Genomic DNA, 72089 nt, shown 5'->3' on the forward strand with positions numbered 1-72089 from the left:
CAGCACCTAAAGCAATCTTTTCATGATCTACAAGCATAGAAATTTTATTACTCTCCACACGAGCAAAATTCTTCTCATGAATAATAGTGGGAGCAAACTCAACATGCAACAGAGAGTCACTCCGTTGCAAGATCTAAAGATATTCCTTCAAGCGCTAACCTTCCCGGCAACGGCGCCAGAAAAGAGCTTGATGTCTACTACACAACCTTCTTCTTGTAGATGTTGTTGGGCCTCCAAGTGCAGAGGTTTGTAGGACAGTAGCAAATTTCCCTCAAGTGGATGACCTAAGGTTTATCAATCCGTGGGAGGCATAGGATGAAGATGGTCTCTCTCAAACAACCCTGCAACCAAATAACAAAGAGTCTCTTGTGTTCCCAACACACCCAATACAATGGTAAATTATATAGGTGCACTAGTTCGGCAAAGAGATGGTGATACAAGTGGTATATGGATGGTAGATAAAGGTTTTTGTAATCTGAAAATATAAAAACAACAAGGTAACTAATGACAAAAGTGAGCACAAACGGTATTGCAATGCGTTGAAACAAGGCCTAGGGTTCATACTTTCACTAGTGCAAGTTCTCTCAACAATAATAACATAATTGGATCACATAACTATCCCTCAACATGCAACAAAGAGTCTCTCCAAAGTCACTAATAGCGGAGAACAAACGAAGAGATTATGGTAGGGTATGAAACCACCTCAAAGTTATTCTTTCTGATCGATCTATTCAAGAGTCCGTAGTAAAATAACATGAAGTTATTCTTTCCGTTCAATCTATCCTAGAGTTCGTACTAGAATAACACCTTAAGACCCAAATCAATCAAAACCCTAATGTCACCTAGATACTCCAATGTCACCTCAAGTATCTGCGGGTATGATTATACGATATGCAGCACACAATCTCAGATTCATCTATTCAAACCAACACAAAGTACTTCAAAGAGTGCCCCAAAGTTTCTACCGGAGAGTCAAGACGAAAACGTGTGCCAACCCCTATGCATAGGTTCATGGGCGGAACCCGCAAGTTGATCAGCAAAACATACATCAAGTGGATCTATAGAATACCCCATTCTCACCACGGGTATCCCACGCAAGACATACATCAAGTGTTCTCAAATCCTTAAAGACTCAATCCGATAAGATAACTTCAAAGGGAAAACTCAATCCATTACAAGAGAGTAGAGGGGGAGAAACATCATAAGTTCCAACAATAATAGCAAAGCTCGCGATACATCAAGATCGTACCACCTCAAGAACACGAGAGAGAGAGAGAGAGATCAAACACATAGCTATGGTACATACCCTCAGCCTCGAGGGAGAACTACTCCCTCCTCGTCATGGAGAGCACCGGGATGATGAAGATGGCCACCGGAGAGGGATTCCCCCCTCTGACAGGGTGCCGGAACGAGTCTTGATTGGTTTTCAGTGGCTACGGAGGCTTCTGGCGGCGGAACTCCCGATCTATTGTGCTCCCCGAAGTTTATAGGATATATGGGTATATATGGGAGGAAGAAGTACGTCTGTGGACCTCCGGGCTGTCCACAAGGCATGGGGGAGCACCCAGGGGGGTGGGCGCGCCCCCCACCCTCGTGGGCAGCCCAGGACTCTCCTGGTCCAACTCCGATACCCCGTGGGCTTCTTTTGGTCCAAAAATAAGTTCCGTGAAGTTTCAGGTCAACTGCACTCCGTTTGATTTTCCTTTTCTGCGATACTCTAAAACAAGGAAAAAACAGAAACTGGCACTGGCACTGGGCTCTAGGTCAATAGGTTAGTCCCAAAAATCATATAAAATAGCATATAAATGCATATAAAACATCCAAGGTTGATAATATAATAGCATGGAACAATCAAAAATTATAGATACGTTGGAGACGTATCAGCTGTCCTTGAATTTTTACCTTGGGGTGCCTTGGGCATCCCCAAGCTTAGGCTCTTTACACTCCTTATTCCAAAATCCATCAAATCTTTACCCAAAAACTTGAAAACTTCACAACACAAAACTTCAACAGAAAATCTCATGAGCTCCGTTAGTATAATAAAATAATCCACCACTTTAAGGTATTATAATGAACTCATTCTTTATTTATATTGGTGTTAAGCCTACTGCATTCCAACTTCTCTATGGTTCATACTCCCCGATACTACTCAAAGATTAATCAAAATAAGCAAACAACACACGAAAAACAGAATCTGTCAAAAACAGAATAGTCTGTAGCAATCTGTAACTTTCAAATACTTCTGTAACTCCAAAAATTCTGAAAAATTAGGACGGCCTGAGAAATTGGGACGGCCTGTGAGCGTAAAAGTTTATGTTTTTTCAGCAAGATCAAACAACTATCACCCAAGAAGATCCTAAAGGCTTTACTTGGCACAAGCACTAATTAAAATATAAAAACACAATCATAACAGTAGCATAATTGTGTTAACACACAGAAGCAGGAAGCAAAAAAGAAAAGAACAAATTTTCTTCATTGGGTTGCCTCCCAACAAGCGCTATAGTTTCACGCCCTTAGCTAGGCATAATATTTCAACGATGCTCGCACGAAAGATAATAATTGAAACATGAAGAGAGCATCATAAAACTTGAGACAAATAAGTTTAAGTCTAACATACTTCCTATGCATATGCATTTTGTAAGCAAACAAATTATCAAGACAAGCAAAAACTAGCATATGCAAGGAAGAAGAAAGAAACAATACATAATGAGAGGTAATTTAGTAACATGAAAATTTCTATGACCATATTTTCCTCTCTCATAATAATTACATGTAGGATCATATTCAAATTCAACAATATAGCTATCATATAAAATTTTCTCTTCATGATCCACGTGCACAAAAGTCTTATAATCTTCCAAAATAGTGGGATTAACGTCAACTAAAGTCATGACCTCTCCAAATCCACATTTATCAAAAATTTCATAAGATTGAACACTCTCTGAATATGTGAGATTAGTTTTACCTAAAGTTGACTCTCTTCCAAACCCACTTTAAATTCTATTGCAAACATTATTATCAACAACATATTCATCATGAGGCATAAACAAATTTTCATGATCATAAGAAGAATGACCCCAATCATGACCATAGCAATAAGTAGTTGACATAGCAAAATTAGCATCCCCAAGCTTGGGTTTTGCATATTATTAGCACAATTGACATTGATAGAATTTATAATAACATCATTACAATCATGCTTTTCTTCTAAGGAGCTATCATGAATCACTTCATAAATTTCTTCATCATAATTTTCAGATTCACGAATCTCAAGGGAAACTTCATAAAGATAGTCTAGTGCACTCAACTCACTAGTAATTTTTTTCATCATGATTGGATCTTTTAAAAAGATTAGCAAGTGGACGGGGATCCATATCAATAGATTTTTAGCAAGCGAAGATGTAAGAAAATAGAAGACACATGGAACACAAGCAAAGAAGAGATCTGACGAGAAAACGGCGAACGAAAAAGAGGGCAAATAAAACGGCAAATGTTTCCGAAAGTCATATTAGAAGTGGGGGAGAGGAAAACGATAGGTGAATGGCAAATAATGTAATGCGAGGGAGAAGAGTTTATGGTGGGTACTTGGTATGTCTTGACTTGGCGTAGATCTCCCCTGCAATGGTGCCAGAAATCCTTGTTGCTACCTCTTGAGCATGCGTTGGTTTTCCCTTGAAGAGGAAAGGGTGATGCAGCAAAGTAGCATAAGTATTTCCCTCGGTTTTGAGAACCAAGGTATAAATTCAGTAGGAGACAACGCACAAGTCACCTTGTACCTGCACAAACAATCAAGAACCTTGCAACCAACACGATAAAGGGGTTGTCAATCCCTTGATGGTCACTCGCAAAAGTGATATCTAATAGAGATAGTAAAGTAAATATTTTTGGTATTTTTGTTGTATAGATTGGAAAGTAAAGATTGAAAAATAGTAAATGAGATGCGATGTAAATAAAAGAGATGTAATATAATAGGAAAGAGACCCGGGGGCCATAGGTTTCACTAGTGGCTTCTCTCAAGATAGCATGTATTACAGTGGGTGAACAAATTACTGCCGAGCAATTGATAGAAAAGCGCATAGTTATGAAGATATCTAAGGAAATGATCATGAATATAGGCATAACGTCTGTGTCAAGTAGAACGAAATGATTCTGCATCTACTACTATTACTCCATCATCGACCGCTATCCAACATGCAGTAATGCTTTAAGCAAGATGACATGATGCAGAGGGATAAACTCAAGCAATATGATATAAACCCCATCTTTTTATCTTCGATGGCAACAATACAATATGTGCCTTGCTGCCCCTACTGTCACTGGGAAAGGACACCGCAAGATTGAACCCAGAGCTAAGTATTTCTCCCATTGCAAGAAAGATCAATCTAGTAGGCCAAACTAAACCGATAATTCGAAGAGACTTGCAAATATATCAAATCATGCATATAAGAATTCAGAGAAGAACCAAATAATATTCATAGATAATCTTGTTCATAAATCCACAATTCATTGGATCTCGACAAACACACCGCAAAAGAGTATTACATCGAATAGATCTCCAAGAAGTTTGAGGAGAACTTTGTATTGAGAATCAAAGAGAGAGAAGAAGCCATCTAAGTAAACTACTCACGCTTCATCAGAGAGGCAATGGTGTTGATGTAGAAGCCCTTCGTGATCGATTCCCCCTCCGGCAGATTGCCGGAAAAGGCCCCAAGATGGGATCTCACGGGTACAGAAGGTTGCGGCGGTGGAAAAGTGGTTTCGTGGGTCTCCCTGATGTTTCTAGGGTATAAGAGTATATATAGGCAGAAGAAGTACATCGGTGGAGCTACGAGGGGCCCACGAGGGTGGGGGGCGCGCCTACCCCCCTGGGCGCGCCCTCCTGCCTTGTGGCTTCCTCATGGAGTTACAGACTTCGATTCCAAGTCTTCTGGATTGCTTTCGGTCCAAGAAAGATCATCGCGAAGGTTTCATTCCGTTTGGACTCTGTTTGGTATTCCTTTTCTGCAAAACTCTAAAATAGGCAAAAAAACATAAACTAGCACTGGGCCTCCGGTTAGTAGGTTAGTCCCAAAAATAATATAAAATAGCATATTAAAGCCCATTAAACATCCAAAACAGATAATATAATAGCATGGAACAATCAAAAATTATAGATACGTTGGAGACGTATCAGTGGCGGGGGTGGACAACATTCGGCAGTATAGACCCATCACGCTTATTAATGTGCCTTACGAGATCTATGCCAAAGCATGCACGACACGCCTCGTCCTGATCGCTCAACGCATGATTAGTCGTTCGCAATCTGCTTTCATTCGTGGCTGTCACATCCTGGAGGGCCCTTTGGATCTACAGGAAATTATTCACGAGCTCAAACGTACGAATGAACTAGCCATCTTACTAAAACTGGACGTCGAAAAGGCATACGACCGGGTTAATTGGGATTTTCTGCATCAAGTTCTCCTTAGTCATAGCTTTTTGGCTGTTTGGGATCATTGAGTGATGCAACTGGTCTCGGGGGCAGACAGCGATCTCGATCAACGATAAGTAGGGTACTTCTTCCGGAACAGGTGCGGACTCCGTCAGGGCGACCCAATGTCCCCGATCCTATTCAACTTCGTGGTCGATGCACTGGAGGCTACGCTGCCGAAAGCCACCGAGGCTGGCCATATCGAAGGTGTGGTGAGTCACCTCATCCCAGGGGGGATCTCCCACCTTCAGTACGCCGACGACACGTTACAACTGTTCCAGCCGGACGTCCACTGCATGGCCACAGTCAAAGCCCTCCTCCTTAGCTTCGAGCTCATGTCCGGGCTGAAGATCAACTTCCACAAGTGTGAAGTTTTGTCCATGGGATTGGACTCGGAGGAGGGCAGGTGCATCGCCGACTTGCTCAACTATAAAGTTGGCAAGTTCCCCTTCACTTATTTAGGCCTACCTTTAGATACTAAACTCCTAACGATCGATGATTGGGCTCCGCTCTGCGCCAAGATTGAGGGAAAGGTGTGCCCTTGGTGTGGAAAATTCCTCTCCTCCGTAGCTAGGCTTGTGCTCACGAACTCGAGCATGTCCTCCCTACCTATGTTTGCGATGGGCCTCTTTCTTATGGTTGAAGGATTCCACGCCAAAATGGACACACCACGGCCGCATTTCTTTTGGGAATGTACGGGCCCGAAGCGCAAGTACCACATGGTTAAGTGGGCGGCAATCTGCCGGCCCAAGGCCTTGGGGACCTCGGGATCACCAACACCAGAATTCTAAACATTGCACTCATGTGCAAGTGGATTTGGAATATATCACAAGGGGCGACAAGCTTGTGGGTGGATCTCCTCCGTGCAAAGTACTTCCCGAATGGGAATTTTTTCGAAGGTGTAGCAAGGGGCTCACCTTTCTGGAATGACATCCAAACCGTTAAACCGCCCTTTGCCATGGGGGCAAAATATGCCATTGGAGATGGCCGATCGGCCAGGTTCTGGCTAGACTTTTGGGTTGGCGCCCAATCGCTCTGGTTGGTTTTGGGAAACATAGCATGCAATTTCAAAAACAATTCCTACGCTCATGCAAGATCTATCTAGGAGATGCATAGCAACGAGAGGGGAAGACTGTGTCCATGTACCCTCGTAGACCGAAAGCGGAAGCATTTGACAACGCGGTTGATGTAGTTGAACTTCTTCTAGCTCCGACCGATCAAGCACCGAACGTACGGCACCTCCGAGTTCTGCACACGTTAAGCTCGATGACGTCCCTTGCCTTCTTGATCCATCAAGGTGTCGATGAAGTAGATGAGTTCTGTCAGCACGACGGCATGGTGACGATGATGGTGAAGTGATTCTCTCAGGGCTTCGCCTAAGCACCACAAAACTATGACCGAGGGTGTAAACTGTGGAGGAGGGCGCCACACATGGCTAACAATTGTTGTTGTGTTTCCTAGGTGCACCCTCCCCACATATATATAGGTGGGAGGGGGAGGGGAACTGCCTTGGGGCACCCCAAGTAGGAGGAATCCTACTTGGGGGCCTATTCCAATTCGGCCCCCTACCATATTTGCCGGAAGGGAAAAGTAAGAGAGGGGAGAGGAAAGGAAGGGGGAGGCTGACTCCCCACCTTTCCTTCTCCCACTTATCCGGCGGCCTAGGAGGGGTGCGCCAGCCCCTTGTGGGTTGGTGTGCCCCTTGCCCTTTGTCCCATGTGGCCCATTAACCTCCCGGGGTGTCCGGTAACCCCTCCGGTACTCCGATAAATATCTGATACACTCTAGAGCACTTTTGGTCTTCGAATACTATCGTCCTATATATCAATCTTTACCTATCGACCATTTCGAGACTCCTCATCATGTTCGTGATCTCATCCAAGACTCTGAACAACATTCGGTCACCAAACCACATAACTCATATAATACTAAATCGTCATCGAACGTTAAGCGTGCGAACCCTACGGGTTTGAGAACTATGTAGACATGACCGAGACACCTCTCCGTTCAATAACCAATAGTGGAACCTGGATGCTCATATTGGTTCCTACATATTCGACGAAGATCTTTATCGATCGAACCATAATGACAACATATGTTATTCCCTTTGTCATCAGTATGTTACTTGCCCGATATTCGATCGTCGGTATCTTCATACCTAGTTCAATATCATTACCGGCAAGTCTCTTTACTCATTCTGTAATACATCATCTTGTAACTAACTTATTAGTCACTTTGCTTGCAAGGCTTCTTATGATGTGCATTACCGAGAGGGCCCAGAGAGATACCACTCTGATACTCGGAGTGCCAAATCCTAATCTCGATCTATGCCAACCCAACAAACACCTTCGGAGATACTTGTAGAGCGTCTCTTTATAATCACTCAGTTACGTTGTGACGTTTGATAGCACACAAGGCATTCCTCCTGTATCTGGGAGTTGCATAATCTCATAGTTAAAGGAATATGTATATGACATGAAGAAAGCAATAGCAATAAAACTGAACGATCAATATGCTAAGATAACGGATGGGTCATGCCCATCACATTATTCTCCTAATGATGTGATCATGTCATCAAATGACAACTCATGTCCACGGTTAGGAAACCTTAACCATCTTAGATCAATGAGCTAGTCAAGTAGAGGCTCACTAGGGACTCAGTGTTTTGTCTATGTATTCACACATGTATTAAGGTTTCCGGTCAATACAATTCTAGCATGAATAATAAACATTTATCATGAATAAGGAAATATAAAATAACAACTTTATTATTGCCTCTAGGGTATATTTCCTTTAGTCGGAATACGAGGACCTGTACGCTATCACTATAGACCCAAACATGATTGTGGCCTCGACTTTTGCCTCGTCCCCCCCAGCGGTCCACCTCCATCGCAAGATCAATGACCAAGAGCGGGCGAATTTTGCGGCGATGCTTGATCTTATTAGCTCGACCTTGCTATCTGCAGTAGCCGACTCGGTGGCCTGGGCGCTCACCGCGTTTGGCAAGTTTATGGTCAAATTGCTTTACCACAAGCTTTGCCAAGGGTTGGCCTAGCCGGTGGTTAAGGGACATTGGAAGGCGCGTCTCCCACTCAAAATCAAAGTGTTTATGTGGCAAATGTTTCGCAACAGATTGCCCACGTCTGAAAATGTGGCAAAACGGCACGGGCCGACTACAGGCACTTGCGGTGTAAACGAGGACGCAAACCACATCTTTTTTATGCTCGCTGGCTAGGTTCGCTTGGAGCGTTGTTCGAACCACAGCGGGGGTGCAATGGGACCCGCGATCCACCGGCGATCTAGTGGCCATTCTAGACTCGGTCCACGGGAGCGGAAAAAATGTTTTGTGGAGCTGTGTTAGGGCACTATTCTGGGTGCTTTGGTTGACTAGGAGCAAACTAGCTATTAAGGGGATCTTCCCGACTCACCCAGCTAATGTTATCTACAAATGCAATCTATTTCTGCAGTGGTGGAGTCCGTTGGCGAGGCGCATGGATGCTGAGAGGATGTAGCATGCTCAAGACCGTCTCCGTCAGGTGTACGTGATGGCTAGGGAGCCAGTTGCCACTTCTCAAAGGAGTGGCCCTTTTGTTAGACTGCGAGCCTGCGTGCCTAGTATTTGGCCTTTGTGCCATGTAACTCTTGCTCGCGGTCTTTTGGCCTTGAACCTATGACTTCCCTCGTGCGTGGTCTGAGGCCGCTTGCGTGTGTGTAAGGTTTGCATCTTTTGGTACACTGCATTTGTTGTGGGCTTTATTAATTTAAAGCCGGACGCACCTAGCGTCTTCGTTCTAGAAAAACTGTTGTGCCTTCACCGGCTTCCAGGATATGTTGTTCGACTACACCGGCCGGCACTACTTCCACGGCTGCTTCATCAAGCGCGCTCTCGACTTCATCTTCGGTTTCAACCAATCCATCTATGACGGCTGCACCGTTGTGTCCTACGTGCCCATGTCGCACAGCTGGCAGCCAGGGTGGGTGATTGCACACGCCAGGCTCGGCGCACGCAACCGCGGCGGGCTGGTGTTCAAGGTTGGCGAGATCGGGGGGACTGGCCGCCAGTACCTCGGCTATGCGTGGAACAAGTATGACACCCTCGTCTTTTACCACGTGAACATGTCCAGCGTCGTTGAGGCAGTCCTGGATTAGGGGGTCTCTGGACAGCCGGATTATATCCTTTGGCTGGACTGTTGGACTATGAATATACAAGATTGAAGACTTCGTCTCGTGTCCGGATGGGACTCTACTTGGCGTGGAAGGCAAACTAGGCATACGGATATGGATATCTCCTCCTTTGTAACCGACCTTGTGTAACCCTAACCCTCTCCGATGTCTATATAAACTGGAGGGTTTTAGTCCGTAGGACAGAACAATAACAGACAATCATACCATAGGCTAGCTTCTAGGGTTTAGCCTCTCTGATCTCATGGTAGATCTACTCTTGTACTACCCATATCATCAATATTAATCAAGCAGGACATAGGGTTTTACCTCCATCAAGAGGGCCCGAACCTAGGTAAAACATTGTGTTCCCTGCCTCCCGTTACCATCCACCTTAGACGCACAGTTCGGGACCCCCTACCCAAGATCCGCCGGTTTTGACACCGACATTGGTTATTTCATTGAGAGTTCCTCTGTGTCGTCGCCGTTAGGCTTGATGGCTCCTACAATCATCGATAGTGATGCAGTCCAGGGTGAGACTTTTCTCCCCGGACAGATCTTCGTGTTCGGCGGCTTCGCACTGCGGGCCAACTCGCTTGGCCATCTGGAGCAGATCGAAAGTTATGCCCCTGGCCACCAGGTCAGATTTGGAAGCTTAAACTACACGGCCGATATCCGCGGAGACTTGATCTTCGATGGATTCGAGCCTCTGCCTTGTGCTCCACGCGGTCACGATGAGTACGATTTAGCTCTACCATCGGACAGTGTTCAAGAAATCACACCGGCAGCCGCTCCGACCCTTAATTCGGAGCCAGTTGCGCCTCCCATGGACGGGTGGATAGACCTCGCCACAGAGGCCGCATCCCCAACAGCGAATATCGATCTTACCCTTCACGAGAGCCGTGTTGTTAAACTGTCGGATACTTCTCCGGCCACGGACTCCGAAACGCCTGTGCCCGTTCCTATCGAATCCGGTTGGGCGCCGATCATGGAGTTCACCTCCGCGGATATCTTTCAGCACTCGCCCTTCGGCGACATACTGAACTCATTAAAGTCTCTCTCCTTGTCAGGAGAGTCCTGGCCAAACTATGTCCGGCAGGATTGGGATGCGGATGATGAAGAAATTCGCCGCCCACCCACCACCCACTTAGTAGCCACTGTCGATGACTTAACCGACATGCTCGACTTCGACTCCGAAGACATCGACGGTATGGACGATGATGCAGGAGACGAACAGGAACCACTGCCCACAGGGCACTGGACACCCACTTCACCACATGACGTATACATGGTGGACACACCAAAAGACGACGAGGAGGAACGGAAGGATGCAATGAAGGGTTGTCCCCTCGAGAAGCAGTCAAAGCAGCGGCGTAAGCGCCGCTCCAAATCACGCCTCGGCAGAAACAATGATCATATAGACCCACCGTTAGAGCAGGGTGAACCATCGCCGGACCACGGCAACACGGAGAATCAAACCGAACAACCCGACTCTGTCAAAGATAATAGCCCGATGACATCACACCAGACAGACACCTGGAGCAACATAATGCTCGTCAAAGGCTTGTTGCCACTGCGAGGAGTCTAAAAAAGCAGAAGCAAAGGCTCAAGGTTGCGCAAGACACACTCCGAATCAGATGGAGTAAAGTACTCAACTCAGCAGTGAAGTACGGCGGTAATCGCCACACCAAGAGCTACCCGAAGCGGAAGTTGCTACCCGAATTCGATGAGGAGGCCTTAGATCCCCTGCAACCAAAAATTAAAACGGCCATCTGGCCGGATAAACGACCTCACGGCCAACATAGAGCGGCAAACAATGCCGCACATAAGCCAATACGCGATCCACGCGAGGGCTCGCATCAAAAGGACGGCGCAACCAGATCCATCTATGGACCACGCAAGCGCGCTCCAGCATAAGATGCAACACAACAAACATCCGAACAACGCGGTACACCCAGATACAGGGGTGCCGCACACCCCCTATGTTTCACCGATGAGGTGCTGGACCATGAATTTCCAGAGGGATTCAAAACCGTAAACATATCCATATGGCTCTGGACTGAGGACTATATCCTCCATATCTATATGGCTCGAGGAGATGATCTCCACGCCATTAAGTATTTACCCCTCAAACTCAAAGGGCCAGCTTGGCACTGGCTTAAAAGCCTCCCCGAAAGCTCCATTGGAAGCTGGGAAGAGCTCGAAGACGCTTTTCGGGCAAATTTTAAAGGGACTTATGTCCGACCTCCGGACGCGGACGATTTGAGTCATATAACTCAACAGCCCGGAGAGTCAGCCCGAAAGCTTTGGAACAGGTTTCTTACTAAAAAGAACCAAATAGTTGACTGTCCGGACACCGAAGCCTTGGCAGCTTTCAAGCATAGCATCCGCGACGAATGGCTTGATAGACACCTCGGCCAAGAAAAGCCGAGAACAATGGCAGCATTAACAAGCCTCATGACCCGCTTTTTGCGCGGGTGAGGATAGCTAGCTAGCCAGATGCAGCACCAGCGACCCCAGTACATCCGAAGTTAGAGATGGAAAAGGGAAATCACGGCGCAGCAAAAATAATAAGCGCCGGAATAAAGAAGACAACCCGAAGAGCACGGCGGTAAACACCGGATTCAAAAGTTCTCGGCCAGGTCACCAAAAGCCGCACTCTAAAGGAGCTAGAGATGAATTGTCCAGCCTAAACAAAATTCTGGACCAAATATGTCAGATCCATAGCACCCCCGATAAACCTGCAAATCATACCCATAGAGAATGTTGGGTCTTCAAGCAGTCCGGCAAGCTCAATGCCGTACACAAGGGGGAGGATACACCAAGCGAAGACGAGGATGAGCCTCTCAAGCAAGACACTGGGGAACAAAAGAAATTTCCACCAGAAGTCAAAACAGTGAACGTGTTACACGTGATCAAGCGGAGAAACAAAGAGGCACTCCCAGAGAAACATGCCCAAGGGCCTATCACCGCGGAGTCCTGCCACTGGTCGTCTCAACCGATCACTTTCGACCATCGGGATAACTCAGCAAGTATCCGGCGTGCAGGATGGGCAGCCTTGGTATTAGTGTCGGAGAATGTAGCAGAAATTCAAAATTTTCCTACGTGTCACCAAGATCTATCTATGGAGAGACCAGCAACGAGGGGAAGGAGAGTGCATCTACATACCCTTGTAGATCGCTAAGCGGAAGCGTTCAAGTGAACGGGGTTGATGGAGTCGTACTCGTCGTGATTCAAATCACCGATGACCAAGTGCCGAACGGACGGCACCTCCGCGTTCAACACACGTACAGCCCGGTGACGTCTCCCACGCCTTGATCCAGCAAGGAGAGAGGGAGAGGTTGAGGAAGACTCCATCCAACAGCAGCACAACGGCGTGCTGGTGGTGGAGGAGCGTGGCAATCCTGCAGGGCTTCGCCAAGCACCACGAGAGAGGAGAAGGATTTAGGAGAGAACGAGGGGCTGCACCAAAGGCATAAGGGTTGTTTCAAGAGGCCCTCCTACCCTCACTATATATAGGGAGCCCAAGGGGGGGTGCGCCAGCCCTAGGAGATCCAATCTCCTAGGGGGCGGCGGCCAGGGGAGGTTTCCCTCCCCCCCAAGGCACCTAGGAGGTGCCTTCCCTCCTTGGGACTCTTCCTTAGGGTTCCCCCTTCACCCTAGGCGCATGGGCCATAAGGGAAGTGGCGCCCCAGCCCACTTTGGGCTGGATCCCTTCCCACTTCAGCCCATGGGACCCTCCGGGATAGGTGGCCCCACCCGGTGGGCCCCCGGGACCCTTCCGGTGGTCCCGGTACAATACCGATGACCCCGAAACTTGTCCCGATGGCCGAAATAGGACTTCCTATATATAAATCTTTACCTCCGGACCATTCCGGAACTCCTCGTGACGTCCGGGATCTCATCCGGGACTCCGAACAACATTCGGTAACCACATACAAGCTTCCTTTATAACCCTAGCGTCATCGAACCTTAAGTGTGTAGACCCTACGGGTTCGGGAGACATGCAGACATGACCGAGACGTTCTCCGGTCAATAACCAACAGCGGGATCTGGATACCCATGTTGGCTCCCACATGTTCCACTATGATCTCATCGGATGAACCACGATGTCAAGGACTTAATCAATCCCGTATACAATTCCCTTTGTCTAGCGGTATTGTACTTGCCCGAGATTCGATCGTCGGTATCCCTATACCTTGTTCAATCTCGTTACCGGCAAGTCTCTTTACTCGTTCCGTAACACATCATCCCGTGATCAACTCCTTGATCACATTGTGCACATTATGATGATGTCCTACCGAGTGGGCCCAGAGATACCTCTCCGTTTACACGGAGTGACAAATCCCAGTCTCGATTCGTGCCAACCCAACAGATACTTTCGGAGATACCTGTAATGCACCTTTATAGTCACCCAGTTACGTTGTGACGTTTGGTACACCCAAAGCACTCCTACGGTATCCGGGAGTTGCACAATCTCATGGTCTAAGGAAATGATACTTGACATTAGAAAAGCTATAGCATACGAACTACACGATCTAGTGCTATGCTTAGGATTGGGTCTTGTCCATCACTTCATTCTCCTAATGATGTGATCCCGTTATCAACGACATCCAATGTCCATGGTCAGGAAACCGTAACCATCTATTGATCAACGAGCTAGTCAACTAGAGGCTTACTAGGGACATGGTGTTGTCTATGTATCCACACATGTATCTGAGTTTCCTATCAATACAATTATAGCATGGATAATAAACGATTATCATGAACAAGGAAATATAATAATAATCAATTTATTATTGCCTCTAGGGCATATTTCCAACAGTCTCCCACTTGCACTAGAGTCAATAATCTAGTTCACATCGCCATGTGATTAACACTCACAGGTCACATCGCCATGTGACTAACACCCAAAGAGTTCTGGGTTTGATCATGTTGCTTGTGAGAGAGGTTTTAGTCAACGGGTCTGAACCTTTCAAATCCGTGTGTTCTTTACAAATCTCTATGTCATCTCCTAGATGTAGCTACCACGCTCTATTTGGAGCTATTCCAAATAACTGTTCTACTTGGAGCTATTCTAAATTGTTGCTCCATTATACGTATCCGGTATCTCTACTCAGAGCTATCCGGATAGGTGTTAAGCTTGCATCGACGTAACCCTTTACGATGAACTCTTTTACCACCTCCATAATCGAGAAAATTCCTTAGTCCACTAATTACTAAGGATAACTTTGACCGCTGTCCTGTGATCCATTCTTGGATCACTCTTGTACCCCTCGACTGACTCATGGCAAGGCACACTTCAGGTGTGGTACACAGCATAGCATACTGTAGAGCCTACCTCTTAAGCATAGGGGATGACCTTCGTCCTTTCTCTCTATTCTGCCGTGGTCGAGCTTGAAGTCTTAACTTCATACCTTACAACTCAGGCAAGAACTCCTTCTTTGACTGATCCATCTTGAACACCTTCAAGATCATGTCAAGGTATGTGCTCATTTGAAAGTACTATTAAGCGTTTTGATCTATCCTTATAGATCTTGATGCTCAATGTTCAAGTATCTTAATCCAGGCTTTCCATTGAAAAACACTTTCCAAATAACCCTATATGCTTTCCAGAAATTCTACGTCATTTCTGATCCATAATATGTCAACAACATATATTCATCAAGAATTGTATAGTGCTCCCACTCACTTCTTTGGAAATACAAGTTTCTCATAAACTTTGTATAAACCCAAAATCTTTGATCATCTCATCAAAGCATACATTCCAACTCCGAGATGCTTACTCCAGTCCTTAGAAGGATTGCTGGAGCTTTGCATCCTTATTAGCATCTTTTCAGGATTGACAAAACCTTTCGGTTGTATCACATACAACCTTTCCTCAAGAAAATCGTCGAGGAAACAATGTTTTGACATCCTATCTGCAAGATTTCATAAATAATGCAGTAATCGCTAATATAATTCCAACAGACTCTTAGCATCGCTACGAGTGAGAAAGTCTCATCATAGTCAACTCCTTGAACTTGTCGGAAAACATCTTAACGACAAGTCGAGCTTTCTTAATGGTGACACTTACCATCATTGTTTGTCTTCCTTTTAAAATCCATCAGTACTCAATAGCATTACGACCATCGAGCCATTCTGCCAAAGTCTACACTTTGTTTTCATACATGGATCCTCTCTCGGATTATATGGCCTCGAGCCATTTATCGGAATCCAGGCCCACCATCGCTTCTCCATAGCTCGTAGGTTCATTGTTGTCTAGCAACATGACTTCCAAGACAGGATTACGTACCACTCTGAAGTAGTGCGCATCCTTGTCATCCCACGAGGTTTGGTAGTGACTTGATCTGAAGTTTCATGATCACTATCATAAGCTTCCACTTCAATTGGTGTAGGTGCCACAGGAACAACTTCCTGTGCCCTGCCACACACTAGTTGAAGAGACGGTTCAATAACCTCATCAAGTCTCCACCATCCTTCCACTCAATTCTTTCAAGAGAAACTTTTCCTCGAGGAAGGACCCGATTCTAGAAACAATCCCTTATTGCTTTCGGATCTGAGACAGGAGGTATACCCAACTGTTTTGGGTGTCCTATGAAGATGCATTTATCCGCTTTGGGTTTGAGCTTATCAGCCTGAAACCTTTTCACATAAGCGTCGGAGCCCCAAACTTTTAAGAAATGACAGCTTAGGTTTCTCTAAACCATAGTTCATACGGTGTCATCTCATCGGAATTACGTGGTGCCCTATTTAAAGTGAATGTGGTTGTCTCTAATGCCTAACCCCTAAACTATCATGGTAATTCGATAAGAGACATCATGGTATGCATCATATCCAATAGGGTGCAGTTATGATGTTCGGACACACCATCACACTATGGTGTTGCAGGCTGTATTAGTTTTGAAACAATTTCCACAATGTCTTAATTCTGTGCCAAACTCGTAATTCAGATATTCATCTCTATGATCATATCATAGATATTTTTATCCTCTTATCACGACGATCTTCCAACTTCACACTGAAATTACTTGAACCTTTCAATAATTCAGACTCGTGATTCATCAAATAAATATACTCAACATCTACTAAAATCATCTGTGAAGTAAAAACATAACGATATCCACTACATGCCTCAGCACTCATTGGATTGCACACATCAAAATGTATTACTTCCAACAGGTTGCTTTCTAGTTCCATTTTACTGAAACCGAGGCTTTCAGTCATCTTGCCCATGTGGTATGATTTGCATGTCTCAAGTGATTCAAAATCAAGTGAGCCCAAACAGTCCATTTGCATGGAGTTTCTTCATGCATATACACCAATAGACATGGTTCGCATGCCTCAAACTTTTCAAAAAGAGTGAGCCCAAAGATCCATCAACATGGAGCTTCTTCATGCGTTTTATACCGATATGACTTACGTGGCAGTGCCACAAGTAGGTGGTACTATCATTACTATCTTTTGGCATGAACATGTGTATCACTACGATCGAGATTCAATGAACCATTCATTTTAGGTGCAAGACCATTGAAGGTATTATTCAAATAAACAGAGTAACCATTATTCTCCTTAAATGAATAACCGTATTGCGATAGACATAATCCAGTCATGTCTATGCTCAACGCAAACACCAAATAACAATTATTTAGGTTTTAATACCAATCTCGATGGTAGAGGGAGCGTACGATATTTGATCAACCTTGGAAATACTTCCAACACATATCGTCATATCACCTTTAGCTAGTCTCCGTTTATTCCGTAGCTTTTATTTCGAGTTACTAACCCTTAGCAACCGAACCGGTATCTAATACCCTGGTGCTACTAGGAGTACTAGTAAAGTACACATCAACACAATGTATATCCAATATACTTCTATCGACCTTGCCAGCCTTCTCATCTACCAAGTATCTAGGGTAATTCCTGCTCCAGTGGTTGTTCCCCTTATTACAGAAGCACTCAGTCTCGGGTTTGGGTTCAACCTTGGGTTTCTTCACTAGAGCAGCAGCTGAATTTCCGTTTCATGAAGTATCCCTTTGTTCCCTTGCCCTTCTTGAAACTAGTGGTTTCACCAACCATCAACAATTGATGCTCCTTCTTGATTTCTACTTTCGCGGTGTCAAACATCGCGAATATCTCAAGGATCATCATATATGTCCCTGATATATCATAGTTCATCACGAAGCTCTAGTAGCTTGGTGGTAATGACTTTGGAGAAACATCATTATCACATCTGGAAGATCAACTCCCACTCCATTCAAATGATTGTTGTACTCAGACAATCTGAGCACAAGCTCAACAATTGAGCTTTTCTCCCTTAGTTTGCAGGCTAAGAAATCGTCGGAGGTCTTATACCTCTTGACGTGGGCACGAGCCTGAAATCCCAATTTCAGCCCTCGAAACATCTCATATGTTTCGCGACGTTTCAAAAACGTCTTCGGTGCCTCAACTCTAAACCGTTTAACTGAACTATCACGTAGTTATCAAGACGTGTATGTCAGATGTTCGCAACATCCACAGACGACGTTCGAGGTTCAGCACACTGAGCGGTGCATTAAGGACATAAGCCTTCTAAGAAGCAATGAGGACAATCCTCAGTTTACGGACCTAGTCCGCATAATTGCTACTATCAACTTTCAACTAAATTTTCTCTAGGAACATATCTAAACAGTAGAACTGAAGCGCGAGCTACGACATAATTTGCGAAATCCTTTTGACTATGTTCAGGATAATTAAGTTCATCTTATGAACTCCCACTCAGATAGACATCCCTCTAGTCATCTAAGTGATTACATGATCCGAGTCAACTAGCCCGTGTCCGATCATCACGTGAGACGGACTAGTTAACGTCGGTGAACATCTTCATGTTGATCATATCTTCTATACGACTCATGCTCGACCTTTCGGTCTTCTGTGTTCCGAGGCCATGTCTGTAAATGCTAGGCTCGTCAAGTTAACCCTAAGTGTTTTGCTGTGTAAAACTGTCTTACACCCGTTGTATGTGAACGTAAGGATCTATCACACCCGATCATCATGGCGTGCTTCGAAACGACGAACTGTAACAACGGTGCACAGTTAGGGGAGAACACTTCTTGAAATTTTAATGAGGGATCATCTTATTTACTACCGTCGTTCTAAGAAAATAAGATGTATAAACATGATAAACATCACATGCAATCAAATAATGGTGACATGATATGGCCAATATCATATAGCTCCTTTGATCTCCATCTTGGGGCTCCATGATCATCTTGTCACCGGCATGACACCATGATCTCCATCATCATGATCTCCATCATCGTGTCTTCTTGAAGTTGTCTCGTCATCGACATGCAAGTCGTGATTCCCTTGACAAGAACATGATCAATCTCATACATCACATATATCATTCATCACATCCTTTTGGCCATATCACATCACATAGCATACCCTGCAAATACAAGTTAGACGTCCTCTAATTGTTGTTTGCATGTTTTACGTGGCTGCTATGGGTTTCTAGCAAGAACGTTTCTTACCTACGCAAAAACCACAACGTGATATGCCAATTGCTATTTACCCTTCATAAGGACCCTTTTCATCGAATCCAATCCGACTAAAGTGGGAGAGACAGACACCCGCCAGCCACCTTATGCAACTAGTGCATGTTTGTCGGTGGAACCGGTCTCACGTAAGAGTACGTGTAAGGTCGGTCCGGGATGCTTCATCCCACGATGCCGCCGAATCAAGATAAGACTAGTAACGGCAAGCATATTGAACAAAATCAACGCCCACAACTACTTTGTGTTCTACTCGTGCATAGAAACTACGCATAGACCTAGCTCATGATGCCACTGTCGGAGAACGTAGCAGAAATTCAAAATTTTCCTATGTGTCACCAAGATCTATCTATGGAGAGACCAGCAACGAGGGGAAGGATAGTGCATCTACATACCCTTGTAGATCGCTAAGCGGAAGCGTTCAAGTGAACGGGGTTGATGGAGTCGTACTCGTCGTGATTCAAATCACCGATGACCAAGTGCCGAACGGACGGCACCTCCGCGTTCAACACACGTACAGCCCGGTGACGTCTCCCACGCCTTGATCCAGCAAGGAGAGAGGGAGAGGTTGAGGAAGACTCCATCCAACAGCAGCACAACGGCGTGGTGGTGGTGGAGGAGCGTGGCAATCCTGCAGGGCTTCGCCAAGCACCACGGGAGAGGAGAAGGATTTAGGAGAGAAGGAGGGGCTGCACCAAAGGCATAAGGGTTGTTTCAAGAGGCCCTCCTACCCTCACTATATATAGGGAGCCCAAGGGGGGGTGCGCCAGCCCTAGGAGATCCAATCTCCTAGGGGGGGGGGGCCAGGGGAGGTTTCCCTCCCCCCAAGGCACCTAGGAGGTGCCTTCCCTCCTTGGGACTCTTCCTTAGGGTTCCCCCTTCACCCTAGGCGCATGGGCCATAAGGGAAGTGGCGCCCCAGCCCACTTTGGGCTGGATCCCTTCCCACTTCAGCCCATGGGACCCTCCGGGATAGGTGGCCCCACCCGGTGGGCACCCGGGACCCTTCCGGTGGTCCCGGTACAATACCGATGACCCCGAAACTTGTCCCGATGGCCGAAATAGGACTTCCTATATATAAATCTTTACCTCCGGACCATTCTGGAACTCCTCGTGACGTCCGGGATCTCATCCGGGACTCCGAACAACATTCGGTAACCACATACAAGCTTCCTTTATAACCCTAGCGTCATCGAACCTTAAGTGTGTAGACCCTATGGGTTCGGGAGACATGCAGACATGACCGAGACGTTCTCCGGTCAATAACCAACAGCAGGATCTGGATACCCATGTTGGCTCCCACATGTTACACGATGATCTCATCGGATGAACCACGATGTCAAGGACTTAATCAATCCCGTATACAATTCCCTTTGTCTAGCGGTATTGTACTTGCCCGAGATTTGATCGTCGGTATCCCTATACCTTGTTCAATCTCGTTACCGGCAAGTCTCTTTACTCATTCCGTAACACATCATCCCGTGATCAACTCCTTGATCACATTGTGCACATTATGATGATGTCCTACCGAGTGGGCCCAGAGATACCTCTCCGTTTATACGGAGTGACAAATCCCAGTCTCGATTCGTGCCAACCCAACAGATACTTTCGGAGATACCTGTAATGCACCTTTATAGTCACCCAGTTACGTTGTGATGTTTGGTACACCCAAAGCACTCCTACGGTATCCGGGAGTTGCACAATCTCATGGTCTAAGGAAATGATACTTGACATTAGAAAAGCTATAGCATACGAACTACACGATCTAGTGCTATGCTTAGGATTGGGTCTTGTCCATCACATCATTCTCCTAATGATGTGATCCCGTTATCAACGACATCCAATGTCCATGGTCAGGAAACCGTAACCATCTATTGATCAACGAGCTAGTCAACTAGAGGCTTACTAGGGACATGGTGTTGTCTATGTATCCACACATGTATCTGAGTTTCCTATCAATACAATTATAGCATGGATAATAAACGATTATCATGAACAAGGAAATATAATAATAATCAATTTATTATTGCCTCTAGGGCATATTTCCAACAATTAGACCCAATAATTGACGGATACCATTTCACACGAGTCCTGATGGACGGTAGCAGCAGTCTAAACCTGATATATCATGACACAATCCGCAAAATGGGGATAGAACCAACGAAAATTTACCACAACAATACTACCTTTAAAGTAGTAACGCCAGGCCTAGGGGCTCATTGCACGGGCTCCCTGCTACTAGAGGTTATATTCGGCCTCCCCGATAACTTTCGTAGCGAAAATTTAGCATTCCACATTGCTCCGTTCCAAAGTGGCTATCAAGCACTACTTGGACGCAAAGCTTTCGCTCGCTTTAATGCAATTCCGCATTACGCTTCCCTCACGCTTAAGATGCTCGGTCCACGTGGCATCATTATAGTGAATGGAAATATTGAGCGATCCTTGCGCGCCGAAGAGAGTGCGACTGCCATGGCATCCGCACACTAAAAACGGCCTCGCCAACTAAAGCATTTGATAGGTCGTCAAGACCACGGACACGGTTAGACGAGTCTGGCGCAGCTATATGTAATTCATACAGATTTGATGGCCACACCCTTATTACAAATACAAGGGGCTCAACGCGCGCAGACAAGTGGCAATTTTTACTCGGCTTGAATTGTACATGGTTTCTTTAAACCTACCTTTTTGCACCATAACTTTTCACCTAAGTTTCTCTCTTTTAGAAATGACCATTGTGCTACACCCGTCCAGGATACGGCACAACGGAGACATAGGCACAGACGTTCAGCAGGGACCCGTTCCAAGGATTCTTTTTAGATTAATACCCTGCGTAAACGTTTTTTACTATCTCTTGTTGATACACTGGTGTGGACATAGCTATCATAGAAACGTCTACAAATATTACATCACAAATTATTAACCAGGTACTTTCGTTTCTTTGGACATATTATTTAACTCGCAGAAATATGATACTACACTCATGTTGCGATTTACTTGTACTCGGGAATAAAAGAATAAAAGAAGCAAGAGACTACTATGCCTTAAAACCAGATGGAGCAATCCATGCGTGCATGCGCTCCATCATCCTTGCATGCATGCCCGCCAAACCATCCATTACACCCCATCCATCATCGATGTCACGTGGAGTGCACAGGAAACAAAGGCCTTTTGATTTGAATCCGTTGATCAGTATCAGCGATGTGGGCCATGTATTGTGGGCTGCGCCAAGTCTCCTCACGTCAGGGCCTGTAGCTTCGGCCTTTGTACTATCCAACTCGTGCACAACTTCCTTCGATCAGCAGACCGGCTGGAACACATCTACGTACTCGTTTGCGTCTGTACCTCTTTAATAAATAGCTAGTCTAGGTTAGGGTTTAGATTCGGGTTTTGTTTAGAGAAGTTTAGCTATTGCTACTTTTATTTGTCTTCGCTCGTAGCGGCTAGTACGACCATCAAGACATCCTATCGGAACCCCATCTTGTGAGATTAATCCCATCTAGCATATTCGCAATTTTGAGATTGCTTGGCTATTATTTTCTTACATGTTCTTCGATTTGCTTGCAGGAAAAATCCTTCGTGGATAGGTCAATCGCGCCGTTGGCTCGGTCGATAACGCCATGGAGTTGGTTCAGCGATTGCCATGGATATCAGTCGTGTACGGTTCTTCCTGTACGGTTGGTAGCCGGATCGTGAGGGTCAAGTCCCACCCAAAATCGTAGTTATCCTCTCTCATCGAAAGATCGGGTCCCAGTCCACATCAAGTGGTATCAGTTTTCAGGTTCATCGGTGAGAGATTTACAGTTTTCTTAGATTAGATTGATTGTAGTCCTACAACCCACAAAAAGCCAAAAAAAATTAGATTAGTTCATCCGCTGCACCTACCTTTTTAGCCTCTAGCAATTTTTGCATCTAGTATTTGTGTAGTTGAATTTTTGGTTGAATTCATCTAATACTAGTGCTGGTCTAGATTAGTCCGAGAGCAAATTATCTACTAGATCGACTTTGTTTTTGTCCACCATATTTTCTGCCACACCAATCCATCCGCCGCGCACCGTCTACCTGATCTGCTAAGTTTACGTGTTTGTCGCACACGCGCCAACTGCACCTGTACACCACGTCCCATCCGCCTTAAAAATTGCTCCGCTGCTGCCGCGCGCACGTCCTAGATTCCGGCCACTAGCCAGGGAACATCCCGAGAAGTTTTTCTGTTCATATCTTTTCTGCCTGCGCGTCACCCTGCCTTCTACCAACAACTCTGTTTTTCATCACACATCAGTCTATCCATCTGCCATCGTGTGTACGCCTCAGCTAATTACGCCGACCCCACACGCCCACCTGTGCGCAGCTGCTCCCTATGCTCCTTGGCGCCGCTTAACTGTTGTCTGCTTTGTGCATCGCTAGCCAGTACTACTGTTAAACGTTTGGAGTTGCCTACCTACGCATCTGACACTTCATTAATCTCCTATATCTCCAGTAGTACAATCAGGTCGCTTCTAGTAGCACACTCTGGTTTAATCCTGTTATCCTCTTGTTACGTGTGTATACTTGTTGGTAACCGGCCTGGTCAAAGGAAAAAAAGAGAAGAAAGAGCAAAAAAAATAAGGAAAGAGCAAGAAAAAAAAGAGAAAAAAATTTGGAAAAAAAACAGAGAAGAAAAAGTAAGACAAAAAAGTTCAGGCCGGTTAGCATCTTTTGGAATATCTTTTATTGTCCAGAAACTTTACTTTGTTCGTATACGTGATATCATATCCGCTGGACATTTTTCTGCTCTAGGTTTTCATACACTGCCATTTATACCTCACTTATATCTAGCTATTTAGAGCTGTCATATTTTCACCGGCTTCCACTCATTTGATTCAGTATATGGGATTAGATTATTTTATCTCTTACTAGTCGACTGCCAGCACTAGTTAGAAGTTTGAGCAATTATTCAACTTGCATTGCTTTTTGCTAAATTGTGCCACTGATATTGTGAGTTGAGAAACCTTTGCCAAGCTACACTTTTTCTACCAATAAGTACAGGTTCCGGCTCTACTGAGTCCTGGTTATCGCTCCATCCAATCTTCATCGGTAGTTTGAAGCCAACACCAACGCGCCGATCACCACCTGTTGCATTGGTAAGAACAAGTAAGAATTTGATACTAAGTTTGAGTGTGAGCGAATTTTGTCCATCACATCCTGTTAGTTGATAGGGATTATACATTGTGTTTTTTTCCTCTTTCGCTAACAATGGCACAGGATCAACCAACACTTGAGGGCCTCACCGCGGATGTGAAAGTCACTAGCGAGCGTCTCGCCCAACTTGAGGGTGCTCAGATTGCGGCCGAAGAGAGGCTCAAGGCCATAGAGGATGCACAGGGTGTTGCGAACACACAGCTAAAGGACATCTTGTCACGTCTTGACGAGTTGCAGACTGTAGCCCCTATCAACAACAACGCGGATCCTCGCAACTCCATGGGTGGCGCCGCTACTTCGCGAGCTCGGCGTGTGCCCATGGGGCATCCACAACACCCAGCTACTGCCACTGATGCCGCCACCATAAACCAACACCAACAAATTCCTCCCCGCGTCGAGCAACATGGGGACAACTATGAGGATTATTCTGGTGAAACAGAAGACGACCAAATGATTAACCACCATAATGATCGTGCTCATCGACAACTACGTTTCAACCGTCAAGGTATGGCACGAGGTCCACACAGGTATGATGTTCGAGATTATGACCACTCTAGTGCTAAAATTAAATTTACTATGCCTTCTTTCAATGGTAAATATAATCCAGATGTCTATCTTGATTGGGAACTTTCTGTTGAACAAAAATTTGCATGTCATGATATTCCTGAAAACCAACGAGTTAGGGCAGCCACTAGTGAATTTACAAACTTTTCTTCCATGTGGTGGAGTGAATATTGTCGTATTAATGCAAATAATATACCTACTACTTGGGATGCTTTAAAACGAGCTATGCGACAGCGTTATGTTCCTTCATATTATGCTCGTGATAAACTAAATGAATTGCAACGTTTAAAACAAGGTAGCAGCTCTGTAGAGGATTATTATCAAGAATTGCAAACTGGCTTAGTGCGATGTGGATTAGTTGAAACCGACGATGCTATGATGGCTAGATTTTTAGGTGGTTTGAATCGTGATATTCAGGATATATTGGACTATAAGGAGTACAATTCTATTACTCGTTTGTTTCATTTTGCTTGTAAAGCTGAAAGGGAAGTACAGGGACGACATAACAAGGGACGAGGTAACTTTTCTGCAGGTCGTCACTCATCATGGACACACTCTCCAACTATCCCACCCACTACCGAGGCAACACCACATAACTCGAACAATGGTGCATTCCCAACAAGTTCAAAATCAGCTCCACAATCCTCTGCGGCTTCGAATGCAATATCTCTAGCACCCACCACCTCATTTGGACGCACAAGAGACATGAAGTGTCATATATGCAAAGGTGGCAGGCACTTGATGAAGGACTGTCCAAATAAACGAACATTCATTGTGCGGGAAGATGGTGAGTACTCCTCTGCTAGTGATTTGGATGAAGATACACGTGCTATGCTTGCCACTAATAATGCAGGTGACACCAAGGAGCATGACACAGAGGAGATACATATTAATGCTGAGATGGCAGATCAATACCCAAGCCTTGTAACCATGCGAGTACTTAGTGCCCAGGTGGGGCATACTGAGATGCCTCAACATCATAATCTTTTTCAAACTAAGTTTGTTGTCAAAGGGCATTCTGTTCGTGTGATCATTGATGGTGGAAGTTGCAATAATTTTGCGACTATAGAGATGGTCGAGAAACTTTGCCTCACCACTACGAGACACCCCCATCCATATTACATCCAATGGTTCAATGACTGTGGTAAGTTGAAGCTAACACGTCGTGTGCGAGTACAATTTACACTTGGTTCATTCGTGATTACATTGACTGTGATGTTGTACCTATGCAAGCTTGTTCTTTATTGTTAGGTCGACCTTGGCAATATGATAATAGTGTTACTCATCATGGCAGAACAAATTCGTATACTCTTGTGTTTGAAGGAAAAACCATCAACTTGCTTCCTATGACCCCTGATGAAATAGTAATGATGGAAAAGCTAAATCAACGGATCATACTATGCACACTATGCTTGCTGTCAATTCTGAAATTTTTCCGTTGAGTGTTTCAACTTATAATCTGGACATACCGGGTGGTCAGAAAGTTCATTTGCGTCCCCATAATTTATATATAGACTCGACATGGGATACAATTTATGATGATGTTATGCTCCACCATGAGAAAATTTATCACGATTTTCAGAATGGTGATATCACAAATTTATCACAGTCTCATGAGCTAACGCCTTTCGAATGGCCTATATATGTTGCATCTATTTTTGCTTTGCTCTATGATGTGTTTGACATAGGTGAAAGCCGAGGACGGCTTTGTTTTCAAGGAAGGGAGGATGATGTGGACATGGCTATCATAGAAACGTCTACAAATATTACATCACAAATTATTAACCAGGTACTTTCGTCTCTTTGGACATATTATTTAACTCGCAGAAATATGATATTACACTCATGTTGCGATTTACTTGTACTCAGGAATAAAAGAATAAAAGAAGCAAGAGACTACTATGCCTTAAAACCAGATGGAGCAATCCATGCATGCATGCACTCCATCATCCTTGCATGCATGCCCGCCGAACCATCCATTATACCCCATCCATCATCGATGTCACGTGGAGTGCACAGGAAACAAAGGCCTTTTGATTTGAATCCGTTGATCAGTATCAGTGACATGGGCCATGTATTGTGGGCTGCGCCAAGTCTCCTCACGTCAGGGCCTGCATCTTCGGCCTTTGTACTGTCCAACTCGTGCACAACTTCCTTCGATCAGCAGACCGGCTGGAACACATCTACGTACTCGTTTGCGTCTGTACCTCTTTAATAAATAGCTAGTCTAGGTTAGGGTTTAGACTCGGGTTTTGTTTAGAGAAGTTTAGCTATTGCTACTTTCATTTGTCTTCGCTCGTAGCGGCTAGTGCGACCGTCAAGACATCCTATCGGAACCCCATCTTGTGAGATTAATCCCATCTAGCATATTTGCAATTTTGAGATTGCTTGGCTATTATTTTCTTGCATGTTCTTCGATTTGCTTGCAGGAAAAATCCTTCCTGGATAGGTCGATCGCGCCGTTGGCTCGGTCGATAAAGCCGTGGAGTTAGTTCAACGATTGCCGTGGATATCAGTCATGTACGGTTCTTCCTGTATGGTTGGTAGCCGGATCGTGAGGGTCAAGTCCCACCCAAAATCATAGTTATCCTCTCTCATCGAAAGATCGGGTCCCATTCCACATCATACACATCCCTCGGATTCTCAGTACAATTGAGAAGGATGCTGGCGTCTTGGCATGTGGCCATGTCAGAATAATGCACGTACCTGGACACCAGGGGCTTCTTACAAAGGGCACTGTTTAGGCACGGTTTATACCATAAAGACCGAATACCTTAGGGAGTGTTCGGCGTCGCGAGTTTGGCCTTATATGCATCAGCTCCGAATCATGTCTTTGGTCAAATGTTGGGTTTGCCCGGCTCCTGTGTTTTGCTGCCTTACATTCCGCTCTATCGGCTAAGGCGGCACCAGGAGAACTACTGCGATTGTGCCCTGGTTCATCCGGACGAGCACCTTAGTAGAGAAAGTCGAAAACTGACTGTCATGATATAGCGCGAGACTGGTCAACCACTCGATGACCCATCGGAATGTTAGAATTCCTCCGCCTTAATGAAGGGCCGTTTCCCGGCCAGGCATGTACGCACCCCGAATTCGGATGAGTGCGGAGCCACCAGGGGCTATATAGTAGCCCCACTGTCAAACTCCTATGGCTAAGTGAAAGTGTTAAAGCATTATAGTCCGGTTTCCTAGTTCGCTGCGCCATCACCTCCTTATTAGGGCCAAGACGTTGGATTAAGTGTGAATACGCGTCATCTGCAAACACCCCCGCATTATATGCGTGGGGGCTGAAGCCGACGACTGCAATCTTTCAGGTTATACACATGTATACATAAACGGCCGGACAGGAGGCATCATATTACTTTCTGGCAAAAGTATAAATACAGCATTGATAAAATTCATAAAAACATTGCTTTTACAATGGGAATACATGTCACTCAAACATAATATTCTTCGAGCACTGGGCCTCTATCAAACGAGCACCCTCGAGAACTCTTCGAAATAGTGCTCGGCAGCCACTCGGCCTATGGCCGAACCCTGCGCCGCAAAAGTGGTAGCATCCATCTCCGCCCAGTATGCTTTGACACGGGCAAGGGCCATCCACGAGCCTTCTATACACGCCGACCTCTTCATCGCATTGATGCGCGGCACCGCACCAAGGAACCGCTGCACTAAGCTGAAATAGCTGTTCGGCCTCGGTTTTTCCGGCCACAGATGATCTACGACGGACCTCATGGCGAGTCCAGACAACCTATTGAGTTCGGCCCATTCGGCTAGCTGATCAGTCAATGGAAGCGGACGCTCTGGAACGTTAAACTGCGACCAGAACAGCTTGTCCACTTCACGATCTGTTTGATCCCGGAAGTATTCGGCCGCACCGACAGCGCTCGCCGCCAAGTCCATATATGCGTCTGTCAAACTCCACAGCCGATCCAGAGGGGCATATCGCGGATCTCCAAACTTCCTCCGCAGTATGAAGGGCTTCCCAGCCGCAATATCCCCGGCTTCACGCAGCTCCTCCTTCTTCGCCCTCATAGCAGAGTGGGTGTCTTTGGTCACCATCGTGGCCTTTTCAAGGTCCGCCGCCTTCACTCGGTTTTCTCCTTCAAGGAACTGGCAACGGTCGGCAGTGTCTTTTAACTTTACAGCCATCTGGGCTATCTTCTCCTTGCTCTCGCAATGCGCGGACTTCTCGGCTCTTAACTCTTCGGCTGCCTTCAAAGCAGCCGCATTACTACTCCTTGCTTGTTCTTTGGCTCGGGCAAGTTCCGCCCAAAGGGTCTCCACGGTGGCAGCTCCATCTGCAGTCACAACATATTAAAGATACTGGCATCACGCTGCTCTTACTATGTGACATTCACCAGAAAACATTACTTACCCTGTGCCTCGTCAAGCCGCTTGTTAACAAGCTCGATGTCAGCATCCGCCGCATCCAGTTGCCGCTTAAGTTTGGGAAACTCATTAGTCCGGCCAGCCACCGGAGCTCCCATTACTTGCACATAAAGCGGTATCGTTATTACCTGGGACTACGATCCTCTGTTTGCCGCCGTTCTCGACGACAACCAGAGTCTTAGGGGCTAGTATCTACACAGGGCACACCTAAAAATGTGCGGTACTATCAAAAAGTATATCATTTCACGTACCTCAAAGCCTGTCAGTAGACTCATAAAGGCTTCATGCAATCCGCTTTCGGCGGACGAAATTCTTTTCATCACTGTACCCATCAACGTATGGTGTTCTTCTGAGATGGCCGCTCGCTCCAACAGCTCCCTCAGTACGTCCGACTGCATACCAGACGGTGCCGGACTCTTTTGTTTGCTCTCTTCAAGAGCCGGACGCTGGGGACTTCGGGTGACCATAGGATTATCTTCTGGCCTCATCGGATCCGGAGAGGCCCTCCATGACGACACTTCAAGATCGCCCGCTTCTTGAGCAGGGGAGGCCAGGGGAGGCGTTTCGCTCTCCATCATCTCCGGAAGAAGATCCCCCGAAGACGAGCTCTGCTGAGAAGGGCTAAGATCCGAACTGCAAGATAAACGCTTCGGTTATTTTCCTCAGAGGTAAGGTAGTATATCTCCACTATTAAAGTACTTTTTTACTTACAGCTCGTTGGAGGGCTGATCCTCGCATGGACTTTGTGCGGCAAGAGCACCCTCCAAGGCAGGACCCTCTGGTGGAGACTCCTTCTCCCGTTTGGAAGCCTTGGTCTCCGGATCTTCAGAGGCAGTCCTCTTCCTTCCCCGAAGCGAGAGAAGGTCAGATTCTTTCCCTTGGTTATCCTCCTTCACGGAGGCGCTCATTCCCTCGGTTGGAATTGGTAGCGATGGGGCCCGCTTTCGACCTCATTATTCCCCCCTTTATCTTCCTTTGAGGGCTTCGGGCAAGGTGCTAGCTCGAGCATCTTTTCCAGTACCGGATTCTCCAAACCCTCAGGAAGGGGGGCCGAACACCGAATCATCTTCGCCCTTGTTAACCAGTCCTGGTCAAAGAGCGATTTCTCATAATGAGGTCATGGTTAATGAAAGACGGTGTGTTCGGCTAAAGGATTACTTACTTGGTCGGCGGTACGGTTGCTGCTCAGGCCCACGTCCTTGGTAGTATCCGGAAACTCTATTTGGGGTTGAACTCCCACATGCGGAGGGGCCGGCGTTTGCATGGCTGGACTCGACGAACCAGCATGACTTGCACCATCGTAACCAGACTGAAATCTCCGTTGAAGAGATCTTGAATGCGGCTTTGCAGTATAGGCACGTCCTTGGCTGGACCCCAGCTCAGCCCTCTGCTAATCCATGACATCAGTTGTGGTGGAGGGCCCGAGCGGAAAGTAGGGGCGGCCACCCACTTGGCACTTTTGGGAGCTGTGATGTAAAACCACTCCCACTGCCATAATCCGGATACCTCTAGAAAGGAACCCTTTGGCCATGGAGCTCCAGCGATTTTACTTATTACTGCGCCTCCTCACGCTACATGCTGCCCCTCGACCATCTTCGGCTTCACGTCAAAGGTCTTGAGCCACAGGCCGAAGTGAGGGGTAATGCGGAGGAAGGCCTCACATACGACAATAAATGTTGAGATGTGGAGAAAGAAGTCCGGGGCTAGATCATGGAAATCTAGCCCGTAATAGAACATCAAACCCCTAACAAAGGGATCCAGGGTGAGGCCTAGGCCTTTGAGAAAGTGGGAGATGAACACAACGTTCTCGTTGGGTTCGGGAGTAGGGACGACCTGCCCTCGGGCAGGCAGCCGATGCGAAACCTCGGCGGTCATGTATCTGGCCTCCCTCAACTTCTTAATATCCTCTTCCGTAACGGAGGAGGGTGTCCACCGGCCTTGAAGGCTAGATCTGGACATGATTGAAGGTCCAAAGCACCTGACCTGGGCTTTGGGTGTTACAACTCGAGGCGGGGGAAAGATTCGATTGAGCACGGGAGGGAAAAAAGTAAAAGCCTTGTCCCTTTATAAAGAGGGTGAATATCAAGCGTCCTCTCCATAGCCATTTGGGACTTGCCTATAATCTAGGAGTCCTAGACACGGTTGGGTTACCCGCGACCGTATTGATGAGAATCCTGTAATTAGGGGAACACGATCTCTGCTTTGACAAGACGTGTCAAGAAACCGCCTCGCGTTATGTGTGGAGCTGGTTGAAGAAAAACGGTTCGAATAATCATCGAGCCATGGCATGATGTCATGTTGCCAAAACGTGTCAGCAGATTAAGATTTGTGGAAATATTATTCTCTCTACGGTGGTATGTGGAACTTATTTTGCAGGGTCGGACACTATCCTTGTATTCAAATTGTTCTGTGATGTGTTCGGAGGAGGAACCCGCCTTGCAATGCCGAAGAGAATACCGCACGCCAGACTCATCGTCATTGAAAGCCTGGTTCAGGGGCTACTGAGGGAGTCCTGGATTAGGGGGTCTCCGGACAGCCGGATTATATCCTTTGGCCGGACTGTTGGACTATGAAGATACAAGATTGAAGACTTCGTCTCGTGTCCGGATGGGACTCTACTTGGCGTGGAAGGCAAGCTAGGCAGTACAGATATGGATATCTCCTCCTTTGTAACAGACCTTGTGTAACCCTAACCCTCTCCGGTGTCTATATAAACCGGAGGGTTTTTAGTCCGTAGGACAGAACAATAACAAACAATCATACCATAGGCTAGCTTCTAGGGTTTAGCCTCTCTGATGTCGTGGTAGATCTAGTCTTGTACTACCCATATCATCAATATTAATCAAGCAGGAGGTAGGGTTTTACCTCCATCAAGATGGTCCGAACCTGGGTAAAACATCGTGTTCCCTGCCTCATGTTACCATCTGCCTTAGACGCACAGTCCGGGACCCCCTACCCGAGATACGCCGGTTTTGACACCGACAGTCGTTATCCCGCAAGGATGGGATCGCTCGAAGAATGCCGGCCCCGACACAATGTTTGCGGAGGTTGGTAGCACCGGGCCGGGTTCAGACATGGCCATGAGAGTGTCGTGGGGGAAGCATCTGACCGAGGCGGAGGAGAAGAGGTTCGTGGACATCAGCTTCATCGATGACGGTTGGCTAGCCAAGCAGCCATAGCCGGGGATCGGATCAACAGTAGTTGCAAACATTTTTCTTAGGCAAACATGCAAGCTTTATTATGTTTTCACAATATTTACAGGACAAAGAGAAGATCACTGGGTTGTCCTAACCCCCAACCCCTAAAGCCAAAGCATGTTTTGCAAGATAATCTGTCGGACATTCGGGATTCGAAACTCATGATTAAAACTACAAGAAATAAAAAGTGTAGAATGATCTATAATTTTGTGCGCAAGCACCAAAATGTTCACAGCTTCCCTCTTTGATGGCTTCAACAACCACCTTGCAACCCGATGCTACAAATCTCCTCTGATTATAGAGACCATCTGCATGCGCAAAAGCTTCTCTCACTGCCAAAGTCTCGAGTGTTGTAGGATCTTCAATGCTAATGAACACAACAGAGCTGATGCTGCCAAGAAGGTGCCACTCTAATCACGGCACACTGCCCCAAATGGGCCAAAACAACTGACCCTTGACACCGCACCATCCATATTTATCAGTCCTAGAGAGGTCTGTGTCTTCTTGCTCCCTGCAAACTTGTGTGTGCAAATGGCACAAAAAGTGTGAAAAGAGGGAAAACTGGGTGCCCTCCCTTCTTTGATTTAAGTCAAGTTTCTTCAGATCTGGCATAGTCTTTAAATTATAACAGACATGTTCATATATTCATATTTTTGTGAGTCTAAATAGAACTTTTTATAGTTTTGTAAAGATAAGATTATTTACAAGACTATGTTAGTTTATAGTTTTTACTGAAAGCGAGAAATAGAAAAAGGAAAAAAAATCTTTATTGGGCTGGCCTTAGTTGCTTTATCATGCCATGGCCTGTCTGGTGGTATTCTGTGACAATTTCCTCATAAAAATCATTACACAAATGGGCCCCCTGAGTCCACATTTAATATGTGTGAGATGGAAATCTAAAAACCTTCACAAATTTAGGCCAATTTATGACAGTGTCTGAGGACATAACTGAAAATCCATCATGGATTAATATATTTCTTGTAGTGGTCACTATTGGAGGTTGTTTGTTCTTATCTTACAAAGACAATTGATTATATATTTTTAATACTAGGAGGTTTGTTTCCCAACTTGATTGAGTTGTTTAGAGTGAGATGGTGCACTTGAAACCACATAATTTTGGTGACACTCTAAACAAATTTAGAACATGTACATATATTTTATTATTTGAGATGCTTTTTATAGGCATGTCTCGGTCATCGAGACGTGCAACGTGTTACTCAGACTTGGTCACGTCACTCGCCATATAAGATGTGCATTCCTCAACTACAAACTTGTCTTACTATAGCTTAATCAGGTCAACTTGATCTCATCGCTGGAACTTTATCGTCTCACTTTAACGAGTTCACACCAAGGGAAGGCTAGTGTTAGTTCATAGCATGGCCATAAATACCAAAGAGCGCGGGACTGTGGTGGCTGACAGATAGGAGAAGCTATAGTGGCCAAAGATGGTTGGAATCAAGGCATAGCATGGAACTATTCGCAAAAAAAGGGAGAACATGGAACTCAATGCTAGAAGAAAACAAAAGGCATGATGAGATCAGACAAACTAGAGAAAGATGTACCCCATATGAAAAACAACATCTGCATATATGAAGCAATAATAAGGGATGATAGGACCAAAACATACTAGAGAAAGATGGCCCTCGTGTGAAAAAATGACATGTCCAGGTCTAAGCACCACATTATTTGTGTTGTGTCTCATGTGGGACTGACATAACACTATCATGCAACAGATCTAGTCCCTTCAACCAAAACGCATCCTCTCAGTGAACAACCACAAATGCATCCTGCCGGTAACCATGCATTTTTCATTCTTAAAACATGCAATTTCATATTCTCCTCCCACTTCTCATCCTCCTCCTTCCACTTTAGATCCATAGTTATCGTCACCATCATATATATGTTCTCCCCGTGATCGCAAACATGCGTTCAACCCCCTTTGTCTCGTCATGCTTCGTCACTGCAGTTGATGTCTTGACAGTAGTACGACACTTGTTGTGTCTTAATTACCACCTACCTTACACGGTTTGTCATTCTCGATACGTATCCAAACATGTGCCATCCCCCCCCCCCCCCCCCCCCCCCAAGAATAATATTTTGTTGCAACCCTCTAAGGTTGGGGTCATTGGAGATCCAATCATTTTATGTATCCAACAAGCTTCAAGATTGCTCTGGGTTGATCGCAGGACACTAGTTTGCTAGTCGCGTAATGCGTATCCCTTGTGCCTCGGTTTGGATTTACAAGTTAGTGATGCCCCACTCCCCTTGTTTCCCAAGATGAAGACAAGTAGCTACACCGTGACAAGTGCTTCTGGGCATGAAGACAATGTGCAAGTTTGACGGTGAATCTGCATGTTCGACCAGATCGGAAATGGCTCGAGAATGAATAGGCTAGTTAGTAAATCTATTTCTCATACGGTGTCCTTTTTGTAAAATGAAGGGCCTAGCTAGTAAATCTTTATTTATTCGGTGTCCGTATTATAGTTGTCCCGTAATTACATTTGTTACTCAATCCAGTTGCTGGGTCCTTCAGGACCCATTCCTATGTTGGAAAACCCCAAGCCACCAGATTGAGCTCCTACTACAATGTCATGCTGCAACATGAGGCATTATCAAGACAAGTAATATTATGTATATCTACATTCGGAGGTAGTATGGAAGAAGAAAAAATATCCATCCAGCAAGTGGTAGCTTGATTTTCTTCGAAATCTTCATTTCTAAATGGAGCTGCTTCGAGATCAATCGAAACCACCCATTTCTAACCATATTGCCATGCATTTTCTTAATAAAATACCGCCATGTTTATACTTTATACAGTAATCAATAGATATATTCCCATATGGTAAAAATAAATTAATACCTTGTACTAAAAAGAATTTAATACCTGCCAGCGCAGAAAACTATACAGTAATGTTTCCCTTCATATTTTTTTTGCATGGAGTTTTCCTTTCATACTACTCATTTAGAGGTAGTACATTAAGGCGTATATAATCACCAGCCAAACGGTGAAAAAAGGGCTGTATTAATACGTATGGGACTCGTATGCGCCTGGTTGGATCGATTACTGTCCTCCACATAGCAAAACGACCAAGATAGGTGAGTAGGAACAATGGAGTGCCACCGTACTGTTAGTTCGGTCGTGCTCGTGCTCGTGCTGCTGCTCCGGTGGCCGGCGTGGAGCTCTGCGTCGGTGCCCGTGTCGAGGACCATCACCGTGGACAGTAAAGGGGGAGGAGATTTCAGGAGCATTCAGTCGGCTGTGAACCTCGTCCCGGACGGCAACCGCGAGTGGGTCAGGATCCACGTCCGGGCAGGGGGCTACAGGTTCGTCTTGCTACACAGTTCGGTATTACTTCAAGACGTGGCAAGCAAGTATGGTTATGAACTTATGATGGTATACGTGGTGCATGCAGGGAGAAGGTGACCATCCCAAAGGAGAAAGGCTACATCTTGCTGGAAGGGGACAGCCCCTCGAACACGGTCATCTTCTTCGATGACTACGTCCATGGCAGAACCGACGACCTGATGCGCCAAGGCGCCAACGCGATGGGGACGCTCGAGACCGCCACCTTCAGAGTCTACGCCAACGACTTCGTTGCCCGGGACATCGCCTTCACCAACACGCACAACGGCGTCAACAAGAGCAACGCCTCCCAGGCACTGGCGGCGCTGGTCGACGGTGACCGGATCACCTTCCACCGCTGCGCCTTCAACGGCTTTCAGGACACGCTGTGCGACAACACTGGCCGGCACTACTTCCGTGAATGCTTCATCAAGGGCGGCGTTGACTTCATCTTCGGCTACGCTCGGTCCATCTACGACGGCTGCACCCTCGTGTCCAACATACCCTTGCGGTCCGGCCGCCATGCCGGGTGGGTGACAGCGCACGCCAGGCGCCACGCCGGTGACCCTGGCGGTTTTGTGTTCAAGGGCGGGGAGCTCCGAGGCACCGGGCGCCAGTACCTCGGACGCGCGTGGAACAAATACGCCACGGTCGTTTACTACCACGTGAACATGTCCAGCGTCGTCGTCCCGCAGGGGTGGGCTCCGTGGTACGCCGGCAACAATACTAACGATGTCCTGTTCGCAGAGGTTGGGTGCACCGGCCCCGGGTCAGACATGGCCAGAAGAGTGCCATGGGAGAAGCATCTCAGCAAGGCAGAGGTGAAGAAGTTCGTGGACATGAGCTTCATCGACGACGGTTGGCTAAGCAAGCAGCCATAGCCGGGGATCGATTGGATCACGAGTAGCTGGCTGCACACATATAGCATAGGAAATAGAAAGGATGAATTGCGAGCTTACACTCATTTCACCTTGCGCGCGGTCTAGAGAGGAAGGGGCCGGGCCTTCTTTTTTTTCACAGGAAAATGACTTTATTTCTCAAACAATAGAAAGGTCATTTACAGTAAGGTGAGAAATAAAATCCGGGATTGAACAATCCCCAACTTTAGAAGATCTACTACTATGGAATTTTTTTACAATGCTATCCGCTGCTCCATTACCCTCACGAGAATAACTTCAAACACGGACAAGTTTAGCACCAGTTCTTTGCATTCCAAAACCACAGCCACTTCCGTTACAAAATACTCTTCCTGATTTAGTGCATCGGCAGCAACCAAACTATCAGATTCGATGATTAGTGAGCTGCACCAAATCTTCGCTGCCATGTAGTAGCCATTGCGAATAGCCATTATTTCCGCCATATTCAGAGAAGGGGCATGCGGTATAAAGCATGAGGCTGCCATGACAAACTCGCCATAGTCATGGCGAGCTACTGAACCTGTACCTCGCGTCATATTTTCTGCGCAAAAAGACGCATCCCTATTGAATTTAACTATTTCTCTCTTTGGTATTTACCACATGTGATCACGCGTCATCATTGGTCGGTTATGAGTTGCAGCACGGACAAAGTTTCTTGCTAGAACTTTGATGGACATCGCCGTTTGATCTGATTGACGGAATGTTTCACCTTTGATAAACTGTCATCACTGCCACCAAATAAACCAGCTACCAACTGCAATAAGTTCAGCCATTGGTAACTCACTTATACAGTTTTATCGTCTCATAAGGCTGGTCATAGTGGAAAGTAAGAGTTCATAGACTTTTAATATGCATATGTTACTAGTCTATGTTACTATCTTTAGAGTGGGTAGTGTCATATCACTACTCCTAATGTCTGAGTTGGTTGAATAGTATCATGGTTTATTTTTGTCCCACCACTTTCAACCGTTTTTTTTCACTGGTTTTAATTCGTCTCCCCCAGCCCCCATCCCACGCAGCCACCCAAAAAAAACCGGGCGCCTTGCCTCTCCCCATCGCTGGATCTGCTTGCAGATCGTCATGGTTAGACGGCGGAGCATCACATCCGCGACGCGTGCGTGCTCGTCGAGGAAGCGGCTCTCGAATCTGCCATGACGTAAGGGGCTCGAGATGGCCACCACCGCCGCCGAAGACCAAGCCCCCACCTTATCCAGAATCACTTCCTCGGTCGTGTTTCGCCGCGACCATGCCTTTTCTGCGGGTGTAAGTAAACCACTTCGTCCTCTCTTGTGCTCTTTGTATCCATGCCATGGTCATCGAGCCATGCCAAATTCTACGCTGGCCATGGGATTTTTCTAGGATTTGGGCTTGTGGTGACGGTCTTCTATGTCCAGATCTGAGGGTTGCCTCCTATTAGTCGGGAGCCCCACGTCCCGGTCCTCGTCGCCCATAGAGCGTGCCGCCCCCTCTCCTATCAATCCCCAGTCTAACGCCGCATGCCAATGGTGGTTCGGGCCCTGATCCAGAGAACCGCGGGGCCACCCTATGGCGGCGCGCAAGGTTAGCGCTGGCTGCTGACTGGAAGGAGAAGCCGAGGGTGACGGAGGAGCGACGCTACTTCCTCTGCCTCACCGTCGCAGCGGCGGTTCAGCATGGCATGGCGGCCAGTGGCCCCGCTGGGGCCGAGGACTGATGGGGCTGAATCTCTCAACCCCTCTTCTTCTTCCTCTAGCTGCTGTCTCTCACAACTTAAGGAAGAAACACAGGAACACAAGAAGTTTGGTGAGCTGCTGTTTCACACAACCGAAGCTCTTTTTCTTCTCTCTATTCACTTGTGTTGAAATAAACATGCTCTACCACACTTAAGTACCACGCACGCACGCACGCACAGCCTGGGCACACTTGCCCACTAACACCACCAACAAACTAGCGCATGCACGCACTAACCCAGGCCACTAACACACACATGCAGCTAACAAGAATTGACCACATCTACTACTACGGACCTCTTCTCAAGGCCTCAACAGACTCCTATCCATCAGCTCCAACTTGTGCAGGTCGTTCCCTTCAGAGCTTCATGCATCACCGTCTCACACGGCAAGCTAGCTTCACGCCACAGCTTGGACTTTCTCCATGCATGCTCTCAGAACTGAAACATCCTACTCGTACGCATCGCACGTACCTCCACACAGACAAACTACTACATACTCTAGCTACATGCAGAAAGAAAGCAAACTAAAATGCGGATACAATCAAGATTAAACCTAACATTCTCCTCCTTAATCTTGATTCTTCACTCGTGACGTAGCATTCAGAGAAGAGCCGGCTCGTCCTCGACGCCGAGTAGTGCCTTCTCCTTGTTGTCCTTCTTCTTCTCCGGACACTCCCAAGCAAAATGCCCAAAGTCATCACAGTTATAGCACTGTACCTCGCTCTTGTCTCTGCGCCCTCCACCACGGCCATGTCCGCGGCCACGGCCACGGCCACCACGGCCGCGTCCTCGCGATGAGTCATGCCCTCTCACCATGAGGAGCTGCTCTTCTTCACGTGCCGTCTCCCGCCCCTTGACGAGCTCCTCGTGCGCCTTGAGTGAACCAATGGCCTCCTCCTTGGCCATCTTGTTGGTGTCGCCGAACAATGCAATCGATGACGCGACGTGGATGAATTTGTTGGAGACGGCTCGGAGCAGCTTCTTCACGACGTACTTCTCCTCCATCGCATCACCAAGCTCACGGATGCGCCCCACGAGCGTCGTGAACCTCGCCGCGAAATCATCCACGAACTCCGCATCACCCATCTTGAGGCCATCAAATTCCGAGCGCAAGGATTGAACCCTCGCCTCTCGGACGCGCTCGACGCCCACATGCATGGAGCGTAGCGCCGCCCACAACTCGGCTGCGGTCTCCTTCTCCGCAACTCGCAGCAGCGTCGAGTCGTCGATGGACTGGGAGATGATCGTCATGGCCATCTCCTCCTTGCCCTTGTCGACCTCCGATGAGGCCTCGCGATCAACGGCACCCCACGCGCCGTTGGCGCGCAAGAGGTACTTCATCCTCATCGCCCATGCCGCGTAGTTCGTCCTCGTGAGCAGCGGGAATGGGAGCTTCCCCGCCGCCGTTGTCGCCGCTGTCGCGGCAGCCGCCGTCGCCGCCGAGTCGCTCGGCACCAACGCTCCACTCGTTGAAGAGTCACGCGGCATCGCCTTCGTCATCACCTAGCTCCGATACCAAATGATGGGGCTGAATCTCTCAACCCCTCTTCTTCTTCCTCTAGCTGCTGTCTCTCACAACTCAAGGAAGAAACACAGGAACACAAGAAGTTTGGTGAGCTGCTGTTTCACACAACCGAAGCTCTTTTTCTTCTCTCTATTCACTTGTGTTGAAATAAACATGCTCTACCACACTTAAGTACCACGCACGCACACACGCACAGCCTGGGCACACTTGCCCACTAACACCACCAACAAACTAGCGCATGCACGCACTAACCCAGGCCACTAACACACACATGCAGCTAACAAGAATTGACCACATCTACTACTACGGACCTCTTCTCAAGGCCTCAACAGACTCCTATCCATCAGCTCCAACTTGTGCAGGTCGTTCCCTTCAGAGCTTCATGCATCACCGTCTCACACGGCAAGCTAGCTTCACGCCACAGCTTGGACTTTCTCCATGCATGCTCTCAGAACTGAAACATCCTACTCGTACGCATCGCACGTACCTCCGCACAGACAAACTACTACATACTCTAGCTACATGCAGAAAGAAAGCAAACTAAAATGCGAATACAATCAAGATTAAACCTAACATTCTCCTCCTTAATCTTGATTCTTCACTCGTGACGTAGCATTCAGAGAAGAGCCGGCTCGTCCTCGACGCCGAGTAGTGCCTTCTCCTTGTTGTCCTTCTTCTTCTCCGGACACTCCCAAGCAAAATGCCCAAAGTCATCACAGTTATAGCACTGTACCTCGCTCTTGTCTCTGCGCCCTCCACCACGGCCATGTCCGCGGCCACGGCCACCATGGCCGCGTCCTCGCGATGAGTCATGCCCTCTCACCATGAGGAGCTGCTCTTCTTCACGTGCCGTCTCCCGCCCCTTGACGAGCTCCTCGTGCGCCTTGAGTGAACCAATGGCCTCCTCCATGGCCATCTTGTTGGTGTCGCCGAACAATGCAATCGATGACGCGACGTGGATGAATTTGTTGGAGACGGCTCGGAGCAGCTTCTTCACGACGTACTTCTCCTCCATCGCATCACCAAGCTCACGGATGCGCCCCACGAGCGTCGTGAACCTCGCCGCGAAATCATCCACGAACTCCGCATCACCCATCTTGAGGCCATCAAATTCCGAGCGCAAGGATTGAACCCTCGCCTCTCGGACGCGCTCGACGCCCACATGCATGGAGCGTAGCGCCGCCCACAACTCGGCTGCGGTCTCCTTCTCCGCAACTCGCAGCAGCGTCGAGTCGTCGATGGACTGGGAGATGATCGTCATGGCCATCTCCTCCTTGCCCTTGTCGACCTCCGATGAGGCCTCGCGATCAATGGCACCCCACGCGCCGTTGGCGCGCAAGAGGTACTTCATCCTCATCGCCCATGCCGCGTAGTTCGTCCTCGTGAGCAGCGGGAATGGGAGCTTCCCCGCCGCCGTTGTCGCCGCTGTCGCGGCAGCCGCCGTCGCCGCCGAGTCGCTCGGCACCAACGCTCCACTCGTTGAAGAGTCACGCGGCATCGCCTTCGTCATCACCTAGCTCCGATACCAAATGATGGGGCTGAATCTCTCAACCCCTCTTCTTCTTTCTCTAGCTGCTGTCTCTCACAACTCAAGGAAGAAACACAGGAACACAAGAAGTTTGGTGAGCTGCTGTTTCACACAACCGAAGCTCTTTTTCTTCTCTCTATTCACTTGTGTTGAAATAAACATGCTCTACCACACTTAAGTACCACGCACGCACGCACGCACAGCCTGGGCACACTTGCCCACTAACACCACCAACAAACTAGCGCATGCACGCACTAACCCAGGCCACTAACACACACATGCAGCTAACAAGAATTGACCACATCTACTACTACGGACCTCTTCTCAAGGCCTCAACAGACTCCTATCCATCAGCTCCAACTTGTGCAGGTCGTTCCCTTCAGAGCTTCATGCATCACCGTCTCACACGGCAAGCTAGCTTCACGCCACAGCTTGGACTTTCTCCATGCATGCTCTCAGAACTGAAACATCCTACTCGTACGCATCGCACGTACCTCCGCACAGACAAACTACTACATACTCTAGCTACATGCAGAAAGAAAGCAAACTAAAATGCGGATACAATCAAGATTAAACCTAACAAGGACGAGCATGGGCGGCTGCCGACAACGAGCATGGGTGGTGACGTATGGGGAGAGGGCAGCGGTGGCGTGTAGATGATATTTTTTTTAGAAATGGAGGAGGACCCCCGGCCTCTGCATCTGGATGATGCATGCAGGCACTTTATTAATTATTCACACAAGACCTTACAAAGTCATACAATAGAAACTGAAGCCACCGTCTAGGCAACAAAAGTGTCGCTACTCCTATCCAAGTGATGAAGGGATGCTGATAGTCTGGGCCTAGTACCAAACAGACCTCGCAGCCAAACTTAACATCTAAGAGAGTGAATTGCAAAAAACCACCACATTTCAGCTTAGGTTTGCAGGAAACTCTCTTCTACGTTTTTGCTGCAGAAAACACAGATTTTTTTTTTCTAATCTTTTGCAGAAAGCACCAAACCTCCTGTTCGGGCAGTTTAAAAAGTATTATGACAGGTGGGACCCTGTCTTGTCGACGTGGCTCACGGCCGCGAGCTGACGCCGTCTAACGGCGCTACAGTGCGGACCGGTGTGCCGATAGAAACCAGCTCAGCTCTCTCATCTGCCTCGCCCTCTCCTCTCGTCACTCTGCTCTCCTCTCCTCACTCTGTTCTTCTCCCCTGACGCCGCCACAACGCCGGTCGCCGTTCTGCTTCTCCCCCATGGCCATGGTGTCGTGGAGCGACGAGACCAGTGAGGATTCAGTCATGAACATCTCCTCCTCCTGCGATGGCATCATCAAGGTCAGTTTGCTACAGCTAGGGTTAGGGTTAGTGATTTGGGGATTTTGTGAATGAGCTCGAGCTGAACCTAGGTTTATCTTTGCTTGCTCCTCCAGTAGCTTCCATCTACGATGCACGATCCGAATTTCAATGGCACTGACACAGATGTGAATGTTTTATGCGAACATGGCGAGTCGGCCGAGCGCTTAGTTGCATTTGAAGGGATGCACACGGGTAGGAGGTTTCTAGGATGTGCTAAGAAGGTATGATCCTTTAGAAGTGAAGGTGTTCATCGTGTTCATTGCTGAATGTGCTAAGTTTGGTATTTCTTTACCTTTACCTGGCATGCCTTGTCATCAGATGGTACACATTATTTATTGTGGTTAGTGATTACTGCTTTGTTTATCAAGTTGTTAAGCTTGGTTAAGTGCTTAGTCTTTGTTTATGTTTTATCCAGTGAGTGGATGGTTGTCATTGTTTATTATGGTCAGTGCTTAATTACTTGTTTAACAATGGTTATTGTTTATTTGTTTGCTGTGTGATATGTTTGCTGCACATATTGGACCCCCTGAACATGTTAGCTTATGGAGTATGGCACTTAACAGTGGTCTTCAGCCTACTCACTTAGATGATTCTTTATTGTTTTATTGGAGCGTTTATTGTTTATTTTATAGGAAGGCATAAACTGTGGAGTAGTTCAATGGATTGATTTTGAATGGCTAGACTCAATGGAGAAGGCATTGGCCAAGTTATGGGATATGTATGAGGAGAGTAAGTCAGGTAGGACCAATGACAATCTGGAGAGTTCCTTTGTAATTCACAACCTGACAGAAGAGAAGAAGAAACTACAGGACAATTATGACAGTCTGTATGCTGATGTCAATGCTCTCTTGGATGCCCAGCAACAGAGGGGTCTGGAGTTGAGCAATCTGAAGGAGCAGAAGCAATGTCTTGATGTGAAGATTGCAGAGCTAGAAACTGTAGTGGGTAACTTGAAGTCAGAGCTGGCAAAGAAAGAGGAGGAGAAGAAGAAAGTACAGGAGGACTATGACAGTTTGTATGCTGATGTCAATGCTCTCTTGGATGCCAGCAGCAGAAGGGTGTGGAGTTAAACAATCAGAAGGAGCAGAAGGAATATGTTGATTTGAAGATTGCTGAGCTAGAAACTGTAGTGGGCAACTTGAAGGCAGAGCTGTCAAAGAAAGAGGAGGAGAAGAAGAAGCTGCTGCAAAAGTATGAGACTCTAGTGAACCTGACAGGTGCTCAAGCCAATGTGATTAGGAACTTGAAGTTCAATCATTTGAAGGAGAAGGAAAGGCTGACAGAAGAGAGGCTTAAATTGCAGCATCACATTTCTGAGCTTCAAAAGTCTGAGGAGAAGATAAAGCAGAAGCTTCAGGGGGTGAAGGCCATCTTAGATGAGTAGGGGTGTCTTCTAGTATGATAATCATCTATCTGTATGTAGATGATAGTCTTTTATGCAAAAATTTAGTATGAACTTGGTCCTCAACTACTTTAACTATGTATTTTGTGATCCAAGGTGTTGGATCCAGCAGTATTGTAATGTAGATGATAATCATCTATTGAGTACTGTAGTTTGAATTTGTGAACCCAGTAATTTAAGTATGTATGTTGTGATCCATTGTGTTGGATCCAACCTTGATGAACCTTCATGAATGTGAGTCAAATTTGATGTTATATGCTTTATGTGCTTAGTACATTTTGGTTTTAGATGGTTTAGATGATTATCATCTATTCAGTAAGTAATTGAACTTACTATTTTGTTATCAATGGGGTTGGATCCAATTTGACCAAGATTTGATCGATTCATCGACAGAATAGGTCTAGGGGTACCTTGACCACCATTTCATCGATTCATCAACAGAATGGCCCTAGGGGCACCTTGACCCTCATGTCATCGAATCATCGACAGAATGGCCCTAGGGGTACCTACCACCATTTCATCGATTCATCGACAGAATGGCCCTAGGGGTACCTTGACCCTCATGTCATCGACAGAATGGCCCTAGGGGCACCTTGACCACCATTTTATCGATTCATCGATAGAATGGCCCAAGGGGTACCTTGACCACCATTTCATCGATTCATCGACAAAATGGCCCTAGGGGCACCTTGACCACCATTTCATCGATTCATCGACAGAATGGCCCTAGGGGCACCTTGACCACCATTTCATCGATTCATCGATAAAATGGCCCTAGGGGTACCTTGACCACCATTTCATCGATTCATCGACAGAATGGCCCTAGGGGCAACTTGACCACCATTTCATCGATTCATCGACAGAATGGCCCTAGGGGTACCTTGACCACCATTTCATCGATTCATCGATAGAATGGCCCTAGGGGTACCTTGACCACCATTTCATCGATTCATCGACAGAATGGCCCTAGGGGCACCTTGACCACCATTTCATCGATTCATCGACAGAATGGCCATAGGGGTACCTTGACCACCATTTCATCGATTCATCGATAGAATGGCCCTAGGGGTACCTTGACCCACATTTCATCGATTCATCGACAGAATGGCCCTAGGGGCACCTTGACCCTCATGTCATCGATTCATCGACAGATTGGCCCTAGGGGCACCTTGACCACCATTTCATCAATTCATCGACAGAATGGCCCTAGGGGTACCTTGACCACCATTTCATCGATTCATCGATAGAATGGCCCTAGGGGTACCTTGACCACCATTTCATCGATTCATCGATAGAATGGCCCTAGGGGTACCTTGACCACCATTTCATCGATTCATCGACAGAATGGCCCTAGGGGTACCTTGACCCTCATGTCATCGATTCATCGATAGAATGGCCATAGGGGTACCTTGACCCTCATGTCATCGATTCATCGATAGAATGGCCCTAGGGGTACCTTGACCACCATTTCATCGATTCATCCACAGAATGGCCCTAGGGGCACCTTGACCCTCATGTCATCGATTCATCGACAGATTGGCCCTAGGGGCACCTTGACCCTCATGTCATCGATTCATTGACAGATTGGCCCTAGGGGCACCTTGACCACCATTTCATCGATTCATCGACAGAATGGCCCTAGGGGTACCTTGACCACCATTTCATCGATTCATCGACAGAATGGCCCTAGGGGCATCTTGACCCTCATGTCATCGATTCATCGACAGATTGGCCCTAGGGGTACCTTGACCACCATTTCATCGATTCATCGACAGAATGGCCCTAGGGGCACTTTGGCCACCATCATCAACAAGTGTTTAATTTTCCTAATAGTAAGGCAATAATCAACAAGTGTTTAATTTTCCTAATAGCAAGACCATCATCAACAAGTGTTTAATTTTCTAACAGCAAGACCATCATATGGATCAAATTGAACATGGTAGCAGCCAGACCATCATATTGATCATCAAATTGAACATGATAACAGCAAGAACAACATCATAGTACATAATTCTCATAAAAGCAAGACCATCAATAGTAGTTATTACAGTACGATAACATCAAATCAGCATAAGTTCCCAAAATAGATAATAGCAATTAGCAGTTTTGCCTGATCACATCATCAACAGTTTTTCCAAAGCACATTAGTTCCCTGAAGTATAAAAGTAATCCTTCAGCCTTGATGGTTTCTTCCTCTGTCTTGGTGCCAAGAAGGATGTCCTAGCTGGAGGTGCTGAGCTGCTTGGCCTCCTAGCTGGAGCTACTGAGCTGCTTGGCCTGCTTGCTGGAGCTGCTGAGCTGCTTGGCCTGCTTGCTGGAGCTGCTGTGCTGCTTGGCCTGCTTGCAATAGCAATTAGCAGTTTTGCCTGATCACATCATCAACAGTTTTTCCAAAGCACATTAGTTCCCTGAAGCATAAAAGTAATCCTTCAACCTTGATGGTTTCTTCCTCTGTCTTGGTGCCAAGAAGGATGTCCTAGCTGGAGTTGTTGAGCTGCTTGGCCTGCTTGCTGGAGCTGCTGAGCTGCTTGGCCTGCTTGGTGGAGCTGCTGTGCTGCTTGGCCTGCTTGCTGGAGCTGTTGTGCTGCTTGCCACTGGTGGTGTCCTGTTTGCTGGAGCTGCAACAGATGAAGCTGCAGTAATAGATGTGGTACCCTCTGTCCTGTTTGACTGCATTTGAAAATGGCAGCAAGTTAATACATTCAAAGTGGTACAAAACAGAAATAGATGACATCAAGTATGCCAACAGAGACTAACCCCATGCCTGTTCTTTCTCATTGCTAGAGCTGGCTTTAGTGTTTTGTGGCAAGATGTGTATCTGTGACCCACGAGATTGCAATTGCTGCATGTAATTGATGCCATCCTAAATGTATCTTTAGGTGCTGGTGGCTCAAACTAGCTCCTTCTCCTTTTGGTTTGCTTCTTCCCTGGTTTATCCTTGAAAACTGGGGGTTCTATGTCTCTAGTTTTGGTCTTAGGCCAGAGGTCAGGTCCAGTTACAGGAAATATGATGGGACTGTATGCAGCCAGATACATAGGCTTTTTGAAGAAGTTATGCACAAAATCTTTAGGCCTTAATTTGGCTTTGGTAATAGCAGAGACTGCATGATTGCATGGCACTGCAGTCATATCCCATTTTCTGCACCCACATGTCCTGTGCTGCAAGTTAACTGCATAGGTATTCTCATTGCTTGTCACTTGGTAAATATTTGGCCCAGCCATCAATGCTTGACAGTTCCTAGAGTGTTTCTTTGCTTCTTTAAGTAACTCAGCATATGTTGGACATATTTCCCACTTGGCTAACTCTGTCTTACTCCTATTTGTATTGAACCTGACCATCAACTTAGTCCTGATTCCATCTACCATGGTTTTTATTGGTTTACCCCTCACATCTAATATCATCTTGTTGAACACCTCACTAATATTGTTGACAACTAGGTTAGTTTTGTAGTTGAAGTCCATGGCATATCTATCCCAAGCATGTCTAGGAATTTTATTTAACCAAGTCCAGGCAACCTTACACTCTACTTTAAGAGCATCCATTGCAGCAAGATGGCCATGTTCAGTATAGGAGTAACTTGCCTTATCCATGAACTTCTTTAATTCTGACCCCCTAAAACCAGCAGTCTGGAAATTTTGGTAGATGGGTCTAAGGCAGAATCTTTGGGGGCAATTGGGGAAAACTTGACTCACAGCTTTAAGAAGACCCTATTTGGAGAAATTACCAAACTTACTAATAAGAAAAGAATTTTAACTACTTCTACCAATTAGTATGAACTACTTATAACAACTAGTAATGAGCAATGAAAATATTAACTACTTCTAGCAATTACTATGAAATACTTATATGAACTAGTAATGACCAATGAATACTAAGCAAATTATATATTACCTTCTGTCTATGAGAGATTATGGTGTAAAAACCAAATCTCCCAGATTCTCCACCAATAGCTGCCTTCAGTTCTGTGAGAAACCAGGTCCAACTCTTTGTGTCTTCTTTGTCCACAACTCCAAAGGCAATGGGATAGATGTTATTATTCCCATCCCTTCCTGTGGCAGCAAGGATTTGTTGGCCAGTTGAGAGCTTGATGAAACATCCATCCACACCTGCAATGGCACACAAGATATGTTATAAACAAAGTATGGTGCACCACATTTATGTCATATATAACACAATTTAGTAGTCACCTATGAATGGCCTGCATCCATTCAAAAATCCCTCCTTGCAAGAATTCAAACATATGAATAAACCATGGAACCTTGGATTGATGCTTGGATGGTCTTTTAGGAACTTAGTAGTGACAATGCACCTACTACCTGGATTGGTGTCTAACACATCCTGCAAGTAATCCCTTATCCTGGTGTATTGCCCCCTCTGATCTCCTTGCACCACCTTAATAGCATTGTTCTTAGCCCTGTAGGCCATATGAGTGCTGATCTCAACTCCATACTTGCTCTTCAGATTTTGCATTATTGTACTTATTGGTGTGTTCAAGTCTGTTCTTATTGCTTCTAAAACTTCATGTGTAACCAACTTTATAGTCACCTTGGTGCTCTCTGCTACAGCTGGACATGTGTGCAACAAATTAGTTTTCCTAATGCAGAAAGTTTTCTCTTTTCCCACCACAGAAGCTGCAATGAAGAAAGGGCAGTCTTCATGTGTGCACACAGCTATAATTCTGTCATTGCAGTTCCTATGAAACTGATAGTTTCTGTTCTGTGCTATGTGGAAAGTGAGAAGTGCCCTTCTAAATTGGTACACATTATCAAAGCATAACTTCTTAGCAAACTGCAGCTCTGGGCTGTCTCTATCCTCATGATACCATACCCTTGGTTTGGGTTTTTTAGCCCTAGACTTACTTCCTAGCACAAATGGTAGGGGTACAACCCCATCATCTTGCTCCTCCTTCAAATCACCAGGATCTGGATCCTCATTAGATGATGGTACCCAAACATCCTCAAACTGTTGCTCCAAACTAGCATGTGATCTTGTGGTTGGCCCCTTCCTTACTTTGAACTTCTTCCTCTTTTGCCCCTGTGGTAGCACTTCCTTTTCAAGTTCCTCATGGTCTCCATGCTCCTCTTGCTCTGCATTTTCCTCATGCACATCCTCTTGTATCTCATAAGGTTCATCTACATCTGTGTCACCTTCAAAATGTAATAGTGGGTCCTCTCTCTGCCTCTTTAGCTCAGCCATCCTAGCCATGAAATCCTCATCTTCCTCCAAGTCAGAGTCATTTTCAGTTAGTAGCACAGGAAGTTTTCTTTTCACTGCCTGCACCCTCTCAACATTATTCTGATACTGCTTAAATCTCTGAATTTTTTATCTCCTTCTAAGCTCCATACTTCTTTCTAACTCCTGTTGCTCCATGTCAACATTATCTCCATTGCCTTGCTCAATATCAACATCTGCTTCATTGCCTTGCTCCATATCAACATTGTGGCTCTGCTGTGTGGAGAAAAACTGGATTGGTTCAGGCTCCTCAACTACTGCATCTCTTTTTGATACTTTGGAGGGTGACTTGTACAACACCCCAACATCATTCACCTCATATACAGTGCTCTTGTTGGAAATATGCCCTAGAGGCAATAATAAAAGCTTTATTATTATATTTCCTTGTTCGTGATAATTGTCTTTATTCATGCTATAATTGTATTATCCAGAAATCATAATACATGTGTGAATAATAGACACCAACATGTCCCTAGTAAGCCTGTAGTTGACTAGCTCGTTGATCAACAGATAGTCATGGTTTCCTGACTATGGACATTGGATGTCATTGATAACAAGATCACATCATTAGGAGAATGATGTGATGGACAAGACCCAATCCTAAACATAGCATAAGATCGTATAGTTCGTTTGCTAGAGTTTTCCAATGTCAAGTATCTTTTCCTTAGACCATGAGATCATGTAACTCCCGGATACCGTAGGAGTGCTTTGGGTATACCAAACGTCACAACGTAACTGGGTGACTATAAAGGTAGACTACGGGTATCTCCAAAAGTGTCTGTTGGGTTGACACAGATCAAGACTGGGATTTGTCACTCCGTATGACGGAGAGGTATCACTGGGCCCACTCGGTAATGCATCATCATAATGAGCTCAAAGTGACCAAGTGTCTGGTCACGGGATCATGCCTTACGGTACGAGTAAAGTGACTTGCCGGTAACGAGATTGAACGAGGTATTGGGATGCCGACGATTGAATCTCGGGCAAGTAACATATCGATTGACAAAGGGAATTGTATACAGGGTTGCTTGAATCCTCGACATCGTGGTTCATCCGATGAGATCATCGAGGAGCATGTGGGAGCCAACATGGGTATCCAGATCACGCTGTTGGTTATTGACCGGAGAGCGATCTCGGTCATGTCTACATGTCTCCCGAACCCGTAGGGTCTACACACTTAAGGTTCGGTGACTCTAGGGTTGTAGGGATATGTATATGCAGTAACCCGAATGTTGTTCGGAGTCCCGGATGAGATCCCGGACGTCACGAGGAGTTCCGGAATGGTCCGGAGGTAAAGAATTATATATAGGAAGTGCTATTTCGGGCATCGGGACAAGTTTCGGGGTCACCGGTATTGTACCGGGACCACCGGAAGGGTCCCAGGGGTCCACCGGGTGGGGCCACCTATCCCGGGGGCCCATATGGGCTGTAGGGGGTGTGCCTTGGCCTACATGGGCCAAGGGCACCAGCCCCAAGAGGCCCATGCGCCTAGGGTTTCCAAAGGGAAAGAGTCCCACAAGTGGAAGGCACCCCTAGGTGCCTTGGGGGGGAGGGAAACCTCCCTTGGCCGCCGCCCCCCTAGGAGATTGGATCTCCTAGGGCCGGCGCCCACCCCCCCCTAGGCCCTCCTATATATAGTGGGGGATGGAGGGCTTTTTCACCTATGCCTTTGGTTGCCTCCTTCTCCCTCTCCAACACCTCCTCCTCCTCCATAGCGCTTGGCGAAGCCCTGACGGAGTACTGCAGCTCCATCACCACCACGCCGTCGTGCTGCTGCTGGAGCCATCTTCCTCAACCTCTCCTTCCCTCTTGCTGGATCAAGAAGAAGGAGACGTTACACTGACCGTACGTGTGTTGAACGCGGAGGTGCCGTCCGTTCGGTGCTAGGATCTCCGGTGATTTGGATCACGTCGTGTTCGACTACCTCATCCCCGTTCTTTGAACGCTTCCGCTCGCGATCTACAAAGGTATGTAGATGCATCCGATCACTCGTTGCTAGATGTACTCATAGATGGATCTTGGTGAAACCGTAGGAAAATTTTTGTTTTCTGCAACGTTCCTCAACAGCTCTCTCCAACATTGCCTATAGGAACTTGCTGATCACAAATATAACCTCTGTTTATATCTTCAGGTCTGGGCTCACTACCCCTAACTATTGTCAGGTTTACTATGTTCTGATCTTTATTGGCAATGTCATCCAGCATCTCATCCACCTTGTCATCATCACATATCTCCTCCAAACCAGCTACTCCCAACCCAGCATCCCTCACATAATACATATAGTCTTTACTTCCATATCCTGCTGTCTCTATGAGTGCTAACAGATTGAAAAAAGTGATGTCTGAAACACACATAGTCCTTTCCAAGTTATCCATGTCATGAAAGTGCAGTCTAACCTCCCAAACATCATCAAACAAGCTACAAAAAGGAACAATTCTTGTACTTATTAATTAAACAGTATAACACTAACTACAAACAATACAAGTGACATATTTAAAATATACTATGCATACCAATTTCAATAAGAGCTAACTGTGACCCTAATGTCTACTAAAGAAACAGTGCATCCTAACTCAAATAGCAATTAAAATCACAAAAATTATCACTATATTCTCTCCTAAACAGAGCATACTAATATCACTACAATCTAATTTAGAGAGCAGATGAACACTTAGTACTAGGCAAAAGATCCATTTTTGATTTACACACCTAACCCAAGGCTGTGCTGCTTGCCAATACAATCTAAACAGAGCATCCTAACCCAAATAGCAATTAAAATCACAAAAAGTATCACTATATTCTCTCCTAAACAGAGCATACTAATATCACTACAATCTAATGTTGTGTTTACACACCTACCCCTAACCCTAACTATGGAATCGACAGAAAATGAGGGGGGTGGGGGAGGCAGAGGTGATATTTTACTCCACACCGCCAAATGCAGATGCCCAGTGGTGGCTCCCCGTCGGAGTAGCCTGCACAGCACGGGCCAGAGCGCCGGCGGCGCGGTACTCCAGCGACGGGGACGGTGGTCTGCTCCGCGGGGCCCTAGCTAGGGTTAGAGCTACCGCAGACCTCCTCGGGTGGCTTTGGATCTCCGCCGCCAAACAACCCTCCTGCGCCGTTGCCACCTCCGCCATCCACTCCGCCGCCGGCGTCCGGGCTCGCCGTTGCCATGAATGAGACAGAGATAGAGGAGAGCGCGCCGTCAGGATGGTGGGGAAAATTTCAGATGCGGGAGAGGTGTCGATTCGATCTGGTCTCTTGACCTAGCGGGGGCACCGGTCCGCACTGTAGCGCCGTTAGACGGCGTCAGGTCGCGGCCGTGAGCCACGTCGACAAGACAGGGTCCCACCTGTCATAATACTGCTTAAACTGCCCGAACAAGAGGTTTGGTGCTTTCTGCAAAAGATTAGAAAAAAAAATCAGTGTTTTCTACAGCAAAAACATAGAAGAGTGTTTCCTGCAAACCTAAACTGAAATGTGGTGGTTTTCTGCAATTCACTCCATCTAATACCTGAGGTCCCAGCCAGGACGCCTGCTGGGTATGGGCCTGTAGATGATGGGACGGCGGTGGTTTGATCATGGGAGCACGACGAGAACAGTACGAATTCTTCTCTGTCTCTCCTTCTCGTTCGATTGCCCAGATGTTGTATCAATGTGAGGCGCTCCTCCATTCGATCCCAAGAAAACAATGGTATTGTCACTGACCATAATTGTATTTGCTGATTCTTATAATCTTAGGACAGAGAATTATGATCCTTATAATTCGGTTTTTATGCATATGAGGTGATTGTGGTATTGCTTAATCAGGTTTTTGTTTGGCTGGCCCTTGGTGACGCAATCAGCAGCCATCACCAATCCTTATCCGCGGCTGATGGCACTGCTCCAAATTAGCATACTTTAGTCCCTGTGCCCATGTTCAGTGTAAAAAATAACCAGTAGAAAGAAACAAATAGTTCTATTGTAGCCATTCATTTTTTATAGTTAGATCATTCATTCATTCCTTTTATTTTAAGATTATGTTTGAATATCATGCTAGGATCATGCTTCAGAAGCGCAGGAACGTCGCCTCCAACGTCACCTGCCGCCACAGCACCTGCAGCTCTGCGCACACCTGCAACATGGTTGCGCGTCCTCAGTGCAATGTATATTTTTTCCATCTATACTATTGGTGTCAATCTAAAAATTGATCTGTGTATATGATACTTACGTATCTGAAGTGTCTGGGCTCCAAGAGAGTACTATCTACATCTACATGCAATTATATTCCGCTTAAATTTACGGTCTCTAAACAAGTTTAATTTACGGTCTCCCAATATTAGGCCGATCCCGTGCATGAAAATTGTGGATTTCAAACATGGATTATGAAATAGGTTCGGCCGTTGAAGAGACGGGAGAGAGCACCCCGTCAGCTCGTCTTCCTCGCTCTCCTTCTGTGCCTCTTCTGCTCAGTTCCACAGGTTCCGCTTACGCCTCTCTCAGCCGTTCTTCTTCACTCCCTTCTAGCTAGGGTAAATGACTGAATCCAAAGAGAGAGGTTTGTGAATTTGAGGCCGGTCTTTTAATTGTAATTTTATTATTTCCTCACTTATCTTTTATCAGAAAACATCAAGGTAACAGTGGAGAAAGCTTTCGGTGAGGATTTACTAGAATACATGTCAGACTTGAAAAAAAGGCAGGTAAGCATTTTGCAAGAGGTTTCTCCGGCAGTGTGAATTTTTAGTATTTTTTGCAATATGGATGTTGTAGCACTCACTTACTTAAACAAATACATGCATTGTGCATGTGCAATACCGTAATAAAAGGAGAGGAGAAACTGAGTGAAGTTTTTCGTTGAGTAGACATATTGATAGCAGTACATAAAAATACCACTTATATACATATATATATATATATATATATATATGAGTGTTCCCCGTTGCAACGCACGGGCATTTATATGCATTATTTATCAATGAACGAATCTATCTAGCTGCGCCGTCGGACATTTTATCCATGGATGATCTACGCAAATCTGCAGGAAGGACGGTTTTTGTTTTCTGGCCTATGAAAGCTCGGTCTCTAAATTATTGAGATACAGGTAAATAGTCTGTATGTGTTTTGTTATTGAAAGAACAAGAGCAACAAATAATTTTGTTATTGCTAAACAAGATTCAGGAGCGAAGTTGGACTACGTTAAACTTTAGATATTTGGTTAAGTAAACAATTGCAGCGAAGTCCTTGCAGCCAATATCTTCTCATCTGAAAATGATGCCTGAGATTTACTTGGTTCATCAAGCCACCGTTCCTGATGAAATTTGCTACTATATCTGTAGTGCTACTGAAATTTGAATTTTATAACCAAAAGAAATTAGGGCGAGCATTCATGGTTATTGTAGGGAGTGCCTATAATATGTGCTCTAGAGGTGGTGAAGGTAGGCCTGAGCATGTAATACTTGGAAGTGAGGACATCCAGCATCTTATAATAGATGATTTTCCCATGATTACACGAGTAAACGCAGTACACATATAGCAGGATGTGCTGATCAATTTACATAGGCATAACTAATCTCGACGCTACTTTTTTACTCTGTATAATCCCGGCCGTGCTTGCTCAAGTAGCTCTATAGGATGCCTTTTTTCTTTTCTTCCTAGGTACTTGCTTATTTTGGTTATTCTATCATGATCTGGTACTTACCTGTCCAACATGTATATGTATTTTTCTCACAAAAAAGCATGTCTATGTATAATATTTATATAGTAAAATGCATTTCCAAAGGAACCATTTACTTGATTTGATGCTCAATAATATTAATAACTAAAAATTTACCCTTTCTTATACTCTTGTGCTAATTTGTATGTTATTCTACTTTTCTGTAGATTACAGAGGATGCTTAGCACGGAGATGGCGACTCAGGGGGCGATGGCGGGGGCCTCCGCCGCCTGCGCCCGATCTCCTGACCTCGGCTTGCGGCGGCGAGTCGGGGGCCGCTTCTGGGCGCTAGCGGACGACGATGAGGACGAATCAGATGGGGAGAAGGACGCGGCTTCGCCGGAGTCTCTTCCATCGCCGACGCCTTCTGATTTGATTTGTGAGTTTTTCCATTCAAGTTATGATGAGGACGAGGTGGCATCGACTGTTGACAAGGTGCTATCCCTCGATGATCCGGCAAGGATCAGTTTACATGCGGGGGAGAAGAACGAGATGGTCCGGCGAGTCGTTCACCAGAGAACGGCGGCGACGGCGATCAGGCCATGGAAGGGGCCGTTACCTAAGGTACATCTCCCTACTCTTACTCTCGATGACTTTGTGGGATCTTGGAAGGTCATCGAAGGTCGCCGGAAGAAGAAACGGCAGACGGCGGCGCCAGCGCCGGCGCTGGATCGCGATGAGATCCGGTCGGCCAGGGAGGTGCGTTTGAATTATCTCTTGGGCCAAGTTGGGCCTGTTTTGAGAGATGTGGGCTTGTGCGCAACAAAACCAGGGCAAGTGGCCCAGGTAGCGACCCAAGCCATCGAGGCCACCAGTTTGACGCATGCAGTATGTGGTTTTGGCCTGCGAGCGGGGTTGAGTCACGTATGACGCGGTGCTAGGGATCCCGTGATCGCTAAACCGGGATTCCCAAAGCTGGGATCGGGACGAGCGGCGCGTGTGTCTCCACCGGCAGCGTTTTGGCCTGCGAGCGGGGTTGAGTCACGTACGACGCGGCGCTAGGGATCCCGTGATTGCTAAACCGGGATTCCCAAAGCTGGGATCGAGACGAGCGGCGCGTGTGTCTCCACCGGCAGCGTTTTGGCCTGCGAGCGGGGTTGAGTCACGTACGACGCGGCGCTAGGGATCCCGTGATTGCTAAACCGGGATTCCCAAAGCTGGGATCGGGACGAGCGACGCGTGTGTCTCCACCGGCAGCGATCCTTCCAGCGCTCGGCGTGGTAGCAATGGCAGGCCGAGGGGGTTGCGAGGTTCTTATTTGTTTGTGTAGGTGTGCGTGGGACTTGAGCGTGATCTCCTACTGGATTGATACCTTGGTTCTCAAAAACCGAGGGAAATACTTACGCTACTTTGCTGCATCACCCTTTCCTCTTCAAGGGAAAACCAACGCAGTGCTCAAGAGGTAGCAAGGACCAGTTGCATGTTCTCAAGTATGGCTTGTGCAGAGTTCAGAGCACGAATATTGTCATTGCGTTTGATGAGTGGACAGAGAAGGAACCCGAGGGTACACCGTTTGAGAAGGTTTGGGTTCGATTCTTTGGGACGTCGCGCAAATATATTAATCATTTTCTGGTTGCTTGGAGCTTGGGCTCACTCATTGGTAAGACGGAGCAGGTTGACATGCCGTTTACTCGATCTCATGGAGCTACGAGATTACTTGTGAGCGTGCTCAGTTTGCAGCATATTCCAGATGTGGTCAAGTGGGCACATGTCGGGGTTACATATGTGCTCGAGATTGAGATTGAAGATACGTCGGTACCACAGGAGGGAGATGATCTTCAGGACATGGATACGACTGAGGGAGATGGAGCCCTGGGAATCAGGAAAAGGGGCCAGAGAGTAATCCACGGGAGTCGGCTAAGGGGCCGGAGTCGTAGACAGATAAGGCAGCTACAGCCAAGGGAGTGTCATCTTCCACGACACCGATTAACACGCTTAGGTTTGGTTCTTTTGGAGCTCGGTCTGCACCTAGTCAGTTATGGAGCAACCGAGTGGAGGCGGATGACCCTGAGGAGCTCGAGTTACCACCGGTGCTGCTCCCTTCTATTGGTTCGCCTAATGTGCTTTTGTCCCAGAGGGTGGATTCCGAGGTTCAGGACCCGCAGGGCACCGATTTACCGATGACGATTGGGGGGTGACGGCCAGGAGGCTCACATCCCCAGCCCAATTTCGACTATACCTGGCTAGTTGGGGGAGGGGCGCGGGCAGGAGGCCCGCCCTGCTCTGTCACCGCGGGGCAGCCCTAGATAGCTTGGAGCGGGGTGCGGGCCGGAGGCCCGCAACTCGTCGACGTCATCTCCGCGCCACGATGCCGGAGTGAGGGGGGCGGGACTGTGGAGCAGGTGGCTCCACGGTCGCCGGCTCCCACCATTGCGGCTGGGGTTGCTTGCTCGGCTGCGCCCATCCCTTCTTCACCGGCAATTAGGGAGGGGCGGCTGAGTGGGGAGCACTCACCTTTGGAGAGGACTTTGGAGGAGCTCGTCACCTTCGGTGGGATCACGGATCCGGTTACGTCTGGCAGGCGTGTCCACAACCGGATCCAGGAACAGCCTGATGCTGATGACCTGCAGTTAGCGCGCCCCAAGAGGGCGGCCATGCTTTGAGATGTCGAGGCAACTACAGGTATGTCTTTTGATAGAAGTTGTTCAATTATGCATTTTTCAGAGCATGAAATTATTGATAAGGCAAACAACTTAGGAATTACTTTGGGTTCAAATGAAAAAGAGGTAGCGAAATCTATTAAAGATCTTCTGGATTTAGAAGCAGAACGGGCCTCTAAAATAATTAGGAACCTTGCATCAGTTAAACCCATGAATGAGGATGACATGAACAATTTAGGAATTGTAGCCCTAGAAAACATTTGCAATAATCTTTTGCCTAATGATGACGCCGAGGATGAGGAGGGGTCGGAGAGTATGGACACAGTAGAGCCTCTAGTCACGGAGGGCACTGTTTCACGTTATGTTAAACATACATGTACGGAGGGTACTGGGGAGAAGCCTAAGCGACCCTGGAAACGAAAGATTTATCCTACCTCCGCAGTTCGTAGAAGTGCTAGAGTTAAGCTTAAGAAAAAATTCCATGATGACATATAAAAGGAATCTTTTGGAATAGCAGAGGTCTAGCTGAGTTGGCTAAACGAAGGTTCTTGGCAGAAACAACAGTGGAGCAACATTTACATTTTATTGCACTTTTGGAAACATGACGGGATAATTTTACCTCACAATTCCTTGCAACTCTTTCCGGGGGAATTGATTTTGACTGGCACATCTTACCTCCTAGAGGAAGATCTGGTGGGATCTTACAAGGAGTTCGATGTGAAACACTTGAGGTCCTTAACGTGGTTCGGGGTGATTTTGCGGTTAAGTTTCGGGTGAGATCAAAATTGGATGGGTTCCGATGGTCTCTCATGGTTGTGTATGGTGCAGCATAACCTAAACTTAAACCAGATTTCTTAGCCGACATGCTGCGGATTTGTGGAGATGAGACTCTACCGATCCTTGTCGGTGGTGACTTCAATATAATTCGGAGGAGAGATGAAAAGAACAATGACAATTTTGATGGTCAGTGGGCTATGATGTTTAATATGATTATCGAGAGTCTTAATTTGAGAGAAATTGAACTCACCGGTAGACAGTATACTTGGGCCAACTCGTTGTCCACTCCAACGTATGAGAAGTTGGATATGGTACTTGCTAGTGTGGAATGGGAACAAAAATATCCTTTGGTGTCGGTTCGTGATGCAAAGAGCGATCTCAGATCATACACCATTGCTTGTAGACTCGGGCGAGGCCACTCACGTTGTGAATAAGAATGCTTTCTCTTTCGAACTTAGTTGGTTCGAGAAAGAAAACTTCTTGAAGATCATCGCACGTGAATGGGCAATTCCAGTTAGTGGAAGCACTAGTCTTGAGAGATGGCAAAATAAGATCCGTCATTTGAGACAGTTTTTGCGAGGTTGGGCTAGAAACAAAAGTGGGCTTTAGAAACAAAAAAAAAGAGAGACTTACTCGTTTAATTGAAGCTTTATATTTAAAAGCAGAAAGTACCCTGCTTATGGTAAATGAGCAAAGTTCCAAGTCTGAAGCTGAGCTAAGCCTTCGTGCGCTTCTTACAGAAGAGGAGCTCAAGTGGGCACTGCATGAAAAAGTGCTTAAGGTTGTCCAAGGGGATGACAATACACAATTTTTCCATATGATTGCGAATGGCAAACATAGGAAGAAGAAAATTATTCAGCTTGAACAGGACAAGGGGACAATTATAGGGCATGAGATCCTGAAGGCGTATATTTCTAATTACTATAAACAACTCTTTGGCCATCCGGAACCAAGTACGGTGTCCCTAGACGAGTCGGTAATTGGTGATATTCCCCAGCTACAAGTAGAGAGAACGATATTTTGGCTGCACGGTTTACTGAGAAAGAGGTTCTAGATGCAATCTCAAAAATAAAATCGAATAAAGCACCGGGACCAGATAGGTTTCCAGCTGAATTCTAAAAGAAATGTTGGCATATTATTAAGGATGATCTTATGCCTATGTTTCATGATTTCTTTAGCGGTCATTTAGAGCTGTTTCATCTTAACTTTGGTATGATTACGCTATTGCCAAAGAAAGAAGAGGCAGTTCGAATTGAACAATTCAGACCAATCTATCTTCTCAATGTGAGTTTCAAAATCTTCACAAAAGTGGGAACTAATAGACTGACACAGATCGCGCATTCAGTGGTACAACCGAACCAAACAGCGTTCATGCCAGGACGACATATACTTGAAGGGGTGGTCGTTTTGCATGAAATGCTATATGAAATTCATTCGAAGAAGCTAGATGGGGTTACCTTCAAAGTGGATTTTGAGAAGGCGTATGATAAAGTTAAGTGGCCTTTCCTACAACAGGCAATGCGCATGAAAGGATTTAGTGGCGTCTGGCGGAACCAAGTGGGTTCTCATGTCCAGAAGGGTAGTGTCCGAATCAAGGTTAATGATGATATCGGCCATTATTTTCAGACATACAAGGGGTTGAGACAAGGAGATTCCATGTCTACTCTCCTGTTTAATATAGTGGCCGATATGTTAGCCATTCTTATTGGCAGGGCCAAGCAGTGGAGGGATTAGTTCCTCATCTGGTTGATGGAGGAGTATCCATCTTACAGTATGCTGACGACACTATCCTATTCATGGAACATGACATTGCTAAGGTGCGTAATATGAAACTTATTTTATGTCTTTTCTAACAATTGTCTAGTTTAAAGATAAACTTTCACAAAAGTGAGTTGTTATGTTTTGGGAAGGCCAAAGACGAACAAGACACATATAGACAATTGTTTGGGTATGAATTGGGTTCTTTACCATTCACTTATTTGGGTATTTCGATTCATCACCGTAAGTTGTCCAATAAAGAAAGGAAATGCATCGAAGATCGAATAGAAAAAAGCTTAGTTGTTGGAAGGGTAAGTTAATGTCTTACGGAGGTCGGCTAGTGTTGATTAACTCAGTACTAACTAGTAAAAAAAAGATGATCCTACTATCGTTCTTTGAAATTCCGAAAGGGGTACAGAAACGACTTGATTTCTTCAGATCTCGGTTCTTCTGGCAGTCAGATGAGGACAAGAGGAAATACCGTCTCCCGCGATGGGACATTCTTTGTAGACCAAAAGACCAGGGCGGTCTAGGTATTGAGAACTTAGAAATCAAGAACAAGTGCCTCATGAGCAAATGGCTCTACAAGTTAGAGATAGAGCCGGAGGGCATGTGGGCACAGATTTTGCGTAATAAATACCTTCAGTCCAATACACTCGCTTAGTTTACCATGAGACCAACAGACTCGCCATTCTGGAAAGGGCTTATGCGAGTAAAGTACCTGTTCTTTCAGAGGGTCAAATTCCTGGTAGGCAATGGGATGTCAACAAGGTTTTGGGAGGATACGTGGTTAGGAGAGACGCCTCTGGCCGTACAATATCCTACCCTGTATAACATTGTGCAACGGAAGGAGGATTATGTAGGCACAGTTTTACATACGATCCCCTTAAATATTCAATTCACACGAGCACTAGTTGGTGAGCGATGGATTGCATGGATGCACCTGGTTCGGAGATTGATGTATGTTCAACTCTCTGATCAACCTGACTCCACGCCATGGAAACTAGCTAAGAATGGGATTTTTACGGTAAACACTTTCTATGTGGATTTGATTAATTCTGGCCCAATCTCGAGATCGTCGCATATTTGGAAGATTAAGGTTCCTTTGTGCATTAAAATCTTTATGTGGTTTGTCCACAAACAAGTAATTCTTACAAACAACAACTTAATCAAGAGGTGATGGGTAGGTAGTCCACGATGTTGCTTCTGTGATCATGATGAAACAATACAACATTTATTTCTTGAATGCCCATTGGCCAAATTGCTTTGGAGAACGATTCATTTAGCCTTCAACATTACTCCTCCAGTTGACATTGCATCGTTGTTTGGAATGTGGTTAACTGGGGTCGAACTTGGAACATGTGTGCTATTGTGGTCTATATGGAATTGCAGGAATGATTTGATATTTAACAGACAACACAATTTAACTTTCTTGCAGGTCATCTTCAGAGCTACCGCTTGGATCCGTACGTGGTCCTTACTCACCCCTATAGAATCCAGGGAGCTTTGGTTACTGGGTGCAACCAGTGGAAGATGGTCGCACGGGCTATAGTCAACCGGTTCGGATGACGGTCGCATAATAGGATAGGAGTCTAGGGAGCTTATCCTTTTTATTGCCATTCCGGTTGTGATTGTTAGCATGAACTTTGCTCTACTTTTATTTTTCGCTTCTCCTGCGAGTTGTAATACTTTGACGACTTTGTGATACTTTGCGACTTCTTAATAAAATGGCTGCATGCATCATTATGATGCAGAGGTCGGGGATACGCCTTCATTTCCAAAAAAACAGAGGAAGCTTAGCTGTTTGAATTTCTCTACAAATAACCAAAAAAAATCATGTTTGCTTTGGCCTGAGAACATGGTCTAGACCATCTCATCTATTGTATATGTACGAAAACGTGGTTGCTTTTTCATTCTATATGGTAATGTAATAAATTGATATTTATCAAATGGTTCTATGGTAGATTACACGAGCTGTTGACTCAAAATGTTGCTCTTGATACATATGTGGATACACAAACATCACTATTATATGGTTGTGGAAGAGTGTATTCAACAGGATGCACCTGACTATGACCAATTGGTGCTTGCACAACATCAGGGAATGTTTTTTGGAGAGATACGTAGTGGTTGGAGATGCATAACTACATGCCTTTCTACTTTGGGCTCGGGCTTGAGCCTCTGGTTGTGTCAATCGATGTGTGACTATGGGATGGTTATACAGTGCCTCCTCATACTGCAGTATGCTACATAGAATAGTTAGAAATTAGGCTGTACTATATACATGATTGTATTAGCATTTTATACCACTTTACAACTTACTTCTCCTATGATCCAGAATCTAAGCTAATACTTGTTGTCGCCTTCTGATTTATTCACGTTTCAAGAGATAGTGTACAACTCCATTGATGGTAGAAGGCTGATCATGTGTGGGGGTGGAGCTGAAGACGTACTGTAGCAGGTTGTCACCGTACTATAGCGGTTCGGGGCACCGGTTACTGATTCTCCTGAGGATTTGTCCCAATAAAGTTTGTCCTCGTAGCAACTCATGGACACATATCGTGTCAATAGTTTTCCAAAGAAAAAAGACGCAGAAAATCGCATGATATAATATCATTGCGTATGTTATGGCAGCTAAAACCACATTGTGGTGGACGCCCTCAGTTACGACAGTGCGCATTCCTTGCACTGGGAATCGGCCTGGGATGCTGAAGAGAGGAGAGGGGCGATGCCGTGGAGGGAAGAAGAGACAGCGGTGAAACAAAGCTGCGGTCTTAATGGTGTGGCGTCGTAGGGAGGTGGCAGTGACATGCCATGGAGGGGGGAGATGGCACCAACGACGATGTGGCGAGGAAAGCAGGCCGGGGTAATGAAATATGAGTGCGAGCATTGTGCCATCTGGTGAGAGTCAAAGAGTGAACTTCTTTTTTAATATGAGAAGAAAAGAAGCGGTTGTTTGCTATTTTTTAGGAAAAGCGGTTATATAGCGAAAAATATCACCTACTCTAGTAAGTGATTTCGAAAGCATAAGCACCAACAAGTGATTTACAGGTGAGTATATAGTTTACTAAAATTGGGATGCAACTCGCTGTATTAAAAAGCACGATGCCACTCACTTCGTAAAAAAACCGTCACCTGCTTGAAGCGAGCACCTGTCCAATGAATTATTTAAGGGACAATGAATATATAATACGGGCTTATCTTTCTTAATATGTGTTGATACATATTTAGTCATTTTATAGAATATAGATAAAAACTGATGGCTTTGGATGATGCTTTGAAAATATCGATTAAAAAGCTTTATGATAGATGGACTGAAAAATCATCAAGTCTTATACAATTGGAAGAGATGCATACAAATAATTGTTCTTCTTTATATATTTTTTGCACATGATAATACAAAAAATATATATTTATATGTTATTATTGCAGAGTATGAGAGAGATGGAGATGTATTATGCCGATGTCCAAAAAGAATCTGTCGACAAGGGTGTCGATGCTATGTTGTTGGAAAGGACCAAAAATTTACCAAGTTATATACAATATACAGGTATATATATGCAATCAGCACAAAAGATTAGAAAGCCTGTGGCAACGCACGTGAATTGTACTAGTATATGTGGTAATATAGATGTGTTCATTTATTACTTTATAGACTCATTTTGCATCGGGAAACGCTATGTGATGATAACATATTATATTACTCTATTTGCCTCTCTCCTTATAATTTTTTGTTTTTTGAATTTTGTTTTTTGAATTTTTTCTCGATTTTCAAATTTCTGAATTATTTTACAATTTAATCTCTAATCACACCTCATCACTTTATTCTCTAATCACCCATCATTATACTAAATCGTCTAACTTCCCGGCCGGTTACCCATCCTGTTACTACTCCAGTCCGAGCACACTTAACTTCCGAGTTCTATTCCACCTAGTTTCTGAGTTTGCACTTGTTGTTTTCCTGACAATAGTAAGATGTCAATCCTATTAACATACAACACAATTTTACTTTCTTGCAGGTCATTTTCAGAGCTACCGCTTGGATCTGTACGCGATCCTTACTCACTCCTATGAAATCCAGGAAGCATTTGGTTATTTGGTGCAACCAACGGGAGATGGTCGCACGGGCTATAGTCAACCGGTTCGGATGACGGTCGCATAATAGGAAGGACTCTAGGGAGCTTATATTTTTATTGCCATTCCGGTTGTGATTGTTAGCATGAAATTTGCTTTACTTTTATTTTTCGCTTCTCTTGCGAGCTGTAATACTCTGACGACTTTGTGATACTTTGTGACTTCTTAATAAAATGGTTGCATGCATCATTATGATGCAGAGGCTGGGGGTACGCCTCCATTTCCAAAAAAACAGAGGATGCTTAGCTGTTCGAATTTCTCTACAAATAACCCAAAAAAATCCTGTTTGCTTTGGCCTGAGAACATGGTCTAGACCATCTCATCTATTGTATATGTACGAAAACATGGTTCCTTTTTCACTCTATATGGTAATGTAATAAATTGATATTTATCAAATGGTTCTATGGTAGATTACACGAGCTGTTGACTCAAAATGTTGCTCTTGATACATATGTGGATACTGAAACATCACTACTATATGGTTGTGGAAGAGTGTATCCAACAGGATGCACCTGACTATGACCAATTGGTGCTTGCATAACATCAGGGAATGTTTTTTTGGAGACCTGCGTAGTGGTTGGAGATGCATATATAACTACATGCCTTTCTACTTTGGGCTCGGGCTTGAGCCTCTGGTTGTGTCAATCGATGTGTGACTATGGGATGGTTATACAGTGCCTCCTCGTACTGCAGTATGCTACATAGAATAGTTAGAAATTAGGCTAAACTATATACATGATTGTATTAGCATTTTATACCACTTTACAACTTTCTTCTCCTGTGATCCAGAATCTAAGCTAATACTTGTTGTCGCCTTCTGATTTAGTCACATCACGTTTCAAGAGATAGTGTACAACTCCATTGATGGTATAAGGCTAATCATGAGTGGGGGTGGAGCTGAAGACGTACTGTAGCAGGTTGTCACCGTATTGTAGCGGCTCCGGGCACCGGTTATTGATTCTCTTGAGGATTTGTCCTAATAAAGTTTGGCCTCGTAGCAACTCATGGGCACATATCTTGTCAATAGTTTTCTAAAGAAAAAAAGACACGAAAAATCGCATGATATAATATCATTTCGTATGTTATGGCAGCTAAAAGCACATTGTGGTGGACGCCCTCAGTTACGACAGTGCGCATTCCTTGCACTAGGATGCTGAAGAGAGGAGAGGGGTGATGCCGTGGAGGGAAGAAGAGATGGCGGTGAAACAAAGGTGCGGTCTTAATGGGGTGGCGTCGTAGGGAGGTGGCAGTGACATGCCGTGGAGGGGAGAGATGGCACCAACGACGATGTGGCGAGGAAAGTAGGCCGGGGTAATGAAATGTGAGTGCGAGCATTATGCCATCTGGTGAGAGTCAGAGAGTGAACTGCTTTTTTAAGATGAGAAGAAAAGGAGCGTTTGTTTGCTTTCTTTTTGAAAAAGCGGTTATATAGCGAAAATATCACATACTCTATTAAGTAAGTTGGGAAGCATAATTACCAACAACAGATTTACAGGTGAGTATATAGTTTACTAAAATTGGGATGTGACTCGATGTATTAAAAAGCACAATGCCTCTCAGTTCGTAAAAAAATCGTCACCTGCTTGAAGCGAGCACCCGTCCAATAAATTTTTTTCGGGACAATGAATATATAATACGGGCTTATCTTTCCTAATATGTGTTTAAACGTGTATATTAAGCCCGAGTGTAAAATCGCTAATCGTGCGCTCCGGCCAGGCTAGGCAAACCAGACGTCCGCACGCACCGCTGCCAAATTAACTAACCGAGAAACCTGTGGCCGCTTGATCGTAAAAAGGATGAAAACCATCGTAACAACCATCTAATTATTACGTGAGACCACCCCGCCCCTCCATATTGGTTGGCTAGATTTTCTTTAGTCTACACGCTCGTAACTGTTTGCGAAATATAGTAAAGGATTACCACACTAGCTTTGTGTTGGTCATTATTCGGTACGTGTCAATTGCTACTAGCTTTTGTGTGGTAATTGCATTACCATATGGTCATTACTGCTATGATTAAAAGTTGGTTTTGCCCATTACTAGAAGTACAACTTGGCGTTACCATACATTTATAGTTGGACTCAATGTGGGTAGGATTAAAACTTGGTTCTACTCATTACTAGAAGTACAACTTGGTGTTACCATGAAAATCACTAGTACTATTTTGGAAGTGTACATAACAGAGTTATATAGGACCTCATTGCTAGAGGAAAAAAATGAATTACTAGATTAATGCTTGGTGTTACCATACATTCAAAAGTGAATATAACGTGGCTATATATGACCCCCCACTGCAAAGAAATTTATCAATTACTAGAATTACCACTTTGAATTACTACACAATATTTCCTAATCAAGATAGACATAGTAATCAAGTTCACCTGGATTACCATCGGTTACTACCAAATTACCAAAATTAGAAGTGTGCCCGTAGTAAAGCGGTTAATGTGTTTTACTACGTGATAACATGCTTTACGATCAAACGGGAGGCAAGTGCACCCAGCATGCGCACGTTGACTTGTTTAGAGGAGCACCGTGCGTGTATTCTGGCCGGAGCGCAGAATAAGCAGTTTGCGCTCAGGCTTAGTTTAGTATACCTATATATATATATATATATATATATATATATATATATATATATATATATACATACATACATACATATATATATATATATATATATTCATTATCTAGAATATAGATAAAAGCTGATGGCTTTGGATGATGCTTTGAAAATATCGATTGAAAAAGCTTTATGATGGATGGACTGAAAAATCCTCAAGTCTTATACAATTGGAAGAGATGCATACAAATAATTGCTCTTCTTTATATTTTTTTGCACATGATAATACAAAAAATATATATATATATATTTATATGTTATTTTTGCAGAGTATGAGAGAGATGGATATGTATTATGCTGATGTCCAAAAAGAATCTGTGATAAGGGTGTCAATGCGATGTTGTTGGAAGGGACCAAAAATTTACCAAGTTATATACAATATACAGGTATATATATGCAATCAGCACAAAAAGCACAAAAGATTAGAAAGCCTGTGGCAACGCACGGGCATTCTACTAGTATATCTGGTAACATAGATGTGTTCATTTATTACTTTATGGACTCATTTTGCATCGGGAAACGCTATGTGATGATAACATATTATATTACTCTATTTGCCTCTCTCCTTATAATTTTTTGATTTTTTTTAATTTTGTTTTTGAATTTTTCCCTGATTTTCAAATTTCTGAATTATTTTACAATTTAATCTGTAATCACCCCTCATCACTGCTCAATTAAATCTATAATCTGTATTCTCTAATCACCCCTCATCATTCTAAATCATCTAACTTACCGGCCGGTCACCCATCCTGTTACTACTCCAGCCCGAGCACGCTTAACTTCCGAGTTCTATTCCCCCTAGTTTCCAAGTCTGCATTTGTTGTTTTCCTGACAATAGTAAGATGTCAATCCTATTAATGGACAACACAATTTAACTTCTTTGCAGGTCATCTTCAAAGCTACTGCTTGGATCCGTATATGGTCCTTACTCCTATGGGATACAGGGAGCATTTGGTTGCTGGGTGCAACCAGTGGAAGATGGTCTTACGTGCTATAGTCAACCGGTTCGGATGACGGTCGCATAATAGGATAGGAGTCTAGGGAGCTTATCCTTTTTATTGCCATTCCGGCTGTGATTGTTAGCATGAACTTTGCTTTACTTTTATTTTTCGCTTCTCTTGCGAACTGTAATACTTTGATGACTTTGTGATACTTTGCGACTACTTAATAAAATGGCTGCATGCATCATTATGATGCAGGGGCAGGAGGTACGCCTTCATTTCCAAAAAAAAACAGAGGATGCTTAGCTGTTCGAATTTCTCTACAAATAACCCAAAAAAATCATGTTTGCTTTGGCCTGAGAACATGGTCTAGACCATCTCATCTATTGTATATGTACGAAAACGTGGTTCCTTTTTCACTCTATATGGTAATGTAATAAATTGATATTATCAAATGGTTCTATGGTAGATTACACGAGTTGTTGACTCAAAATGTTGCTCTTGATACATATGTGGATACTGAAACATCACTATTATATGGTTGTGGAAGAGTGTATCCAACAGGATGCACCTGACTATGACCAATTGGTGCTTGCACAACATCAGGGAATGTTTTTTTTGGAGACCTGCGTAGTGGTTGGAGATGCATAACTACATGCCTTTCTACTTTGGGCTCGGGCTTGAGCCTCTGGTTGTGTCAATCGATGTGTGACTATGGGATGGTTATACAGTGCCTCCTCGTACTGCAGTATGCTACATAGAATAGTTAGAAATTAGGCAATACTATATACATGATTGTATTAGCATTTTATACCACTTTACAACTTGCTTCTCCTATGATCCAGAATCTAAGCTAATACTTGTTGTCGCCTTCTGATTTATTCACATCACGTTTCAAGAGATAGTGTACAACTCCATTGATGGTAGCAGGCTGATCATAAGTGGGGGTGGAGCTGAAGACGTACTGTAGCAGGTTGTCACCATACTGTAGCGGTTCGGGGCACCGGTTATTGATTCTCTTGAGGATTTGTCCCAGTAAAGTTTGGCCTCATAGAAACTCATGGGCACATATCTTGTCAATAGTTTTCTAAAGAAAAAAGACGCGAAAAATCGCATGATATAATATCATTTCGTATGTAATTGCAGCTAAAAGCACATTTTGGTGGACGCCCTCGGTTACGACAGTGCGCATTCCTTGCACTGGGAATCGGCCTGGGATGCTGAAGAGAGGAGAGGGGCGATGCCATGGAGGGAAGAAGAGACAGCGGTGAAACAAAGCTGCAGTCTTAATGGTGTGGCGTCGTAGGGAGGTGGCAGTGACATGCCATGGAGGGGGGAGATGGCACCAACGACGATGTGGCGAGGAAAGCAGGCCAGGGTAATGAAATATGAGTGCGAGCGTTGTGCCATCTGGTGAGAGTCAGAGAGTGAACTGCTTTTTTAAGATGAGAAGAAAAGGAGCGGTTGTTTGCTATTTTTTAGGAAAAGCGGTTATATAGCGAAAAATATCACCTACTCTAGCAAGTAATTTCGGAAGTATAATCACCAACAAGTGATTTACAGGTGAGTATATAGTTTACTAAAATTGGGATGCGACTCGCTGCATTAAAAAGCACAATGCCACTCACTTCGTAAAAAAATCGTCACCTGCTTGAAGCGAGCACCCGTCCAATGAATTTTTTAAGGGACAATGAATATATAATACAGGCTTATCTTTCTCAATATGTGTTTATACATATTTATTCATTTTATAGAATATAGATAAAAACTGATTGCTTTGGATGATGCTTTGAAAATATCGATTGAAAAAGCTTTATGATAGATGGACTGAAAAATCATAAAGTCTTATACAATTGGAAGAGATGCATACAAATAATTGTTCTTCTTTACATATTTTTTGCACATGATAATGCAAAAAATATGTATTTATATGTTATTTTTGCAGAGTATGAGAGAGATGGAGATGTATTATACGATGTCCAAAAAGAATCTGTCGATAAGGGTGTCGATGCTATGTTGTTGGAAAGGACCAAAAATTTACCAAGTTATATACAATATACATGTATATATATGCAATCAGCACAAAAGATTAGAAAGCCTGTGGCAACGCACGGGCATTCTACTAGTATATGTGGTAACATAGATGTGCTCATTTATTACTTTATAGACTCATTTTGCATCGGGAAACGCTATGTGATGATAACATATTATATTACTCTATTTGCCTCTCTCCTTATAATTTTTTGTTTTTTTTTGAATTTTTTCCCGAGTTTCAAATTTTTGAATTATTTTACAATTTAATGTCTAATCACACCTCATCACTGCTCAATTTAATCTATAATCTTTATTCTCTAATCACCCCTCATTATACTAAATCGTCTAACTTCCCAGCGGGTCACCCATCCTGTTACTACTCCAGCCTGAGCACACTTAACTTCCGAGTTCTATTCCCCCTAGTTTCCAAGTCTGCACCTGTTGTTTTCCTGACAATAGTAAGATGTCAATCCTATTAACATACAACACAATTTAACTTTCTTGCAGGTCATTTTCAGAGCTACCGCTTGGATCTGTACGTGGTCCTTACTCACTCCTATGGAATCCAGGGAGTCTTTGTTTACTGGGTGCAACCAGCGGGAGATGGTCGCACGGGCTATAGTCAACCGGTTCGGATGACGGTCGCATAATAGGATATGAGTCTAGGGAGCTTATCCTTTTTATTGCCATTCCGGTTGTGATTGTTAGCATGAAATTTGCTTTACTTTTATTTTTCGCTTCTCTTGCGAGCTGTAATACTTTGACAACTTTGTGATACTTTGTGACTTCTTAATAAAATGGCTGCATGCATCATTATGATGCAGAGGCCGGGGGTACGCCTCCATTTCCAAAAAAACAGAGGATGCTTAGTTGTTCGAATTTCTGTACAAATAACCCAAAAAAATCCTGTTTGCTTTGGCCTGAGAACATGGTCTAGACCATCTCATCTATTGTATATGTACGAAAACATGGTTCCTTTTTCACTCTATATGGTAATGTAATAAATTGATATTTATCAAATGGTTCTATGGTAGATTACACGAGCTGTTGACTCAAAATGTTGCACTTGATACATATGTGGATACTGAAACATCACTATTATCTGGTTGTGGAAGAGTGTATCCAACAGGATGCACCTGACTATGACCAATTGGTGCATGCATAACATCAGGGAATGTTTTTTTTGGAGACCTGCGTAGTGGTTGGAGATGCATAACTACATGCCTTTCTACTTTGGGCTCGGGCTTGAGCCTCTGGTTGTGTCAATCGATGTGTGACTATGGGATGGTTATACAGTGCCTCCTCGTACTGCAGTATGCTACATAGAATAGTTAGAAATTAGGCTATACTATATACATGATTGTATTAGCATTTTATACCACTTTACAACTTTCTTCTCCTATGATCCAGAATCTAAGCTAATACTTGTTGTCGCCTTCTGATTTATTCACATCACGTTTCAAGAGATAGTGTACAACTCCATTGATGGTATAAGGCTAATCATGAGTGGGGGTGGAGCTGAAGACGTACTGTAGCAGGTTGTCACCGTACTGTAGCGGCTCCGGGCACAGGTTATTGATTCTCTTGAGGATTTGTCCCAATAAAGTTTGACCTCGTAGTAACTCATGAGCACATATCTTGTCAATAGTTTTCTAAAGAAAGAAAGACGCGAAAAATCGCATGATATAATATCATTTCGTATGTTATGGCAGCTAAAAGCACATTGTGGTGGACGCCCTCAGTTACGACAGTGCGCATTCCTTGCACTAGGATGCTGAAGAGAGGAGAGGGGCGATGCCGTGGAGGGAAGAAGAGATGGCGGTGAAACAAAGGTGCGGCCTTAATGGCGTGGTGTCGTAGGGAGGTGGCAGTGACATGCCGTGGAGGGGAGAGATGGCACCAACGATGATGTGGCAAGGAAAGCAGGCCGGGGTAATGAAATGTGAGTGCGAGCGTTGTGCCATTTGGTGAGAGTCAGAGAGTGAACTGTTTTTTTAAGATGAGAAGAAAAGGAGCGCTTGTTTGCTTTTTTTTTT

General features: G+C 45.3%; 3 protein-coding genes and 2 pseudogenes across 3 annotated transcripts; 3 read left to right on the top strand and 2 right to left on the bottom strand.

Moving 5' to 3' along the window:
- The first annotated feature begins 5592 nt into the window (after positions 1 to 5592).
- LOC147983891 (putative pectinesterase 29) lies at positions 5593 to 32470 on the top strand. Its single transcript, XM_087540902.1, has 3 exons — positions 5593 to 6000; positions 9263 to 9591; positions 32275 to 32470. The coding sequence occupies exons 1-3, from the start codon at positions 5593 to 5595 to the stop codon at positions 32468 to 32470; spliced, it is 933 nt and encodes a 310-aa protein (XP_087397028.1).
- Positions 32471 to 35590: 3120 nt separating this feature from the next.
- Positions 35591 to 36712, top strand: LOC125541049 (putative pectinesterase 66). Its single transcript, XM_048704540.1, has 2 exons — positions 35591 to 35812; positions 35902 to 36712. The coding sequence occupies exons 1-2, from the start codon at positions 35598 to 35600 to the stop codon at positions 36710 to 36712; spliced, it is 1026 nt and encodes a 341-aa protein (XP_048560497.1). The 5' UTR covers positions 35591 to 35597.
- A 1597-nt stretch (positions 36713 to 38309) lies between these two features.
- LOC147983892 (uncharacterized) lies at positions 38310 to 39852 on the bottom strand (annotated as a pseudogene).
- Positions 39853 to 40462: 610 nt separating this feature from the next.
- Positions 40463 to 41341, bottom strand: LOC147983893 (uncharacterized; annotated as a pseudogene).
- Positions 41342 to 42761: 1420 nt separating this feature from the next.
- On the top strand, positions 42762 to 46629 carry LOC147983894 (uncharacterized). Its single transcript, XM_087540903.1, has 5 exons — positions 42762 to 42836; positions 42935 to 43078; positions 43490 to 43849; positions 43906 to 44237; positions 46437 to 46629. Exons 1-5 carry the CDS (start codon positions 42762 to 42764, stop codon positions 46627 to 46629), a joined length of 1104 nt encoding a protein of 367 aa, XP_087397029.1.
- Positions 46630 to 72089: the final 25460 nt, after the last annotated feature.

The sequence above is a fragment of the Triticum urartu genome, chromosome 2A (genome assembly GCF_056163025.1).
Source record: "Triticum urartu cultivar PI428250 chromosome 2A, HENAU_Tu73, whole genome shotgun sequence".
Lineage (NCBI taxonomy): Eukaryota > Viridiplantae > Streptophyta > Magnoliopsida > Poales > Poaceae > Triticum > Triticum urartu.

Bases quoted from the DNA above. Each gene is read 5' to 3' on its own strand.
- LOC125541049 (XM_048704540.1), top strand. From the start codon at position 35,598: ATGGAGTGCCACCGTACTGTTAGTTCGGTCGTGCTCGTGCTCGTGCTG. The intron at 35,813-35,901 runs GTTCGTCTTGCT...TGGTGCATGCAG, and splicing joins GTCCGGGCAGGGGGCTACAG to GGAGAAGGTGACCATCCCAA.
- LOC147983891 (XM_087540902.1), top strand. From the start codon at position 5,593: ATGTCCCCGATCCTATTCAACTTCGTGGTCGATGCACTGGAGGCTACG. The intron at 6,001-9,262 runs GTGTGCCCTTGG...TCTTCGTTCTAG, and splicing joins GCGCCAAGATTGAGGGAAAG to AAAAACTGTTGTGCCTTCAC. The intron at 9,592-32,274 runs CGTCGTTGAGGC...TTTGACACCGAC, and splicing joins TACCACGTGAACATGTCCAG to AGTCGTTATCCCGCAAGGAT.
- LOC147983894 (XM_087540903.1), top strand. From the start codon at position 42,762: ATGGTGTCGTGGAGCGACGAGACCAGTGAGGATTCAGTCATGAACATC. The intron at 43,079-43,489 runs GTATGATCCTTT...TTTATTTTATAG, and splicing joins TTCTAGGATGTGCTAAGAAG to GAAGGCATAAACTGTGGAGT. The intron at 43,850-43,905 runs GTACAGGAGGAC...CTTGGATGCCAG, and splicing joins AAGAGGAGGAGAAGAAGAAA to CAGCAGAAGGGTGTGGAGTT.